General features: G+C 41.3%; 4 protein-coding genes across 4 annotated transcripts; 2 read left to right on the top strand and 2 right to left on the bottom strand.

The window, feature by feature from the left end:
• Positions 1-9,418: 9,418 nt before the first annotated feature.
• Positions 9,419-10,666, top strand: LOC141602279 (uncharacterized). The gene has a single exon (XM_074422583.1). It carries the CDS (start codon positions 9,419-9,421, stop codon positions 10,664-10,666), a length of 1,248 nt encoding a protein of 415 aa, XP_074278684.1.
• A 147-nt stretch (positions 10,667-10,813) lies between these two features.
• Positions 10,814-22,256, top strand: LOC141602278 (uncharacterized). Its single transcript, XM_074422582.1, has 2 exons — positions 10,814-12,632; positions 21,082-22,256. The coding sequence occupies exons 1-2, from the start codon at positions 10,814-10,816 to the stop codon at positions 22,254-22,256; spliced, it is 2,994 nt and encodes a 997-aa protein (XP_074278683.1).
• A 6,042-nt stretch (positions 22,257-28,298) lies between these two features.
• LOC141600449 (dehydrodolichyl diphosphate synthase CPT3-like) lies at positions 28,299-29,499 on the bottom strand. Its single transcript, XM_074420684.1, has one exon. The coding sequence runs from the start codon at positions 29,453-29,455 to the stop codon at positions 28,592-28,594; it is 864 nt and encodes a 287-aa protein (XP_074276785.1). The 5' UTR covers positions 29,456-29,499; the 3' UTR covers positions 28,299-28,591.
• A 1,432-nt stretch (positions 29,500-30,931) lies between these two features.
• LOC141600448 (syntaxin-32-like) lies at positions 30,932-35,787 on the bottom strand. Its single transcript, XM_074420683.1, has 5 exons — positions 35,291-35,787; positions 33,657-33,907; positions 33,391-33,563; positions 32,067-32,264; positions 30,932-31,339 (listed from the first exon to the last, which is right to left on the bottom strand). Exons 1-5 carry the CDS (start codon positions 35,553-35,555, stop codon positions 31,180-31,182), a joined length of 1,047 nt encoding a protein of 348 aa, XP_074276784.1. The 5' UTR covers positions 35,556-35,787; the 3' UTR covers positions 30,932-31,179.
• Positions 35,788-52,154: the final 16,367 nt, after the last annotated feature.

The raw sequence follows: 52,154 nt of genomic DNA, 5'->3' as shown, positions 1-52,154 counted from the left end.
TTTTGGATTAATGATTTACAACCTCGATCTCCTTTTCAACCAAAAAGGCACGAGACATCTTGCTTTGAATACAAGATACGCATATACCATAAGATCTAATGGTTTCAAGAGTACTCGATAACTCTTTGCGTTCATCATTCCAAAATCTAAGGTTTAATCTTAGGTTACCAATTTGAGTCTTTCATCATTTTCATGATATATCATTTATGTTTGGTTTATAATATAAACACCTTGATAATGGGCTAGCCATACATCAATTATGGTGTATAAGGTCACAAAAGTGAAACCTCTTTTGTATCTTTAACAAGTTTATATTCTTATTTAGAGTTTATGCACTTAATAGTCATAATTAAGTACAACTATAAACCCAAAACTAGATTGATTACACAATGACTCTATCTCTCAACATCATTGTTGCTAGTCGTCATATTCTAATCATTCTATGTATCGCATACAAAGATGAAAACCATCATCGGTTTCTAATATTGACGAAATGGTACTAGCAAAATTTATGTCAATCAAATAAATAAAGAACTAAGTCTTATTAGATGTGTAACACCCCCATACTCCAAGTGCCTTACCAGGACCACTCAGGTATAAGGATGCTACCATCTCGGTTACCCGAGAAGGGATATTCATAAGACAATAACGAAACAACTTAAATGATATAACTTTAGTGAAAAGTACAACTGAAACCAAATCCCAAAATACGGGTACAAGTTCTTAAAACCAACTGTCTCTCAAAATCGAAAAGTCATAAAACTTAAAGACTACAGCGGAAGACTTCTATCGTCAGACGGTGGCACCTCCCAGCTATCCCAGTACTCAACTCAAACCTGCTCAATTACTGCTCACCATCCCCGAATGGATCACCGCAGGTTTTACAAAACAACAACCGGGGTCATTACTAATCACACAACTCAATATATCAACAATAAGATAAACTGACAGCTTAACCGTCACACACACACACAACCACACCAATTACAACAATCTCAATCACCGACTGTCCACTGGACCAGCCTTGTCAGTGGGGGACCGCAGCCGTACCCACCAAATCCCCGCTCCTCATAATGAGCGATAACCCTGTCCATTAATGTGCACATCCCCTTCCGTGGCGGGTTCCACGAAGGGCGAAACTAGGGCGTGAAGCCACTCCCGCAAGTGACCCCACTCAGCCGAGGACACGCCTCGAGAACCAGAGACAAACAATCACAATCAACAAACCGTCACAATACAATTACTATATTATTCAATCAACCACAACACATCAACAATCATCCCATTATGGGACTAATACGAGTAGAAATCCTACCGGAAAGCACAACTATCGACGGTCTCTACAAATTTGTATCAAAAAGCTTCTTCTACAAAACCTCCTCCTATCATACAACATACAAATGCTACCAAATCACAAACTACTCAAAAACCCCCAAATCCCTAGATTAGGGTTTAACCAACTTAAAGGAAAGACAATAAAAAGGGTACATAGATCTTACCCTCGACGCAAGGATCTCAACGGTATAACCAACGATGAAAACCGACCTTCCAAACTCCGGGATTTGCTAACAATGCGATTAAGATGATGAACGTACTTGCTTTCTCTCTTTGACAGTAAATTAGGTTTTGCAAAAGTGTTTAGAATGATGACGGAAAAGGTTATATATCTTAATCGCATAATTAACAAAACCCGAGAAATAACTCCCGTAATCGGCTACTCGATCGAGTAGCTAAGGTACTCGATCGAGTGCCCCCTTACTCGATCGAGTATCCTAGTTACTCGATCGAGTACCCAACAGGTCAGAAACTATTTTAAAACGCAACTCACCCTTACTCGACAGAGTAAGGCCTACTCGATAGAGTACCCAAAGACTCATAAATACGGAGTATTACAAGATGTCCCACAACTAACTTGCTTATTCTTTAACAACTTGGGGTAGTTTCCTATCTAGTGTCCAACATTTAAGACAATGGAAAATTTATCGGTCGGGATTGATAGGTTTAGTATCGCTATTCTCAACAACTTTACCTTTAACATTACCTTGTATCAATTCCATTATAATCTTTACTTCTTGAACCTCGTCCTCATCTTAACGGTTTAAGAGAATGCTCCCACTCATTTCAATGAGTCTTTGCTTTGAGAAGCAAAAATTGAATTCATGAAGATTACTCTTCATTTGTTTGTTTTAGTCTTAAAACTTTCATTGAAGTGGTTGCGTTATTTTGGTCAATTTTGATTTCCAACAAATCTAGTTACCAAAATTAGAAACAATTCACTGTAAGTAGATGTGTTAGTCAAGAATAAAAAACCTGTTTGATAATGAATAACTTTTATCTATACTCTTTACAAGAGATCCTTAGCAATGGTTCATTTGAGGTTTTAGAAGCAAATTCATATTTGTCTTTAGATACGATGTTTTAAAGGAGATTTGAATCAAAAATCGAAATGATATCGTATATGAATTGTGGTAAAGAAATAGAACAATATGATAACGGAATAATGAAAACAAAAACATTTGACGTTATAATAATACATGTAAATAACAAGTAAAGCATTTACATAGTGACCTCTACCCAACTATGATAAATGATTCCAAGATCCAAATTCACATTAACTTGGGGCACGGTGTGCCGAAATACCCCTTATCAATATAACTCGGTGGATTAACTCTTTAATCGATTCTACTTTTAGAACTCTTGGTCGATAAAATTACATTAATATTTATCTTTAGCCCGAAACACATCCGGAAATCGTCGTGAATACTTTCGTTGAGTTCAACCCAAATATCGAATAAATGTGTCCATGATCCAAACTCATATCAACTTAGGGCACGGTGTGCCGAAATACCCTTCATTAACATAAATTTGGTGGATAGACATTTATCACCCCACTTCACCAACGTAACAAAGTTTGTCTTACGGTAAAGTCGGCTCAACTCCTTGCAAAATCACTTCATGGGTTTCTAATTTTTGGTAAGGCTAAGTCTCAATTGTTTATTTTAGCGAGAGGTCATGTCAATTTATTATCTATCACGTTTTAAGTGAACTAAAGCGGTGAACTACGATAATTGTAATTAACACGGTCGATAAACTCGATTAAAATGATAATGCATGTTTTAGTTATGGCGATGTAGCGATGCATGCGACATATAAATAAAATGCAAAGCATAAATTAAATCCTAGTATGACCTTCCTAAAATAGAAAATCTAATTAACTATTACATATTCGGAAACCAACTCCATTGGTCCCTTGAACTTCGGTTATGGCACGCATCTCGAGGTAACACCGTCTTTATGTATCGCCTTCTTGAATGACACCGTCTTCAAGGAACTCCGGAATAAAAAAATTACATAACTTCCTATTATTCATTTGTAATTAAAATAAAATAAATCTATTAAATTACAAGATGGTGATACGAGATCACAATAAATTACAACCGAATCGATATTCCCATACATTTCGGGTAATACCAATTAAAAACTAAGGCCATACTAAGTAAAATTACATAATTCAAAATTACATAAAATAAAATTATGACAATCATAAATAAAATGCAGCATTATAATATGTATGAACATGCCCAATTTTATGCTAAATCGCCTTTAAGGAGCCAATATCGTATATTAATCGGTTTTTACGGATTTGCGTGATTCAACCTTTTAAAATCAAAATAAATTACATAAAATCATATTTATGCACAAGTTAATTACCCTAACCATCTTAGGAATCAAAATTAGTCTCCACTAATAATTTGACTATAATTAACTTATATGTCTTAAAATTGTTCATTAATGGACCCAAAATTACAATAAAATGCTATAAACTTCAAATAAATAACAAAAATTTCAAATAAATTTGAAATTTGAAATTTAAACTCATGAACATTCTGGAAAAATATCATGACACTCATAATGTTCTAAAACTTAGGTTAAAAATTTTGAAATTTATCCGGAAAAACAATGTTGCGGTTTATCGGTTTTAACAAATATAATCATAAAAACATGAGAAAAATATATTTATCAACTTTTCAATTTTAGATCTGAAATGGATAATAAAATGCAACATATGACGTTTTTCCTTAGTCATGGAGCATGTTTTAGGAATTATTCACTAATTAAGTCACTATTTATGCTATTTTTCATCAAAAATTCATAAATCATGCATTAAGACTTCAATATAGCCTATTATTTTACACACATCTTGTAAAATTTCATGTGACAACATAATAAATTTCTATGACCAAATTCGAAACTTATCTCATATTAACCTATTTTTCTTCTAAATCCGATTTTAAACATGAAAAATCCATTTTTCGAGCATAAGAACTCCAAAAACTATGAAAATTTCCAGATCAACTAAAAATAATATATGTGAAAACATATCCAAAAACCACTGGAAAATTCGAAGTTTAGCTAATTTTCGTCCAAAAATGACATTTTTATCATAAAAATCACATTTTAATGCCAATATTATATAAAATGAACAATAAAAATCCATAAATTAACCAAAATATCCTAAATACATTTTAGGATCAGAAACTTTAACATGCATAAATTAATTTCGTGATATATCATAATAACACAAATTTATAAGTTTTATATGTTAATCGTATAACTCGGAAAAACAATAACCGATTTGCATGCAAACAACCTTGTGCTCATGATACCGCTTGTTAGAAATATAGATCTCTTTATTTAACATATTCATATATGTTCTAATTAATTTAGTCATAAAATTAATAACAAATCTTATGCATGCAAACAATAATAAAATTAGAGAAGAAATCGTTTTCTCACCATATAAATTTCGGTCATCATATCGGCACCAACAAGATCTCCTTCTTGTTAGTTCTTGAGCTTTCCAATAATGGATGAACATTCAAAATCCCAAAATAGAGATTCTCCTCTTGATTGCACCCAAGACTATCCCTTATCCCCATTAAATAATATTAACTAGATATTAGTTTAGTAGTTTACCTTAAAATTGATTACTAACACTCATATATTACATTAATAATTTTAGTAATCTTTTTGGAACAATTTGAATCAAAAACTCATCTTTTTGATGAAGAAGAGGATGAATATATGAGAGAGGGAGAGTATGCATAAGAAATGAATGGTGGTGTAAGAATGATAAATAATAACCAACAACCCCTCCACACAAAGGGAGTGTCACGGTTGGTAGTGCCAAAAATGGCATCATCTCTTTTTCTTTTGCTCTTCTCAATATTATAGGTGTGTAAGAATAGGTAGAGTAGGTTTTATTAATTTATTCTTATCACATAAAATAATCACCCACTAAAACTTACCACCCACAATATTTAGTCCACTTCTATAAAATGGACTACCATTTTATTTTTGTCAATTTGTCATTTGTCACACAATATGTCACATGTAGTATGCTACATGTTATTAATTAATTTTAATGCATATTTATCACATAAATATCATTTTATGAATTAATTAAATTACATCCACTAATTTGACTAGTGATACTTGATCACATAAATAAAATGGGTCATGTAATTATAATTCATAATATCTTGTAATTATAATTAACCATTCATTCTTATTTCTATTGTTTCTCAAACAATAAATAATTTTAGTAACAAAGCATTTTATTACTAAAATAAATCTTATTTAATCCCACTACAATAAGATATTTATTCTCTCTCACAAATTGAATTGTTCAATTTTAAGGAATTGATCAACTTGCATCGTCATACAATTAATCAACTTTATAGATAAAGGCATTATCCTTTAGGTGTGACTTTAAGGGATCAACTGACCACCACCGTCCCACGACAGTAACGTCAAACTCTAGCAAGCCAATCGTTACCGATTAATGTTGATCAGTTGACTATATAATTGAATCATCCCTTACGTATTCTTCATATGAGATTTAATAATGATATTTAAATCATGTGATCGCACTATTGTTGAGGACATATTTCCCAACACATTTATCTTTAGCCCAAAACACATCCGACAAGGGCACGGTGTGGCCGATACATCCCTTATCAAAAACTTTTGTTGAGTTCAACCCAAGTTTCGAATAAATGTGTCCATGATCCAAATCCACATCAACTTGGGCACGGTGTGGCCGATACATCCCTTATCAACATGAATTCGGTGGATAGACATTTATCACCCACTTCCCCTACGTTACAAGGTTTGTACCCCGGTGTGGCCGAGCGCACTCCCTCACGAAATAGGTTTTCATGGTTTCTACTATTTGGTAAGGCTAAGTCTCAATTATTTATTTTAGCGAAAGGTCATGTCAATTTATTATCTATCACGTTTTAAGTGAACTAACGCGGTGAACTACGATAATTATAATTGACACGGTCGATATACTCGATTAAAAGATGATGCATGTTTTAGTTATGGCGATTTAGCGATGCATGCGACATATAAATAAAATGCAAAGCATAAATTTAAATCCTAGTATGACCTTCCTAAAATAGAAAATCTAATTAACTATTATATATTCGGAAACCACCTCCATTGGTCCCTTGAACTTCGGTTGAGGCACGCATCTCGAGGTAACACCGTCTTTATGTATCGCCTTCTTGAAGAAATCCGTCTTTATGGAACTCCGGAATAAATAAATTACATAATAAATTACATAAATTCCTATTATACATTTGTAATTAAAATAAAATAAATCTATTAAATTACAAAACGGTGATACGAGATCACAATAAATTACAACCGAATCGATATTCCCATACATTTCGGGTAATACCAATTTAAAAACTAAGGCCATACTAAGTAAAATTACATAATTCAAAAATTACATAAAATAAAATTATGACAATCATAAATAAAATGCAGTATTATAATATGTATTAACATGCCCAATTTTATGCTAAATCGCCTTTAAGGAGCCAATATCGTATATTACACGGTTTTTACGGATTTGCGTGATTCAACGTTTTATAATCACTAAAATTACATAAATTCTTATTTATGCACCAGTTAATTACCCTAACTTCTTAGGACTCAAAAATTAGTCTCCACTAACCATTTGACCATAATTAACTCATATTTCTTATTATTGTTCATAAAAGGACTTAAAATAACAATAAAAAGCTATAAACTTCAAATAAATCACAAAATTTCGAATAAATTAAAAATTTGAAATTTAAAACTTGTGAACATTCTGGAAAAATACCATGACACTCATAATGTTCAAAAACTTAGGTTAAAATTTCGTAATATTATCAGAAAAACTATGTTGCGGTTTATCGGATTTATCAATAAAAATCATAAAAATATGAGAAAAATTATATTCATCAACTTTTCAATTTTAGATCTGAAAAAGATAATAAAATGCAACATGTGACGTTTTTCCTTAGTCATGAAGTATGTTTTAGCAATTTTCACTAATTAAGTCACTATTTATGCTATTTTTCATCAAAAATCCATAAATCATGCATGAAGACTTCATTATAGCCTATTATTTTACACACATCTTTTAAAATTGTATGTGACAACATACTAAATTTCTATAATCATATTCGAAATATTTCTCATATTAACCTATTTTTCATCTAAATTCGATTTTTAACATGAAAAATCCATATTTCGAGCATAAAAACTCATAAAATTATGAAAATTTCCAGATCATCTAAAAATAATATATGTGAAAACATATCCAAAAACCACTGGAAAATTCGAAGTTTAGCTAATTTTCGTCCAAAAATCACATTTTAATGCCAATATTATATAAAATGAACAATAAAAATCCATAAATTAACCAAAATATCCTAAATAAATTTTAGGATCAGAAACTTCAACATGCATAAATGATTTTCGTGATATATCATAATAACACAAATTTACAAGTTTTATATGTTAATCGTATAACTCGGAAAAACAATAACCGATTTGCATGCAAACAACCTTGTGCTCATGATACCGCTTGTTGGAAATATATATCTCATTATACAACATATTCTTATATGTTTCAAATTTATTTAGTCATAAAATAAATTCTAGATCTTATGCATGCAAACTAAAATAAATAAGTGAAGAAATCATTTTCTCACCATATGAATTTCGGTCAAATGGGCACCAACAAGATCTCCTTCTTGTTAGTTCTTGAGCTTTCTAATATTGGATGAACATACATGACCTCAAAATAGAATCCCTCCAATTAGTAGCACCCAAAACTATTCTTTAATCCCACAAACTAATATGTACTAGATATTTGTAATGTGGTATACCTTAAAATTGATTACTAACACTCATATATTACATTAATAATTTTAGTAATCTTTTAGAACAAATTTGAATCAAAAACTCATCTTTTTTATGAAGATTAAAGAGAGAGAAGAGAGGAAAAATACATGAAATTTTTGCATGTCATATTAGAATGAATAATAATATGTGAGAAAACTCTCTTATTGTTCTCTCAAAAACCGGTGGCCTCATGCTTGCATATACCATAATTATTTTTCTTTTTGTCTTCACAAGACAAATAGGTGTAAGTCTTTTGCATTGTCATGTCACTATCATGCAATTTGGACAAATGAATAAGACAAATGGAAAAAGACAAAACATCTCACAATGCCCACCAATTTCGGTTTATGTAGTATAATATGGAGTCCATTTTATTTTTGTCAATTGTACAATTGTATGTCATGAGACATGTGACATGTCTTATGTCATGTTTTAATTTAAAATGCATATTTAACAAATTAAATATCATTTACAAATTAAATAAATCACATTTAACAATTGACTAGTAATATAAAATTACTTTCTCATAAAATGGTCATTTAATTACTAGTTAGTATAATTTACAATATCTTGTAATTATAACTAACTTATCATTCTCATCTCGCGTGTTTCGCAAACACCGATTAATTTTAGTAATATAACTTCTTAAATTACTAAATAAAATCTCATTTAATCACATTAGAATAAGATGTCATTTTTCTCTCTTAAGATAATTTGTTCAATTTTAAGGAATTAATTAATCTGTATCGGTATACAATTAATTAACCTTTTCAATTAAGGGAATCGTCCTTTAGGTGTGACCTCAAGGGATCAACTGTCCCACCGTCGCATCGACACGAAATGTCAAACTCTAGCCAGCCAATCATTACCGATATGTGTGGACCAATTGACTATATATATAATGTATCATCCCTTCCGTATTCTTGTAATGAGATTTAATAAAGATATTTAAATCATGTGATCACACTGTTGTTGAGGACACATTTCCCAACAGATAGTCTAATTCTAGTATTTAGCGACCTAGTATTTGGCTTATCAAATTTTGACGCCGTTGTCGGGGAAGGGCAACATAGCTAAAGGCTTGATTGTTAATTGCATGTTAGTTATTTTTCTTCTCTTTGTTTTTGAAAGTAAGTGAAAGTTCTAACTTGTGTGTGTAGTGCAAAGGTTTATGTTTAGTTCTCCACAACACGGTGAATCAATCCCCGTGGAAGAGGACGCTTTTGGAGCATATTCGTGGTTATTTACTAATCCTTGGTCCCAAAGAGCACAAAGAGAACATAGAGTAGAAGAAGCACCTTTAGAAGAACCTATTGAAGTAAATCCGATTGAAGTGGAATACCCTCCAATGGCGAATGATACTAGAACTATTAGGGAGCTCCGGGCAAGGAATTATAACACTCAACCTCTTTGCATAGCCTACCCACGCATGGGGGCTAATGCCAACTTTGAATTGAAAGGCTACTTCATTCACAACCTTCCAAAGTTCCATGGACATGCGGGAGATGACCCAAATCGTCATCTTTCCGAATTTCATATGATGTGTAAAGGTGTCATTCCAAATGGTGTCACGGAAGATCAATTTAAGTTGAGAGCCTTCCAATTTTCACTACAAGATACGGCAAAATATTGGTTATTTTACCTTCAACCGGGTACAATCCGTACTTGGAAGGACATGAAAGCGGCTTTTCTTGAAAAATACTACCCCGACTCAAGACATAACCATGCAAAGAAAGCCATCACTTCTCCGGAGCAAGATGCAAGTGAGAGCTTGTATGAGTATTGGGAGAGATTCAAGAAGTTAGTTGCTCAATGTCCTTACCATGGTCTTAGTGGTGATGACCTTTTGGTCAACTTTTGTGATGGTCTTACACAACAATACCAAATTATGGTTAATTCCGCTATGGCTGGTGGAGTTGGCAAGTATTCCGTGGCGGAGGCAAATGAGATCATAGAAAGGTTGACCGCTAGCACAAGGAACTATGGAAGAAGCCGAGGGTCAAAGACTCTTAACTCCATTGAGACACCTTCTTCTTCCACCCACAAGCTTGAGAAAACCGCGGATGATCTCACAAAAATGGTTGCTCAACTAGTGGGGAACAATCAAGGAGGAGCACAAGGATCTAATGTGGAGTGTAATTTTTGTCAAGGGCCACACCCAATGGAAACTTGCCCCATCATGGAAGAGCAAGGAATAAGCAAGGAGAATGTGAGTGCTATGATGCACGGTCAATACAACTCTAGGAACCCCAATGGGGGAGGGTATTATAAGTATGATCCGAGCGGCAATACTTACAACATCGGGTCAAGGGACAATCCAAACCTTAGTTGGGGAGGGGATACTTCCAAGAGCTTCCAAAATGGTCAATTCAACCACTTGAAGAACTCCAACTCGCAAGGACAAAACTCCAATTACTAAAGAAACAATAATCATCAACAAGCCAAGGGAGGATCTTTCCAATTTGGAAACCAAGGGAATTTCCAAGGTAACAACAAGAACTTCCAACAAGGAGGGGGCTCTTCCTCCCAAGGAAATGAAGATTTGTCTACAAATGAGATGTTTAAGATGATCATGAAAGGAAAATCCGAAAATACCAAGAGGTTTGACAAGATGGATGCGGACAAAATTTCAAGTGATGCTAGGGTGAAGAACCTTGAGATCCAACTTGGCCAAATTGCACAAGAAATGGCCAAGAACAATCAAAGGAACTCAAACTCGATTCCATCTACAACATTTCCACCAAAGGAAAATGCAAGCTCCATGACTTTGAGGAAGGGGAGAACCCTAGAATCTCCCCCGAAGAAGAAGAGAAAGGCCAAGTCACATGAGAGAGTCACTCACATTGAAGAACAAATTGAAGAAGAGCTAGTGGTTGAAAAAGAGAAAGAGACACCCTCTAAAGCTAATGAAGAAGGGGAGAAGAGTCCCTTGAGGAATGACAAAGAAAAGAATGAAAGCAACAACACCAAGGATCAAATTGAGGAGATCGAGAGAGAATATATTGTGGAGGTACCTTTTCCTAATGCTCTCACACATTCTAAGAGAGTCGAAAGAGATGAGGATCTCTATGAAACTTTTAGGAAGTGTGAAGTAAACATCCCTTTGTTAAATCTTTTGAAAGGTGTTCCGAGGTATGCAAAGTTTCTCAAGGAACTTTGTACACCTAGGAGAAGCCCAAGGAAGGGAACCCAAAGAGTACGGGTAAGTGAACATGTCTCCGCAATATTTAAAAAATCACTTCCCAAAAAGTGTGGCGACCCGGGAATGTTCACCATACCATGCTCTATTGGGGACAAAAGTTTCACTCATGCTATGTTAGACCTTGGTGCGTCAATCAATGTTATGCCATATGCCCTCTATGAGACCTTGGGACTTCCACCATTGAACAAAACCGATGTAGTGATCCAACTTGCGGATTGCTCAAACATATACCCAAAGGGGATGGTGGAGGATGTGTTGGTAGAGGTAGATCACTTAACCTTCCCGGCCGACTTCTATGTTCTTGACATGGAAGCCGACTCGAGGGCCACTCCAATCCTTTTTGGGAAGCCTTTCATGAAGACCTCTAAAACCAAGATTGATGTGTCTAATGGGAACCTCACTATGGAATTTGATGGGAGGAAACTCACGTACAACATCTATGATGCTATGAAACAACCTAGCGATTCACATTCATGTTATTTCTTAGACATCATTGAACCAATTGTCTCTCAAATTTATATGTTGTGTCAAAGGGACCCTCTTGAGGTGGCCCTTACTAATGATTTGGAACACGAGGGTTTGCGTGTAGTTTTGTCTCAAGATGTGCAGGAAAGCCTAGAGGAGTTGAAGAAGGAAGACCCTCCAAAGGAAGCACCTAAAGGGGAAACTCAAGAAAAACTTCCAGACTCCCACCGGAGCCTCCGGCCCACACCGGAGCCTGCGGTAACCACCGGAGCCTGCGGTGGGCACCGGAGCCCGCGGGATGTCCTTGCCCCAACTGAAACTTTAGCTTTTCAAGAACACACATCCCTTTCACCCTTCCTCCCCTTAGATGCCAATCTTGAAAGACCACTCCCCTCTATCTTAAAACCTCCAAAACATGAACCAAAACCTCTCCCAAATCACCTCAAATACATTTTTGTGGGAGAAAAAAATACCCTCCCATTGATCATCTCCAACAAACTCAAAGCTGACCAAGAAAAAAGATTGGTGAGCATGCTCAAGAAACATAAAGAAGCATTTGGATGGAGCATTGTGGATATTAAGGGGATAAGCCCAAGCACTTGCATGCACAAAATTCGATTGGAAAAGGATGCAAAACCCGTCCGGCAACCACAACGGAGGTTTAATCCACCTATGATGGAAGTTGTCAAGGAAGAAGTTATCAAACTTCTCCAAATGGGTATTATCTTTCCAATTAGTGACTCCCAATGGGTAAGTCCTACTCAAGTTGTGCCAAAGAAGGGAGGGGTGACGGTAGTAAAAAACACTCAAGGGGCATTGATCCCCACCCGTTTACAAACGGGATGGAGGGTGTGTATTGATTATCGCCGCCTCAACCAAGTCACTTTGAAGGACCATTTCTCCCTACCCTTTCTAGATCAAATGCTAGAGAGGTTAGGTGGGAAAGAGTACTATTGTTTTTTGGATGGGTATTCCGGGTATTTTCAAATCCCCATTCACCCGGAGGATCAATCCAAAACAACCTTTACTTGGCCATTTGGTACTTATGCTTACCGCCGCATGCCCTTTGGATTGTGCAATGCCCCCGGCACTTTCTAACGATGCATGATGAGCATTTTTTCGGACTATGTGAAGTGTATTTTGGAAGTCTTCATGGATGACTTCACCATCTATGGGGACTCATTTGACTCGTGTCTAGACCATCTCGCTATGGTCCTATCACGGTGCATAGACTCTCACCTCGTTTTAAATTCTGAAAAGTGTCACTTAATGGTGAGTAACGGAATCGTGTTAGGACACATAGTGTCAAAAAGAAGAATTGAGGTGGATACGGCAAAGGTGGATGTGATTAAAACCTTACCGTATCCATCTAATACTCGAGACGTGAGGTCTTTCTTAGGACACGCGGGTTTTTATCGAAAATTTATTAAGGATTTCTCCAAAATCGCTAACCCCTTGTGCAAACTTTTGCACAAGGATGTGGAGTTCGTGTTTGATGATCATTGTAGGGAAGCATTTGACTTGTTGAAAGAGAGACTTATTTCGGCCCCAATCATTCAAGCACCCAAGTGGGATCGGCCCTTTGAGATCATGACCGATGCAAGCGATTTTGCCATTGGAGCCGTATTGGGACAAAAGGATGACAAAGCTTCATATGTCATTCAATATGTGTAACACCCCCTCATACCAAGGTACCTTACCAGGACTACCCAAGCATGAAAGGCTGTTACCATCTCGGTTGCCCGAGGTTAGTATATATCAAAAGCGTCCGTCCTAAACACATTTATTAGAAGTATTGTAAAGTATTAATGTTTACAACAATCCAATTCCAAACCAAAACCAATAAAGTGAATACAACTGAGGACAACTACAAAATCATAGCTAAGACTCGTGACTGTGATACTACAACTGGTGATGACGACTTCCCCATGACCGCCCAAGCTCACCAAATGCAATACACTCAAGTCTGCTCACCATCCCCGAATGGATCACCGCAGTTTTTAAAACAACAACAACGGGGTCGGTACCATTCACCAATGTAAGACAACAAACAATATAACCGGGCCGATCATCCTCCATAGTAACCGACTACACACCGAAGTGTGTAGCCCCGCCAGCATTACCCATCGCAACAGGTAATCCACTCCGCCAAAGGGTGACCGCATCCATCCCCACCAAGTCCAAATCATCAACGAGCGACTAACAATCCCCGTCCCTTAATGTGCACATCCCCTCCCGTGGCGGGTTCCACGGAGGGCGAACTAGGGTGTGAAGCCACTCCCGCAAGTGACTCCACCGCAAACAATACACACATCACAAGACTACCACTGTCACAACAACACCACCGTCACAACACAATCACATCACCACCGCCACCACAACACCCATACTCCGATGATCGTGAGATAACCACAATTACAATACAATCACAATCTTAAATCAATTAAAAGAAACCGAGTAGGGAAACCCTACCTTTTCGCAATCCAAGCACACATAAGCAATCAATAGTAGTTCCTCATGACACCGTCACCTACATACAATAATCACATATAATTCCAATTACCACATCGCACAAAATCCCTTTTCCCCAAATCACAAATTAGGGCAAAACCCTAAAAGACCAATTAATGAAACTTACGAAATTAGAGGCTTACCGACACAATCGACACAAGGAAAGATGAACTAGACTTACGAACGATCCACACCAAAGGGAGAGATTTGGAGAAGATTAGAGCGCCGTTGAGTGATATATTGTGGAACAGTGTAATTAGAAACTGATTTACGTTTTATTATAACCCTAATCATCTCCAAATCAAACCGCTAAATATTACCCGTCGACGGATACTCGGTCGAGTGTCGAGTATACTCGGCCGAGTACACTCTACTCGGTCGAGTATTACTCATACTCGGCCGAGTATTCCTAAACAGAAAAAAACAAAACACCAACACACTTTACTCGACCGAGTAGGCCATACTCGGTCGAGTACCGGCCTATAAAATCCGTAGTGTTACAATCTTCCCTCCTTAAAAAGAACTTCGTCCCCAAAGTTCCAACCCAACCTATAAAACATGGACACCTAACACTAACTCCACCAACCCCTCTTCCTTCCACAACATGGCTCACGATATCATCTCAACTATAGCATAACCTCCCAATACTAACTCCCTAATACTATCAGATACCTACAACCTAAATGTTGCCAACTCTATCTTAGTTCATAACGCTCACTAACATCCTCAATTACCAAGACAATCCACCACACAAGATCAACCATCAAAACGGAATGTTACATTCTACCATCCTTAAAACGAACTTCGTCCTCGAAGTTTACTTCACACACATACACATCCTCACACAAACCGTTAACACTATCAAAGTTTACTCACACTCCTAAACATCATACTAGTACCACCATTGCCTGTAATAAAATCAACCCCAACATAAATCCATCCTTTTCTCCACACCAACACTCAAACTTCCAATTATACTATAACATGTATAACCATCAAACTCTCTTTGTTGCATCCTACTCCTCTTAAGACAAATGTTACGTCCTCGTAACTCACTAATACTAGATCCCTAACTATATATCTTCTCATTATCCTCATCACGACCGCATGTCAACGATATCCGCCTATAGCCTCGACACCTACTACATCTACTCCTATATCCAAGGTTCTCTTACTCTAGCAGCTCTCGTGCCTCCAATTGTTTGTACTCACATAACATAGATCATAAAATCCTCAATATAACCACCACTCCATCTCTTCCACAATACCACAAAACAACATACTTCTATATACTTATACACTCATCTCCATGATCTTAACTCACAATCCACAATCGTTACGTACGCTCACACTAGATCCTCAAGTTCATTACTTCACTACCGCAAAACTCATACATAACTTAGCATGACACTAATTCCCCAACACCCTACACTCACTGTCTCAACAAAGGATTATGAACTACCTGCATCTTTCAGGTCATTACCACACATGTTTTACGAATCACTTGCCATTACCCTGTTTACTAAAGCCTTATCTAGAACAAGATCAAAATTACTGTAACAATCTCTCACAAACGTGTCCCATCAACAGAATATCACTATGCCATGACAACAACGAAAACATATACAACTCTATTTCATATCATACTCTACCCTCATTCCCAAACTTAACCTGATAAAGAAAACATCAATAAACAATACAACTGTCTATCTGCACAAACCGAAACTCGCAGGGAGCAACATCAAACAAAACAACAATCTATGTATAATCGGTATGTACTTGTCGAAACTCGAATCATAATCATCCCGCCTACTCCACCACAACCGGTGATGGCATCGCAACACCGCCACCAACAATACCGCACCGCAATGCGAAACGCCCGCATCACAACATGAAGTACCATGCCCAGATCACCACTCGAGGCACAACAACCACATCGATAAACATCACAATCACATATAATTCCCATAAACACTCGACTCAAGATGACATTTCGAACAAGAAAACTCATTCAAAACCGTTTTACTAGATTATAACACAACATATTATACGGAATAAACCGACAAGAACCTCATGAACATCATCCTTACCATTTCACGTAATAAACATGTATCATCAATACACATACAATTTTAACTATCCATGCCAGATCAATCAAATTATTACCTTTTGAACCTCATTTCATTAGTATACGTACCCAACATAAATTACAAAACATTCATATAACAACTTTATAATTATCACACCATACCACTTCTTGTGAGGTCCGAACCTCACACAAACATTTACACATATCATAGACCCGTAATCACATCCAACTAGTCAATCCTGATCACGTAAGTTACCCCCCGATAAAGGTTACCTCTCGCTTGAGTTTAACTCGTATGCCCCTCATAACACATTCTCCCATTCGCATATCCATCACCCCCTGCCAAATGTAACCATATCATTAATACTCAACTACTAATAACTGCCTCATATAACCACATCTTATGCTCTCTCACAACCATACATATCAACTTGATCTCTACAAAAATCAACCTCTTTAGAATTGCTACCTTTCTAATATACCATCACCCTTAACCACTAGTCACAAACGATAACACTACTATTGTCCGGACATCAACCTCTTACACTCATCTCTAAACATCACGATTTCTTTCCTAACTTTGGTTAACATCACTAATAACAAACATCAAATCCATCAACAAAATTACCTCAACGTTCTTCCCAATACTATTCTTAATTGTATTATTACCCGACTCACCACCAAGATTTTATATCGTGCAATTCTCTACCCAACTTTTACTTTACTTAATTCCTCGAAACTCCCGACTAATCAACGTTGTTCAAACTCCTATATAACCATTAACTCAAATCCTCATGATAGTATCATACATCTCGACGATTCCTTACTTTATATCACATAACTCATGGTGAACATTTTCTTAGTTTTACTCCCTCATTCTTTTCTTTTTACACTCGACAAAAGCAATTAACCACTCAACTCCTTATTACCTCTTACCTAACTCTTTAATGCTCCGGTTACCTTCTCATTGCTCCAAAACTCACATCTCATTATTTCATATCGATATCATCTAACTCTTTCTTACCATAAATATTCTCTTATTATGCTATCACTCACCCTTGTCACCAATCCATCCATAGAATCAACGTTTATTTGTTCAAACAATTGCATCTCCCTTTTTACATCTCTAGAAATCAAAATTCATTTTATACCGTTAATTGCCCAAGGAAATCACACGTTAGTTTCACCTCTTGATAACACCAATTCCCAAATTCGACCACTATCTACCCATCGCGGCATAACTCGATCTCACTATACAACACTTGTTTTCATCCCTCTATAACGGCCTTTTCCCACATATATCCTTAACCAACACAATCTTAACCGTCTCCCTCCATAAATCCTTACACATACCACTATATCACCATTCACATCCCTCATCTTAATCTTTTCTTTCTCACGTTTCTTTACACCCACATCACCCTTGCTCATATATACTTACTTTTATATTACTCAACACACGACTATATCACTCACCATATCTCAAAAAACATGCTCTTTGCCTCAATTAGCTCACATTCTTCCTTTTTCTTTTTCCACTATCTCCCACATGTCTTCCTTATCCAACACATGTTCCTCATAAGCCATCATTCTCCATGTCATAACTTCCGGTAACTTACGTATCAAGACCGTCTCACATATAAAAGGATGCGTTAAGACTCAAAACATACATGTGTATATACCCTACGACTCAAAACAATGTAACAACATAGCCACCTACTCAAAACAAAAAAGTAAGATCATAGCCACCGACTCAAAGTGGCCGCCAATGAGGTACTCAATCAGTACATAACATACTAGGTCGAGTACAAGGTACTCGGTCGAGTAACTATATTACTCGATCGAGTTTTCGACTCCAGAAGCAAACTCAATTGTCGCAGAAGGATTACTCGGTCGAGTATTGGGAATACTCGGCCGAGTAGACCTTACTCGGCCGAGTATGAGACTACTCGGCCGAGTTAACGACTCCGGCGCTAAACAAAAGATTATCACAGAGAGATTACTCGGTCGAATATGGAATACTCGGTCGAGTATAAAAGATACTCGGCCGAGTAGGGACTACTCGGTCGAGTATCGGCAGATTCTCAAGACCGTCCAGTTTTCGTAAAACAGTCATATCTCACTCGTTACTTGGTCATTCTGGGCGTGTGACCTATCGTTAGAATCGTAAGAGGACAAGCTATCACCTCAACTTGGAATCACAGCAATATCAATTCTAGAACTCGACTTATGACAGTTTTAAGACAACTCTTCCAAAAATCGGTTTGTATACAAATCAAAATTCCTCAACAAAACAACTTAAACATGCATAAAACAAATAATAATGACCCAATACTTCTAAAAACCAGTACAGAGGTGAACTTTTATCATACCCACATGAAAATTAAACACGACATTCATATGCATAGGCGCATGACCCTAAATCACATGCTAGTACCAACAACCAAACATTAACATTATCATGATTATGTACCCATGTACCACTACTCTTTTGAAAGCCACATAATAAACACTTAACATGCCAACATATTTCATACCAAATCCGTTTCAACAAGTTTCACCATGTCTTACACATGTTCCCACACATCTCACTTCCTTTCACATGATTCAACCATTCAAGTTACACATACCACACACACGCATCGAAAAGACTCACAACAAATTCCCCCTGATGACCGGCTTGAGATTGTGAGGGCCATAGTGCGACTTCGGGACGTCTCCCAAGTCTTTGCGGTAGCTCCAAACAACTCTCCCCGGGTTCATTTTATTTAGACTCCCTAAGTTCATTGGGTTCATTAGTTTTAGGTGCCAGAACCTTCGGCTCTGATACCACTTTGTAACACCCCCTCATACCAAGGTACCTTACCAGGACTACCCAAGCATGAAAGGCTGTTACCATCTCGGTTGCCCGAGGTTAGTATATATCAAAAGCGTCCGTCCTAAACACATTTATTAGAAGTATTGTAAAGTATTAATGTTTACAACAATCCAATTCCAAACCAAAACCAATAAAGTGAATACAAATGAGGACAACTACAAAATCATAGCTAAGACTCGTGGATCGTGATACTACAACCGGTGATGACGACTTCCCCATGACCGCCCAAGCTCACCAAATGCAATACTGGGCAAGTCTGCTCACCATCCCCGAATGGATCACCGCAGGTTTTACAAAACAACAACAACGGGGTCAGCACCATTCAATCAATGTAAGACAACAAACAATATAACCGGCTGATCATCCTTCATAGTAACCGACTACACACCGAAGTGTGTAGCCCCGCCGATTACCCATCGCAATGTAATCCACTCCGCCGATGGGTGACCGCATCCATCCCCACCAAGTCCACTCGTCGAACGCGACTAACAATCCCCGTCCCTTAATGTGCACATCCCCTCCCGTGGCGGGTTCCACGGAGGGCGAACTAGGGTGTGAAGCCACTCCCGCAAGTGACTCCACCGCAAACAATACACACATCACAAGCACCACACATCCACAACAACACCACCGTCACAACACAATCACATCACCACCGCCACCACAACACCCATACTCCGATGATCAGCAGATAACCACAATTACAATACAATCACAATCTTAAATCAATTAAAAGAAACCGAGTAGGGAAACCCTACCTTTTCGCAATCCAAGCACACATAAGCAATCAATAGTAGTTCCTCATGACACCGTCACCTACATACAATAATCACATATAATTCCAATTACCACATCGCACAAAATCCCTTTTCCCCAAATCACAAATTAGGGCAAAACCCTAAAAGACCAATTAATGAAACTTACGAAATTAGAGGCTTACCGACACAATCGACACAAGGAAAGATGAACTAGACTCACGAACGATCCACACCAAAGGGAGAGATTTGGAGAAGATTAGAGCGTCGTTGAGTGATATATTGTGGAACAGTGTAATTAGAAACGATTTACGTTTATTATAACCCTAATCATCTCCAAATCAAACCCGCGGAAAATATTACCCGTCAGACCGGATACTCGGTCGAGTGTCGAGTATACTCGGCCGAGTACACTCTACTCGGTCGAGTATTACTCATACTCGGCCGAGTATTCCTAGGCAGAAGCAAAACAAAACACCAACACACTTTACTCGACCGAGTAGGCCATACTCGGTCGAGTACCGGCCTATAAAATCCGTAGTGTTACAATCTTCCCTCCTTAAAAAGAACTTCGTCCCCGAAGTTCCAACCCAACCTATAAAACATGGACACCTAACACTAACTCCACCAACCCCTCTTCCTTCCACAACATGGCTCACGATATCATCTCAACTATAGCATAACCTCCCAATACTAACTCCCTAATACTATCAGATACCTACAACCTAAATGTTGCCAACTCTATCTTAGTTCATAACGCTCACTAACATCCTCAATTACCAAGACAATCCACCACACAAGATCAACCATCAAAACGGAATGTTACAATATGCCTCTTCCCTTCTAAGCGATGCCCAAAGGAACTACACTACAACCGAGAAGGAATTCTTGGCGGTGGTATATGCTCTAGAGAAGTTCTGATCTTACTTACTAGGAGTCAAGGTGATTGTCTATACCGATTACAAGTCCATCACTCAACTTGTGAACAAGAAAGACACCAAACCAAGATTAATGAGGTGGGTTCTCTTACTTAGTGAGTTTGACATAGAGATAAGAGAGAAAAAGGGATTGGCAAATGTGATGGCCGACCACCTAAGTCGACTACAACTTAATGATCAACAAATGCAACGAATGGGGGTAGTTTATGGGAGTTTGCCTCATGAATCTCTTTATAGTTTAAGGATGACGGAGCCATGGTATGCCAACTTGGTAAACTACATGGTGACTAAGAAGTTTCCAACTTCTTTATCATCAAGTCAAAGGAATAAGATGAAGGCCGATTCCCGATTCTACATATGGGATGACCCTTATATATGGAAAATGTGTCAAGACCAAGTCATCCGAAGATGTGTGCCGGATGTAGAGATACCACCCATCCTTAGACATTGCCATGAATATGCTTGTGGAGGCCACTTTGGACCCCAAAGGAGGGCCCGGAAAATTCTTGAAAGCGGGTTCTATTGGCCAAACATCTTTAAAGATGCTCACATCTTCACAAAGACTTGTGACAAGTGCCAACGGGTTGGAAACATATCAAGGAGGAACGAAATGCCTCAACAACCCATGCTATACTTGGAGGTCTTTGATGTGTGGGGGATAGACTTTATGGGACCATTCCCCAAATCGGATGGCTATCTCTATATTCTTTTGGCGGTAGACTATGTTTCAAAGTGGATTGAGGCCATACCAACTAGGAATGATGATGCAAGAACGGTCTCAAGTTTCATGCAAAGCCATATTTTCTCGAGGTTTGGCTATCCAAGGGCGTTGATAAGTGATCGGGGCACTCACTTTTGTAATCGGATTATGGAAGGGTTGTTAAAGAAATACGGGGTCGTGCACAAAGTCTCCACCGCTTACCACCCACAAACAAATGGGCAAGCGGAGGTATCCAATCGGGAGATCAAAAGTATCTTACAAAAAACAGTGAACCCCGATAGGAAGGATTGGAGTCAAAGGCTAAATGACTCTCTTTGGGCGTACCGCACCGCTTACAAGACACCATTGGTATGTCCCCGTACCGATTCATTTATGGAAAGGCATGTCACCTTCCTTTGGAAGTGGAGCATAAAGCCTATTGGGCCATCAAATCTTTCAACCAAAACATAGACGATGCGGGCCTCCATCGGAAGCTTCAACTTCAAGAAATTGAAGAAATCCGTCTTAACTCTTATGATAATGCCGCCATATACAAGGAGAAAGCTAGAATATGACATGATCGAATGATAAGTCGGCGGGTTTTCAGAGAAGGAACCAAAGTTCTTGTCTTCCAAAATAGGCTAAAGTTGTTTTCCGGGAAGCTAAGATCAAAGTGGTTTGGGCCGTTCATTGTAAGAAAAGTCCACCCTCATGGAGCGGTCGAAGTCGAAAACCCAAGCACGGGAAAGATGATCAAAGTGAATGGACAACGACTTAAAGAATATCATGAAGGCATGGATCCACATTGGGTGGAAGAAGTCAATTTGGAAGACCCCATTTACCAAACATGATCAAGAGGAACACTAAGTCGAGCCATCGACATTAAACATACGACAACCTTTGTACATATCCTATCTTTAGTGTAGAATTTACCGCTTTCCATAGGTAGAATTTAAATTCATGTCATTTACAATTCCGTCATTTATATTATTGTCAATAAAATGCATTAAACATTCAATGAAGTTACTAACATTCTTTTAAGTAATGAAGGATTTTGGAAGTAATTTTTGAAGAGAATCATGGAACACGGACGGGGAAATAATGAAGCAAAGGCATAGTCGGTTCAAGCATCAAAGGAACACACCCAAAAGTGATCAAAAAGCCAAGGAAACAAAACACAAAAAAAAAAAAATTCAGAACAGGCCCTCACCGCAGCCTGCGGCCCTCACCGGAGCCTACGGCCCCCACCGGAGCCTGCTTTTTGGTCTGTTTTGTTTCTAAAGCTCAAGAAAAAAACCCGACTCATCCCTTTTCTTCCTCATTTGTGTCGACCAAAGGCAAGAGCAACAACAACTTTCCACCATCCACACTCCTCAAATATTCCTCCTAAATCACTTAAACTTTAAACAAGTCACCAATTCTTACCCCAATCTCTTCCTTTCCATCTTTAACACCCTTTAAATCTCTTCAAAATCACTCAAATTTTAGAATTTCCCCAATTTTGTTCAAGAACCCTAGAAAATCCGGGTACCAATTGAAGCTTCAAGAGGAAAATTTAAGGGTCAAGAAAGGGTTTACTAGCATCAATTAACAACAATAAGCAATAATTTGTGGAATTCAGGGAGGTATAACCACCAAACCCAACTTTCAATGCTTACTTGGTTATTAATTCGAAAATTAGCTTAGTTTAGTTAATTATTTGGATTATTGCTGTTATTTGTTGTTTATTGTCTTGTTGGTAGTAAAAATTTTCTGAGTAAGGTTAGAGGAATCATCAAAACACCATTTACACTTTCCTTAAGTTAGTGCACTCAAGGTGTTTGTTGATTTGCCTCAAAGAGTGCAAAACAAATTTTGAGTGATTATTGTTGTTTGTAGTCTCTAAATTCCTTGTAGGAACAATGACAAGAACAAGAGAACCTACTTCTAGGAAAGGTAAGAGACGAGTGGTGGAGGAACCGGAGGAAGAAATTGAAGAGGGTAGTGAGGAAGAGTGTGAGGAGGTATACATGGGGTGGGAAAACATGACCGCCAAACACAAAAAAATTCATGACCGGCTAGTAGAGCCTAGACGCCATCCCCTTATTACCACCACTTTTCTTGATGACGACACTTTGGAGACCCTTGGGTTCATGGAAATTGTTAGGCCTATGATGAGGAAGGTTGGACTTGAGTAATACTTGACCGATGATGGTTGGCACGACACTTACTGTTCCTATGCTTATGAATTCATTTCTACGGTATCCGAGGAGATTGTGCCGGAGAGTGGTGAGAAATTTGTGAAATTCCGTTTGAACAAGAAGTGGCATACGGAGACCTATGACACCATTAGGGAAACACTTCATTTTTCCATGCCCCCTTCCGACATTGTTGTGGCCCCGGGTAGACTTGAGTATTTGTGGGAGGAACTAACGGGTACGAGAGTCACAAACAAAGATGACAAAGTTTCTCAAATAACCAATCCCGTCATCCGTTTGTTAGGCCGTTTTCTCACCTCTCTTTTCACTTCCGTGGGTGAACCCACAAAAGTCAACCGAACCGTGAGGTCTTGGATTTATGCCATGTTGCCGGAAGGAGTTGGATGCCCGGATTGGGCTAAGCTCTTCATTGATTCTTGCATCAAACATCGCAACAAGCAAGGGGGTGGAAAAATTAACCAAGGTGGGTTAATATCTTTCTTTGTGGATTACTATGATGGGGGTGTCCCCAACAATCAAAAGGTGAACAAGTGTGGGGGATTTAATGTATACCATAGCATGGCTCTTGAGAAATACAAGATGTTCCACACTCTTAGTACAAGACTCTTGAGAGGGATATGGTTGGGAGCACATGAACAAGGCTACCTAATTCTCCCTAGGCCACCACGCTCCCCACTACCAAGCGGGAACATGGCACGTGATTTCTTTTGCCATCCCGATCCGGAGGCACCCAACTTGTTAGTTCAAAGTCAAAAAGGAAGAGAAGAAGAAAGAAGAGAAGGGGAACATGAGGTTCACCACCTTGAGAGTACTTCCCACCAACCCCTCTTCTCTACTCACACCACCCATCAAGACACCCCTATGTATGAAGCGGGGGGAAGCTCTACCCCGGTTGCCCCTTGGCAACAAACTATGTATGACTACTTCAAAGATACAAGGGAAGTTTTTGCCACTATTAGTGGAAGGGTGGAAGAAAACCGGGCTTGGCAACAACAACAAACGCCAAGGCTTGAGAGTTTAGATCAATGGAGGGTGGCTAGCATGGAGCACCAAAGCTTGAGTGCGGAGGCCGAAAAGGCCCAAATGAAAATGCTTCAAGAGATGGCTAAAAGGCAAGATGAGGCCTATGCTTGGCAACAACAAGCCAAGTACATGGAAGAACAACAAGCCATGTGGAGGGCCCAAAATGCATGGCGAGAGCAAGCAACTCAACAATTCGGGGTGCAAAATGAGAGGCACCACCAATATGTTGAAGACTCCTTTGAAGATGCTCAAGCTCAAGAGGATTCTTTTGGCCTCATCCGTGGCCTTTTCGGCATGCCCCTTCACCAAAATGACCCCCAATTTCACCCAACCATCACCGAGCCACAAGTTGAGGAGGCCTATGAAAGGGCCAAGAGAGTGAGGCAAACAAGAGAAAGAAGGTGGAAGAACCAAGGCACCCATGATCAAGGGGGTGCCTCGGGTTCTCATTCTTGAAGAAAAAGTTTGTGACTCCTCCACATTGAGGACAATGTGGAATGTAATTGTGGGGGAGGATTATGAAGTGTAATATATGTAAACTTCTTGTTGTTTAATGTTAAAAAAAAAAAAAAAAAAAAACAACAACGAAAATCCCGGCTAGGTGAAAACCTACAAGGGTTGGCGCCTAGGCAAGATTGGGAAAGGTGGCTGAGGACGGGATGAAAACCCGAAAGGGCATTCCGGGCAAAATGAAGAAATGAGTTGCGAGCCACCATGAGAGGAAAGGAAAAGCTAAGGTGAAAACCCGAAAGGGCACCTTAGGCAAAATGAGGGATTTTCACCCAAAAAAAAATTGAAAAATTGAAAATGCACCACCAAAAAGATGGAGGGATAAGAAGGGAGTGATAAGGAGGGTCTTGGAAGGAGGCTAGATTAGGATTTAATTTCATTTTGAGTCACAAAACTTGTCCCAAATTGGTGGATTTTTGTTTTGGCTACTTTGGTTGTTGATTTGCATAGGAGTGTGGCCAACCAAGTAGCATGTTCATACTTTGCTTGGAGTGATAAGGGGGTGATATAAGTGGTGTAATAGGATGATTTAGGAGTTGCTTAGGCCACTTTGCTTCCACCTTGGGATAAGGTGAGAGTGGCCACCTCTTGTTGGTGATATAAGAAGGGTGGAGTTGCGTAATGAGTCGGAGTTGGTGGTATGTCGTGTCTTTGTAAGAGGGAGTAATAAGAAGGGGGAGTGAGAGAAGAGAGTGTGTAAAACTTTGAGTCTAGATTTTTCGTTTCAATTGGTGGATTGTTTAAGAGGGAGTTATAAGAAGGTTGTAGTGAGGGAAGAGTGGTCAATTACACCTACACTAGTTCTTGGACTTCGGCAATTGCTTGTTTCGGGTTTTCCTCGGGACGAGTAAAAGTCTAAGTGTGGGGGTATTTGATAGCGTCAAATAGAGTCGAGTCAATTAAGTGTTGTTAGGTAATCTAAGTGGCCAAATGGAGTGGTTTGTCATTGAAATAAGAAAGTTTTGGTTTGATTGCTTGCTTGAGTTGGCTATGATTTATAGGATACAAAGGCGCAAAGTCAACTTAAAAAGTCAACCAAGGTCAAAGCCGAGCGGTCAACAACTCAAGGTCGAGACAAGCTTCCAAAGTCCCGACCCAAGCTCAAAGGAACGGGATAGATTCATCGTTTAGAACCCTTTACCAACGGAACCAAGACAAAGGGGGATCAAGGTGATGACAAGCAAATGAGGAAAAATCATCAGGCCCCAACCGCAGCCTGCGGTCCACACCGGAGCATGCGGTTCCCGCCGGAGCCTGCGGTCCAGGCCGGAGCCTGCGGTTTGGTCTGTCTCGCGAAATTTAAGAACTGTGTTTTGTGGAAGTTGAAGGCCCATCTCGGTCTTTAACCTAGAAAGGTGTGCAGCCATATATATACCCCATGTTTTGAACTCTCCTATTATCATCTAATCTCCTAATTATTGGCAAATCACAAAAGACTTGTATGAGAAGAATATTTAGTATTTGGGTAAAAGTTGTAAGCTTTTATTGGATTTTCATGTCAATCTTTCCACAACTCTTGGATTCATCCATGGTTATGGAAGGCTAGACCTTTTTCTTGGTGTAATTTGGTGAGACACTACTCTCCTTAAGTTTGTAAGAACCTCTTAATCTTTCCTCAATAATTATTACATGTTTCCTTGATTTCATTGTTTATGTTGGATGTTACTATGTTAGGAGTCATGAATCTTGCATGTTAATCATCTTACTATTGCAATCCTTGTAGCAAGCTTGCATCTTTATGAAGTTGGATTAAAGTTTGTATCTTTGTGAGTGGAACTTGTATGTTGCTCCTTGGGATAGTTGGATTAAGCCTCCTAAAGGATTAATCTTGGTACTTTTGTTTGGCTTTTGTTCTTAATGCTCTTTTATGCAAACCTTGTTGTGGTTTTCAATTGGGTGACCATATTAGTAGGACCAACTACTCTAGCTTAGGAGTAAGTAGTCATTATCTTACATTAGTAGTTGAGTAATTGCTGAGGGAAGGAAAAGAGAGGATCTTTATGCTTAGGAAGTAGTTGTTGAGCCTTGTTACACCAAGTCCTCTTTAATATTGAATTTTCTTACTCACCAAGTGTTTGTCATATTGCTTGTTAGAAAAAGATTGCAATTTTACTTTGTTTTCATGTTACCAATCAACTCAAAACCCCCCCTTTATCTACGTTCATCTATTGTTTGTCATTGTTGATAACCATTGTTTGTTTATACACTTGTCATTAGTATTCAATAGTTTACAATTCAAGTAATTAGCTTAAAAGACCTTCTCTTGGGATCGACCCTTACTTGCACTATATTGCTTTATCAATTGGAGTAATCTAGAGTATATATAGTTTGGTTTATAAATTGTTAATTTGGTAGCTTAATTCTAGTATTTAGCGACCTAGTATTTGGCTTGCCAAGTGTTTTCTTTTTTTTTTTCACAAAAAGCGTGAGAATACCTGTTTACTGATTTCAGCCAAAAGAAACTAGTAAAATCAATGGATATGCAATAGGTCTTGGTATAGACGGATGAGACGATCAGACGGGTAAAGACCTCTAATAAAATGGGTAGGGGGGACAAGGTGGAGGCACCCCCATGTGCTTCCCACTTTATGGCAAATGAGTATTTTGTGAGGGGAAATGGTATCCGTCTATACGTATAGACAGATAATGTCCATCTATAATGAAAATTTGTGATGGATATGAGGTGATACTCATGGTACGAGTTCAAAACTAGTCAGCATTAATATTCTCATTGTTTATTTGTGACTACTTTTACCCTTCGTCAAACAGAACAAGATCAATCTAGAGAGATTAACAAATTTAAGTACATTCAGAAGTCGATTTAACATCACATTATCACAAACAACAACTAAGCTCACACATTAGACATGAGCTAAATATAATGATACATCTACATTTGATATAATAATGGTAATAACAAGAAAGCTTATATGGGAAAATAAATGATCAGGAATTCAATTTGACAAGTCTTTGATCGGATGAATAGTTTATACTCGCTTCATATTATTTCAACATGTATGTATAATCTTATTTTTGCAAACGACCATTATTGCTTTCTATATATCAGTAGTAAAGTTATAACTCCTGCCTTTTTTGGTCCAAGTAGTAGTACCACCTCTGGAACTTGAGCACAGCCCACACCAAATGCCTTAACCGAAGCTCCGGCCACAACACTGCTGGACAATACAATAGGCAGCTTTGTGTCTGCCAAAGAAGAAAATTACTCAGCCGAGTTGCACCCGAACTCCTGATCACTATATCAGGCTCCGGTGCTATTGACATATACAAATTATTCTTTATCTCTCTCATCTTTATAATACCAACCTCATTTTCATCTTCCTTCTCACTTGAATCATCATATTCTTCACTTCTTTCACCGGAGAACAACGCTTTTTTTTCACCATTTTCAGTTATTTCGCTGACAAAATGATTTTTACTGTGATGAAAATTGAAGGTCTTTTCCACAGAACGAACGATTTCATCTGTGGAACTATAGGCTACACATATTAGTAAAAAAGTCGTGGTATTCATGGATGTTGCTTCCATTGCCCTCTTTGCTGCTACCCTAAGCGACTCACTTAACAAACCTAAGTTACCCACAAAAATGACTCTAATACCATACTTAGTGATCATTCCTTCATACTCGAGAAAACCCTCGACTTTCTCTTGCATTAACTCCATTAAGCACTTAACTTCCTCGGGATGTCTCTTGAAATTGTCGATTGCAAAGCTATAGATTGTGATGTACCTTATCCCTAGCTCATAGCACTGCTTAAGCATAAACATGAGAGCTAAGAATCCTGCCCTATAACCATCCCTTTCATCTAAATTCTTCTTCTTAGCAAATCTCCGGTTCCCATCCATTATGAATGCAATGTGATTTGGGAGAGGGCCAACAGAAAGAATCCGAAACATCCATTTCACAAGAAAGTTATACATTCTCCAAAACAAAGCGTTATTTGTCGAACTCTTGAGCGTTATTTGTACATATATATACAACTCCATCTCTTGCAGATAAATAAAGAGGAGCACTAAAAGCATGCACCAAGGAAACTGAATAATAGCAGGCAATTAAGGTCATATGATTCTGCTGAGACAACAAACACAGCAGAAATAATGGTTTTAAGTTAAGTATTAGTATATGAAAAAGGTCATATTTTCCTACTTGCTAACAAAATCAGTTGACAATAATAAAATTACAGTAACTAAGCGGGTGGGTATCGTCGAGCAACTAATGTCCTATTTGTTTCTTTAAAAAATTATTAGAAAAGTTGTGCTTTTTTTGGTCAGATAATCAAGATCATAAATATAATAGCACAGCAACAAGGTAGGAGAAATTGTGATTTAGTTTGTTACAGTGATAAATTTGTGTTCTAAAACAAATCATGGACTTTAAAATTGGTTCGTAGTTACACTAATTCTCATTTCAGATGGACCATTCCGTCTAAAGGGGTTTCAGATGTGACCATTTTTATGGTAAAATGTGATCATTTAATGACAAAATGTTGTAACTAGTGTTTGTTGTTCAGGTAACTTTTTGTTAAAAAAAAAATGGTCACATATGACCCATCTAAAGCCTTCAGATGAAAATGACCGTATGAAGTGAGACCTTTGTTATAGCTGGTCAATGATGAGTGACAATCTAAAGTTTACTCTCTCACAAAATGGCAACTGCATAGATTGAATCATTTTTTTTTTTTTGGTACAGATAGATTGAATCATTGGAATGCCTAAAAATGACAGGTGAATAAACTGTCAATACGAAAAAGTAGATTAGAACAAGTAATTTAGGTACTCATAGTATATACTCCCTCCATTCAACAATTATCACCCCACTTCAATATAATATCTCTCACATATAATGGAGAAATGGGGTAATAATTGTTGAATGGGTGAGTAATAATATAAAAACTACAAGACTTGGGGAGATTGTTTTAGAGAGTTAAAAGCCTTTAGCAAATGATATTATGTCATGTTTTGAGTGGTCGATCTATTGTAGAGTACTCAAAACTTTTAAGTTGCTTGGAATATTACTCTAACTCCGTGGTAAGGGAGAAACAATGAAAATGTGGTGCAAACAAAAGCATATCTTCGTCCACATTATTGACATAGTGACTTCTTGATGCACCTTCGTAAACCCGCAAGACCACCTGAAGGCAGTCGGAAAGTACACAAACTTGTGCATAGGCGCATAGCTAAAGTGTCAGGGTCCATTTCACCACTTCTCAGATCCCTACTGATTCAGCTTGGATTGAAGATTGATACTACTATATAGCCCTACAGTTCTCAAAGCTGCGTCTACCTTAATTCTTATAAATGAGTGAAGGTCTGCCTTTTTACAAAAAATTAAATAAAATAAATGACCATCTGCCTAGAATGAAGACCTTATGGCTCTCCATAACAGCAAGAGACGGAGAAAAAAGAATATTTTATCTAGCAGTTTCAATACCCTGAATATCGTTTACAATAAACGTGAGATTACAAATTAACAGTGTTCCCTCATATAAAATTCCCTATTTTAAACATTTCAAACAACATCGCTTCCCCCCAAAATAACCAAAAAAACAGAGGCAGAGAGCTCCAATTAACAGCACAAACTTCCCTTAATAGTTCATTAGATTTTCTCAATGTATATACTCAAACAAAGAGTCTCTTCTAAACATTTATGCAACAAAAAAGAGGAAGAACATCAAAAATACGATCAATACAAAGAATATCTTGATCATCAGCCATCTGTTTGAGGATATACTGTTAAAGTACCTGACCAGCTGGTTTTGCGCACCATCAACATTTGCTAGAGTTTCCTCCATATTCTCATCAATCCTGCTCATGACAGTAGTATTCGGATTATGATGCCATTCAAAGTAAAATGACGCATTTGGAAACAAACGCATAATAAGGTGTATTAGCGGTAGATCGAGCAAACGAATCATTCGGGGCACGTACGGGTCAATTCGAATTTCAGGTCATATTTGGGTTTTTCTTGTGCGGAACAAAACCGGATCATGTTATTTTTCCCGCGTCTAGCGACTCTAGCCATTACACATTAGCTAGGACTCCATAATTCTCTTTTACAAGCTAATATTTGTAAGGTTCGTCAAAGATGTCTCAACAAAGATAAATGTTGCTTGGAGGAGTAGAATACTTATATGACTACAATATGGTCACTAAAGGCCATTAAGGGAGAACTTTTAAGAGTTTGTCCTACCTATTGCATTTTCTCTCCTACTAGAAAAATGAAATATCCGTGAAACATGAAGAGGTTTGTTTCAAAGACGAGGATTCAAATAAAAACCTCTTTGTTAACATAATGAAAGATTAATAAATAATAACCAGGAAAAATCAATTTACCAAGAGAAAATGTCTGGGCCAATGGAAATAAAGTATAATGCAATTTCAATGCGTGACTATAATCTTAATAACCGACAAAAATATGAGCCATGTGCCAATTATGAGTTTTAAGGCAAGTAAATTGAACATTGGAACAACATCATGTCCTACAAGACTACGAAAGACGAAAAAAGGCAGAAAAGAAAGGGGGCAAACAAACCTGATTGCAATCTCTCCCTGTTGAGACACCATGTTTGCCAATTGGGTAAAAATATTACTTAGTTCATGAATTGTAGATTCGACATTTTGAAGGGCTTCAGCTCTACTTTGCATAAAAGTGTCCTGCAGTGGAACCATTTGTTGCTGCTGTTGTCCCTGCTGTTGCAGCAATGGCTGAGACTCTCCATCTGCTTGTTTCCTGAAAATTTATAAAATTAAGTGTCATGGCATGCTGATACCATAAAGTTTTACGTCATGAACTCGATGATTAAATCATGAGCTCAACGCTTAAGTCAATGTCTGAACAAAAATGTAAACTTGCATTTTTATTTCAAACAGCTAGGTAGAACCGTAGAAGTTGATGGTAAAGTGCACTATAAACAACTGCACTCACTAGCTCCCATGGAGAACCGACTCAAAAATCCATCTCTTTAAGAAACAAATAGATTTTATAGAAAGATCTTTAGATTTTCCACTCAAAAATAGATTTACGGAAACTTCATACTATTCTATACTCCCTTAGCTCCAGAAGCACCAGAAAGGGTTTTCATCGATCTACAACAATTTCAGTAAGCGCAACGAAGCGTCCAATATAAGAGACCAGTGACTTCAGGTCTTCAGTTGTCGCCTTGTGTACTTTTACTAGCATCCAGTTTACAGTTGTTTAGGGTCGACTAATGTTAATAATTTTCTCATGCCGTTTATATTGTCATCATTTCCTTTTTGACTCCATCCAAAATAATAAGCCCTTTTCTCTAACTAGTACAGGAAAAAAAACATCTCATTTTATACCTAAATAACTAAGATACTCTACTGGCTAGGGAATGGAAAGGAAATATTGTATCTCTAAGACTCTAACTAAAGGGGTATTAAACTAGTAATTATATTCTACCACTAAATAATAAATATGACCTCTAGTCAAATGGGGGCAATATAAATGGAATTAACAGTCTTTATAGCCCGTACTCAGTAAAAACAGGTTGGTTGGAGTATTAGACATGGGTTAAGAAACAGGAGTCAGAATATGACACAAATTTACGCCCGTGGATTGTCGGTGACAATGTTACTTCTTTGATTTCTAGGCATGCTGGGTGAAAATTAGCTCCCTTGGCCACTTAATGGAGCATATCGGTGCAAACAACAAGAACAAACTTCCTCAATTAGTCTGGAATCCAAACGATTAGTAGCTAATACCCTCAAATTCTCAAAGCAAGCCTGTCATAGCCTACCCATGGAATCATTTCTATGAGAAACAATCATTGTCGTTAGAGGACATGGTTGTCAAATCTTAATGCACAACCACCAAGAGAAGGGCAGATATGTACCTTGGAAATAGTGCGGATGAAGATGATGCACCGTTTACCCATGGAGGAGGAGCAGGGGACTCGCTGGCTGCTGACTTGGTTGCCAATGGACGCTGCCGAACAAAAGGATTTGTGGGTTCCTTTGATGCATTTGCGGAAAATAACTGCCTTCTATTCACATCGACCTTTAAATTCTGCACATACGATTAGAAACATTACATAAGGAAAAAATAAACAAAGGAGAGGAAAATTTTGATCAAAACCCCAGCAATAGTTACGTACAATACCTCAGTTCGCAAAGTAAGAACTTCTTTAAACTCCTTGGTTGCAGTCATTAGGCGATTCTTAAGGTTATCTACAACTGTAGTGGAATGACTAGAGGTGTCAGTAGAGAAGTTTCCACTTTCATTTTGGGTGTTGCATAAAAGCTGCAGATCTACCACGGCTGAATTAAGTGCAGTAATATCCTGCTTGATAACTGCAGTCAGCTCTTGAATTTCAAGAGCTGGATCATCAAAGACAGACCTCCTCTTTGCCACTGCACAGCACAGGTTTATTCATCAAAGAAACGAAAAATACACTTCAAAACAGCACCAAAAGCATCCTTTGCATCATCTTCTACTCCCACTTTCTCAGCAGAGCTACGCACCCCCTATTGGGAGTGCAAGAAAGAAATTGCTAATAGACACTAGCAGTCTAAATAATCTAGGACATTCCAATAATCAGATCAATGTATCAATCCATCTTGATCAAACAGACAAGTATAAAAGAAGTCCCATCATTACGTAACAAAGAGTAAACATATACAGAATTTTTTCACTCCAGAACTCCAGTTCAACTTTCTGACATACTCGTACATAAAAATCTCAGATTGAAACAAAGATAAACAGACCTAATTCGACCACCAATATAAAATGTGGCACCATGTAGAAGAGATTGCCTAAAAGAAAAAACTTCCCTGAAGAGAGGGTATTTCAAACACACAAACTTTGTTTGGAAATTCAATTCTCAGTTTATCAAATTATAGTGTGACCCGAGTTTTTCTCTCTTCTTTTATTCTCTGTGTCCTCACTTTAATCAGCAGCTTTGAAGTTTTGTTTTCATGGTCAACGTCTTATCCTTCATTTACAACAAGTCCAACTAAAACCCGGTATCAAGCATGTTTTATTAACCCTGACATTCAACCAATCATATTTTATATAGGCAACTTCGCTTGCGAAGTCAGATGCTCATCTTTTGTTTTTCCTTGAGCACCTAATATCCATATCACAAACATCAAGCAAAGGGTAGGGTGTGCCTAAATTTGCCTATTTGCTCAAAATGGCAACATCGCAACACGAATCAACGCCCTCCTAACAATCCACACATAAACAGATAAACTATATAGAAGTACTCCCTCCATTCAACTCCACTTTACAACTTTCTTTTATCACGTTTGCCAACGCACCTTTTACACGATAAATATCATTAGCTGCATATTTGCAAAAATTATAGAAGTTAAATATTTTTAATATACTCTTAAAGACGAATCAAATAAGATCACACATGAATATATTTTCACTTATATATCGAGAGAAAATTGAAGTTGAATGTCCGTTTGTGAATAGTGCGCAAAATAGAAAGTTGTAAAGTGGAGTTGAATGGAGGGAGTATACAACTACGGCCAAGCGCCCAAGCAAGGAATAACCAGCAACCTACCTAATAACAACAATTGCTTATGTTGAATCAAAACCACAAATTCACAACCATTTATCAGCATACATTAAATAAAAAACTGACATTTAGCTAATTTGGCAAGGGATAACCAGAAACTTCCATAACCTCTCAACACAAGAATTCACAATCCAATCATGAATCAACTTCCATATGGAAAATGCATAAAAACAGTAAAATACGATAAATAGAGAAATGAAAAACTGACATTTAGCTAATTTGGCAAGCTTCTGAGAAGTCTGATGGATACCCAAGCCGATCTTAGAAGCCCGTTTATTGAACTCAGATTGTATAGCGGATCTAGATCCATTTCCCGGCTGCTGTGAAACACCGCTACTACTGGGCCCATTTTGCGACGATTGTAATGGCGATGGCGAAGACGTCGATGATGATGATGAGGATTTCTTAAGGGTTTCCGCAATGCTATGAAATTCCTGTGTTCGATCTCTGTAAGACGATTGGGAGTTCCTCATAATCGAATTAATTAATTAATTGATTTTGATGAGATCGGAATGTATTCAGTAACCCTAATGGTTAGGATAAATGATTTAAGGGTTGGAGATTAAAAGGATAATGAAATGAAATTTGTTGGAAAGATTGATAGATCTGGAGATGATCACTGTAGAATTGGGGATTTTACAATTACAATAGTGGAGCTCTCCTACAAAGGAGCACCGTTTCAGAATTCAGACTTTGCTCTGCTCCTTAATTAACAACTTCAATTGGTCTCCTCATTTGACGGCTTCTATTTCGATATTGATATTTTGTGAGATAAAATGTAGAAAAAATGGGTTAGTGGAGAAAGGGGACAATGAATAGTGTTGCGAGAGAGAAAAAAAGTGGAGTATCATTGTGAGGTAAAATGGTATCCGTCTTCAAACATGACGGATATGTCATGTCTTCAATGAGAATTTGTGTAACAACTTAGGCACAGTTTTTTTTTGGACTGAAATTGTCTAAATTGAATTGAACTGAATTGAACTTAATGGATCTGAATTGAACTGAACTTAATACACCTGAACTGAACTGAAATAAAAATAAAAGATTATAATAATAATAAAATTAATACCAATAATAATACTCCCTCCATTCAACTCCACTTTACAAGTTTCTTTTATCACGTTTGTCAACGCAGCTTTTACACGATAAATATCATTAGCTGCGTATTTGCAAAAATTATAAAAGTTAGATATTTTTAATCTACTCTTAAAGACGAATCAAATAAGATCCCACATGAATATATTTTCACTTATGTATCGAGAGAAAATTGAAGTTGAATGTCCGCTTGTGAATAGTGCGCAAAATAGAAAGTTGCAAAGTGGAGTTGAATGGAGGGAGTAGTAAATATTATAACAATATTATTCATTGAGTAGGTCTTCTAAGAGACGATCTCTTAATAAGCTTTTGTTCCGGGTGTAATTCCAGGGCAAGTATTGTTACCACCTGTGGCTTGTAGAATGATGTCTTGAGTTGGATCCCTCGTCTCTATCGTTCCTCACGGCCTCTCCTGCAACAATGAACGAACTGAGGGCTTGGCTTTGTGTCAAGCGTACTCACTCCGACGCTCAAGTCAGTAAACTTAGAGGGATAAGCTGTTACTTGGCTAAATGCGTATTGTAGAGAGATAAGGGCGATATTACCAGATGAATAGTAATTCTTAGGTTAGAATGTGGATCCTTTCCTCAATGAAGGTTGAGGAGTATTTATAGGCTTTCACCTTTTGTCACGTAGTGGCCAAGTGGCCAAGTGGCTAGCAGATGGAAAGACCGTTCTACCCTCGGCCGATGGACCCATGGCAGGCCGGCCGAGGGTCTTGGATATGAGTACGCGGATATGTGTCCCGGCTGGCTGGTTGCCAGGGGTTGCATCGGCTAGACTGTCTAAGTTGTTGACTTTGCTGTGGATATCCTTGACCTTGCTCAATATGTTGACTTGGTCAGCGGTGCAGAATATGCCCCATCAATTTGCCCCCAGCGTAGTCTATGCCGTGGTATGGGCTCCGATGTATGCTTTGAGCGTATATTCTGCGCAAGTAATTTCTCAAACTTTTCAGACGGCTTCTTCTATCTCGGCCTGGTTCTTATTAGGCCGTACCATATATATCCCCCTCCGCATGGATGTATAAAGGGCATCCGATGTGGAAGAAAGTATTGACGCCGAGACCGGGGTTGAGTGTCTTGTTGTTTTTGATTGCCCCGGCCGTGCTACTTAGCTTGGTTGATCATGTGGCCGGCGGAGAACAGATACGACGAATTTGTTGAGGAAGATGAATAGGCAGAGAGATATGAAGGGGCGTGTTGAAGACGCTTGGTCACTGTTGCATTGATTGACGTTTGACTGTTGCGACGATTGACTTTCCATGGTTGCATGTCTGACACGTGTCTATTTGCTGATTGGCTGGTGCTCCATGGGCTGTTCTCTGATTGGTCCTTCTTCATGGGCTTTTCCCTATAAATAGGACAGTTATTCCGTGAAATTGGCCATCAATTTCACACTCCAAAATTTTCTTCTCTCTAAACTTTCAAGGGCTTCTTTGTCTTCTAATTTTCAGAGTTGCTACTCCGGCGGGTGTTTTTCTTCAAGGTAAACAAACAAATTTCCTCCTTATTTTGTTAAATAACCACTGCTATCATGTCTTCTGCTGACGCTGGGACTAGCACTTCTGCGCCGGGGGGTTCCCTGTCGCGTCTTGATGGGGAGGGAATACTAGATGCTATCCCGATAAGGTTTGGGGACCCTAGGTCTCCTTCTCCCGAAGTTGATCCTCAGATTTTGGAGGAATGGGAGGATGACGATGAAGTCGATTCTGACGCGGACGATTTTAGTGATGATGGTGAAAAGGCTCGTCCCAATGAGCGGAGGCAGTACGTTATGGATCACGGTGACGCCTGTAAGGTCCGCCTTGACCGTGCTTGGACACATAAGCTCGCTAGTTGTTCCGGCGAGACATTTTTCGAGGGCCATTTTTTCTTTGGCAGGGGATACACCATTGTTATCCCTGAGGAGGGTCAGGCGGTTTGTTGCCCTCTACCGGGTCACATCGGCGTATACATGCGGCACTTGGAGTACGGGCTCCGGTTTCCGCTGAATGAGTACGTTATGGCCATTATTAAGGCCATGAACGTTGCTGTTGCCCAACTGCACCCATTGGCTGTGAGGACCATAGTCGGCTTTGTCTGGCTTTGTCTCTTCAAGGGAGAGGCCCCAACGGTGAATTTATTCCGCCGGCTTTATCATCTCCGGCCGTCAACCTCTGGTCGCGTCGGATGATACAGTGTGCAAATGGAGCAGGGTTATGTCTCTGTTGACAAACTTACTTCTTGCAAGGACTGGAAAGATCGGTGGGTGTACGTTAAGGTGCCGGATGACTATCCATTGCCCTTCTTTCAAACCAAGTTAATCATGGTGTGAGACTAAGGCGGAGCACGATAGATGGGTCACCCGGAAAAAGCTCAAGATGGATGCCAGCAAGGTCCCTCTTAAGGAGGATGAGAGGCTGGCGATGAGGCTCTTTGAGGCGGACAAGAGTGGAGTGCCTAAAAGATGGATTCCCCCAACGCATATCATCCTTCAGAATGAGCCGCTCTGCCATGTCGGCCTCATACCGGCCCTAGCACAGGGTGAGTGGGGTCGGTGTGAGGCCCATCACCGCTCTCAATGTTCCTGTTTCTCGAACTTCGATTCATTTCTTCTATTTAACTCTTGCTTTGTTTCCTTCGCAGACCACTTTGGACCGGACCTGTCTGAGGATATCATTCGGAGGATGGGGCTGCATAAAGATAAAACCGTTGCTAACTTGCATCCCAAGGCTCTAACCCATGACCGCAGGACGTCGCCGAATGATCTCATGGATCAGCAGCTGAGGAGCTTGAATGTGGTGGAGGCCCAGGCGAAGGTTGTTAGTAACGTGCCACACGCGAAAAACAAAGTCTTCGGCGGCGTTGGCGTCGACATCAGTTCCACCTCCCATTCCCCCTATTCAGAAGGCAACGGTGGAGATCGTTGATATCACCAATGGGGAGGACTCTGATGAGGAGGGGTCTCCTCTTGTCCGTAAGAGAAAGGGGACAGCCTCTACCGCCGTCGCCTTCGCCGGCGAGGAAACGCGTCCTCCCGGCCAAGAAGGCCAAGCATGGTACCGATCTATTCTCGTGGCTCGGTTTAGCCTTGCTTCATTAGGCTCTGCTGATGACAGGCTCTCTGGTATGCCTATGCATGTTGATACTGATGCTTTCGTTAATTTTTGCAGATCAGCCGCTGTCGGCCGTCGCTCTTAATGAGCAGCAAGTGGAGGAGAAACCTGCGCAGACTGGTGATCATAACGTCACCATCGACTCTTCATCCTAGAAGGTTTCCCCCTCCCAGCTTGTAGCGGGAAGCACGAGGTTGATCGGTGAGCTGGCGAGATGGAACGAGCTGACCGGTGCTCGAATTATAGAGCAGGAGAAGGCCGTGGCTCAGTCCGCTCTTGAGCTTGATGCCACTAAGAAGGTGGCCGCGAAGGCGAAGCTGGATCTCCTCGATGAGCGAGAGGCTTAGGGGAGATGCTTTGAGAAAGCGCTCTTGGGCGAGAGAAAACTCGGGAGGACGCCGAAAAGGAGGTCCTTGCTGAGAGAGCCAAGGCCGAGGCTGCTGCGGCCGAAATTGCAAAGCTGCGGGAGAAGTGTGACCTTGTTCAGAGGCACGCCGACCTTTATCTCCAGCAGAGGAATGAATTTAGGGGCAGATTTCAGATCCAGGGGAAGGTGATTCGGAGCAAGGAGGCCATTATTAGACAAAAGGAGGACGACATTGAGATGCTCCAAACCGAAATGCTCCCTAACATGTGCACCGAATTCCGGGATCTGGCCGAAGAAGCTGCCAGGGAAGTGATTGAGGAGCTCTTCCCTCTTGCTGGTTCCTTTCCGTGGGGCAAATTTGACGAGCTGTTTGACGATAAGCTCGAAGCCAAGGAGAAGGCCGTGGAGGAGAAGGCCAAGGAGGCGGTGAGGGTGAAGATAGAAAAAGAGGCGGCCGCGAGAGTGTAGCCCTTCTTTGAGAAGACTAAGGCGACGAAGGAGGAAGCCGAGAGGGCAAGGGCAGCTGAGGCTGCCGAGGCTAAGGCTGAGGCTGCTGAAGCTGAGGCTGCTAAGAACGCCGCTGGGTGGCCCATCGAAGAAGATGCGGCTACCGCTGCTGATGGTAAGCAGCAACAGGCATAGGGAGACGGGCGGTCGTCATCAGGCTCACCCGGCGTCTCAGATAGCTTCAGCTGTTCGGGAGCCAATTATTAAGCCTTCCCTCCCTGCCATTTTTGGCGCTTCAAGTGATAACTGTAATCTTTTGTTATTCTTTTCCTTGTATTTTGTACAACTTTGGTAGGTCGTGTTTTGGCTTATCCTTATGGGGACGGCCGTCGTCTGTATTCTCCTCACTTGTAACTTATCATTTTTAATAAGTGTTCGTTTCTTTTGTCTTCGGCTTGGCCGAGGTCTTTACTTCACTTTGAGTTTCCTTGCGCTAATAGTTGAGCGTATCAACTGTACTTAGCGTCTTCACTTTGCCTCTGGCTTGGCCGAGGTCTTTTTTCGTCTTTGTCTGATTTGCCTTCTTGTTTCCGCCTCGGCTGGCCAAGCGATCTAAATGCGCATCTCAATCTGTGTTTAAACGCTTTTAAGGCGTTTTGATCGTTCTGCGAGTATCAACTTGTCTTTGGCCGTTCTGCCGCGGCGTCACTCGCTTTCGAGGGTGATTGCCGCTCTTGTCGGTGTGACAGTGTGAGCCAGCGTCTGCTTATTGGTAATGACGACCGCTCTTGTCGGTGTGACAGTGTGAGCTGGCGTCCTATTTCTTGATGACGGTCGTGGCGTCTACCACTTGGAGTGACTGCGACGGCGTCTACCTCTTGGGGTGATCGCTAGTGGCGTCTACTACTTGGGGTGACTAACGACGGTGCACAGCTTCTTGATGGAGACTGCCGCTCTTGTCGATGTGACAGTGTGAGCTGGCGTCTATTTCTTGATGACGGCCGTGGCGTCTACCACTTGGAGTGACTGCGACGGCGTCTACCTCTTGGGGTGACTGCCGTGGCGTCTACTACTTGGGGTGACTGCGACGGTGCCTGCTTCTTGATGGAGACTGCCGCTCTTGTCGATGTGACAGTGTGAGCTGGCGTCTATTTCTTGATGACGGCCGTGGCGTCTACCACTTGGAGTGACTGCGATGGCGTCTACCTCTTGGGGGAGACTGCCGCTCTTGTCGATGTGACAGTGTGAGCTGGCGTCTATTTCTTGATGACGGCCGTGGCGTCTACCACTTGGAGTGACTGCGACGGCGTCTACCTCTTAGGGTGACTGCCGTGGCGTCTACTACTTGGGGTGACTGCGACGGTGCCTGCTTCTTGATGGAGACTGCCGCTCTTGTCGATGTGACAGTGTGAGCTGGCGTCTATTTCTTGATGACGGCCGTGGCGTCTACCACTTGGAGTGACTGCGACGGCGTCTACCTCTTAGTAGAGACTGCCGCTCTTGTCGATGTGATAGTGTGAGCTGGCGTCTATTTCCTCTCAATGACTGATGGGGGAAAATGGACACTTTGATGGAAGATTTGGACGATTTTTCATTAGGTATAAACGTGCGTTGGGGTGCCCACAACTATCTTGGACACCTCCGCCGCGATACAAAGTTTTTCCCGAGATTACCAGCGTCCTAATGGCTCATCAAAGGTACATCTTCCCCGTCAGCCGCTAGTTGCGTCCATGAGGTCGCCCTCCTGCTGTAAGGACGGACTTTTTCCTTTCTCTGACTTCTTTGCCGCTTTGAGAGATCGCATGTTGCATCCTCGGCTATCCGGACGTTGACCACCTCGTCCTTCTCGTCCTTGGAGACGAGCTTATGCGCTTCCCCCGGTCCGAGACATACATCGGTGTTAGGGCCCGGATGGACATTACTGCGCCGGCCCTCGCTCAGAGTGACTCGGCCTATGAGGACGTTGTAGGCGGACGAGCCGTCAATGACCACGAACTCAGCTAAGACATTCTTAGCCGCATTCCCTTCGCCGAACATCATCGGTAGTCTGATTGACCCCAGTGGTACCAGGCCGACCCCAGAGAAGCTGTACAGTGGATTGGTGCAGGGGTTTAAGTCCTTGGCTTTCAGACCGAGGCTGAGGAAGCACTCCCTGTACATGATGTTCGTATAGGCGCCTGTGTCAATCAGGCACCTCTTGACCAGGTGGTTAGATATGTCCAAATTGACTACAAGTGGGTCGCTGTGAGGAGCGATGACTCCCTCGTAGTCCTTCCTTCCAATAGTCATATCGGGGATGTTGGAAACGGGGATCGCTGTGTTGGGCACAAAGTTGATGGCCTGATATAGCTCGTTCAGGTGCCGTTTGTGCCCATGAGCGGACAATTGTCAGTAAGGTGACCGGTGTGGCCGTGGTACTCACAGTACTGGCTCGTGTCGCCGTCTCCCTTCGGCTTGGGGGGCCTTTCCCACTTCTGGCCCTCGTGCTTGCTCAGGGCGAAGACCTCGGCGGCCGATACGACGAGGGGGGTTTTATCATTATACCGCCTCTGGTGGTACGATCCCGAACTCCACCCAGCGCCCGTCGAGTCCTGTTTCCTGGCAGTTTTATCAGACCGTGACCTGTTATTGTCACGGCGTCTTTCACCAGACCGTGACCGATCATTGCCACGGCGTCCTTCATCCGGGTTGTCTTCCCGGCGGCTCTTCTTTTCTGAGGGTTTGGTCTCGCTAGGGCCTACCCAGGTTTTGTGATAGTCCTCCACTTTAATGGCTCGATCAGCCAATTGTCTGGTGGCGTCAAAGGTCAGGCCGCCGCATTTGATGAGCTCGTTTTTTAGGTCTCCCCTTGGGAGGCCTTTCATCGCCGCAAGGCGCCAGTTATTGCTCGCTCACGAATTTGCTGAACCTTGGCGTCGAACCTCTTCACATAACTTCGGAGAGATTCGCCTCCCTCCTGTCTGATAGTCAGGAGGTCCGATGTCTCCACGACCCTCCTCTTGTTGCAGGAATACTGGGCTAGGAACGCGTCCTTTAGGTCGGCGTAACAGTATACCGACCCGTCGGGTAGCCCCTTGTACCAACTCTGTGCCATCCCATGCAGTGTCGTTGGAAAGATTCGGCACCAAACCTCATCGGGTTGCTCCCATACTGACATGTGAGACTCGTAAGCCTCGACGTGGTCGGTTGGGTCGCCTTCTCCTTTGTATGCTATAGGTGGTAACTTCATCTTAGTTGGCACCGGGGCTTCTAGGCGTAGGCGCTGAGGGGCTGCCTGACCACGTGTCGAACGACACGGGGCGATCGGCTCCTCGCATTCCTCGTCCGGCTCCTCCCCTCGTAGCGGGAAGGACTTCTTCTCCGACTATGGTAAGTCGGGCTTCTTCTCCGACTCTGGCGAGTCGGGCTTCTTCTCCGACTCTGGCGAGTCGGGCTTCTTTCACTCCTCTGGGGGGTGCCTCGTCGGTGCTGCGGCGACGCTGTCTTCTCACGAGTGCGAGAAGGACTTAGGTTCACCACGACCACTTTGGGCTCCTCCGGTGTCTTGACAGGGTCAGCTTCCCCTAATGCTCCGTTCAAGTTTCTTGGGGTCACATTTTGGGCCCTGGTCTCCTGGACGGTTTCCGCCGCTCTTGTCGGCGTGACAAGTGTGAGCCGCGTACTCCCACCAGGGGTCCGGAGCATCTTCAGTTTTGCTACGTCGACCACATGTCCCATGATGGTGACGTGGTCTGCAGGCAGCGGAGTGTCTGGTATTATTGGCATCCCGTACTCCGGTTGAGTCACTTGACCGGCGGAGGGCTGCACAACTCCAGATTTGTGGACGGTATCGTCTTGGTAGAATTCGGTTTCGTCAGCCACGAATGCCTCTTCTGGTTGTTTCGACATCTTCTTAGCTTTTGGGGTGGGTTTTTTTTTGTTTTTTTTTTTTTGTTTGGGAATGAATGTGACTAGCTTCTAGTGTCTTTCCCCACAGACGGCGCCAATTGTTCCGGGTGTAATTCCAGGGCAAGTATTGTTACCACCCGTGGCTTGTAGAATGATGTCTTGAGTTGGATCCCTCGTCTCTATCGTTCCTCACGGCCTCTCCTGCAACAATGAACGAACTGAGGGCTTGGCTTTGTGCCAAGCGTACTCACTCCGACGCTCAAGTCAGTAAACTTAGAGGGATAAGCTGTTACTTGGCTAAATGCGTATTGTAGAGAGATAAGGATGATATTACCAGATGAATAGTAATTCTTAGGTTAGAATGTGGATCCTTTCCTCAATGAAGGTTGAGGAGTATTTATAGGCTTTCACCTTTTGTCACGTAGTGGCCAAGTGGCCAAGTGGCTAGCAGGTGGAAAGACCGTTCTACCCTCGGCCGATGGACCCATGGCAGGCCGGCCGAGGGTCTTGGATATGAGTACGCGGATATGTGTCCTACCGGGCCGGTTGCCAGGCCGAGACCCAGTGACAAAGCCGATGGGTTGCATCGGCTAGACTGTCTAAGTTGTTGACTTTGTTGTGGATATCCTTGACCTTGCTCAATATGTTGACTTGGTCAGCGGTGCAGAATATGCCCCATCAGCTTTATTGAGAGATCATTGTACAGTTTTAAGAAAAAGTGGTACTAAAGCTAATAAAATAGGTACAAATCATGATTAATAATAAAATAAGTACATTTATTATGTAAATATGTACGAAATTACTATGTCATGATTAACAATAAAAGGGGTACCAAATACAAATAAAAGGGTACGAAAGATTGGTCTCTCAATAACTTAGTGAGAGACCGTCTCTTCCAAGTTTTAGTGTTATTCATTATTATTATTATTAATATATTATTATATTAATATAATCTAATACTCCCTCTTATTCCAGATAACCGTCTCATTGTGAATATGACACAAGAATTAAAAAAATGAGTTTAGACCACACAAAACGGACAATGGAACAGTTATGTGAGTAGACGGAAATTGAATTGAATTTAGAGCACACAAGACTTACCAAAAATGAATAATGAGACATTATTGTGAATAGACGGAAATGGACAATGGGACGGTTATCTGGAATAGGAGGGAGTAATATATATAAAAAAAATATAATAATAAATACAGTACTAATAATAATAATATATTAGTAATATAAATGATAACATTATTAATAATAATATAATATTAAATAATACAATATATTAATTATAATAAAATTAAAAAATAAATACGATAAGTATAATATAATATAAATATTATAAATAATTTTAACAATTAATAATAATAATAATAATAAATATGTTATTAATAATATTAATCAAAATGAATATATTAATAAATAAATATAATATAACAATAATAATAATAATAAAAGTAATAATAATAATAATAATAATAATAAATATTAATACTTTATACTACTAATATTGTCATTAATCATAATAATAATATAATAATAAATAAATATATTAAATAAAAATAAAATAATAAAAATAATATTAATATAAAATATATATATTAATATAATAATAAAAATATTAAATAGATTAATATTATAATAATAATAATAATAATGATAACAGTAAGAATATAAACTAAGAATGATATTATTAATGTTGAAATAAACTGAACTGAACTGATCTGAACTGAACTGAACTGAACTGAATGGAGCTGAACTGAACTTAATAGAGCTGGATTAAACTGAACTAAACTTATAAGAACTGAAATTAAGTCCAAAAGAACAGGGCCTTAGACATCACTCAGCACATAAACCTCTCTAACAACAAACCTTAACACAACAATAGACAAACCTCTTAAATATAGACAACCCTCATAAAAGTATACTACATGGGATCCACTATCACTCACAACCAAAAACACAAACGTGTATACAAAATTGTAACAATTCTCATCTATGAACCTCAACCCTCATTCCCAACAATAGAGAGGTTTGTCAACAAAGCTCTAAAAAGTATACAAACTTTTGTTGACAAACCTCTATTGTTGATGCCCTTATACCCAATTTGTAAACCAACTCAATCCTTTCTTTTTATTTTACACCCTCAACATCTTCGACAGTTCGACTCCCAATATGTCACTGATGTAACTGGCGCCAAATCAAATTTGATTTAACAAGTATAAATGGGTATTATTATTTTTGTGAGAAAAAAAGTTAAAGAATTTAAAAATTAATATCATTAGTGATGGGGCATATTCTGCACCCGCTGACCGAGTCAACATATTGAGCAAGGTCAAAGCCAAAAGACGGCAAGTCAACGTATTAGACAAATAGCATCCGCGCAGCACTGTCGGCTGTCACTGGGTCTCGGCTAGGCAACTAGCCAGCCGGGAGGCATATCCGCGTACTCACATCCAGTCCCCTCGGCATGGAGTCAACCAGGCCAGCCGGCCTGCCATGGGTCCCTCGGTCGAGGGTAGAACAGTCTTTCCACCTGCTAGCCACTTGGCCACTTGGCCACTACGTGACAAAAGGTGAAAGTCTATAAATACTCCACTTCTCTCATTGAGAAAAGGATCCGAAAACTATCCCAAAACTCACTATTAATCTGGTATAAACTCCCTTATCTCTCTACAATATACTTTGCCAAGTAACAAACAACTTAATCTCTTAAAGTTTACTGACTTGAGCGTCGAAGTGAGTACGCTCGGTACCAAGTCGAGCCCTCAGTTTGTTCATCTTAAATAGGAAAGAGCGAAAGGAAGAGTCAAGCAAAGACATCATTCAACAAGCTTACGTGGTCATAATCCTGCTCCGGAATTACACCGGGAACAATTGGCGCCGTCTGTGGGGAAAGATACCAAAAGCTAGTCACCTCCCTTAAAAAAAAAAAAAACAAAACAAAACCATTCAAAGAGCTAAGAAGATGTCAAAACAACAAGAAATAATTGTGAGTGACGAAACTGCATTCTACCAGGATGACACGTTCCCTAATTCTGGAATCGGGCAGTCCCCCACCGGCCGAGTCATAGAACCGGCGTACGGGATGCCAAGAGAGCCGAAACACCGCCGCCGACCGCCAAGTCACTCACATGGGACATGTGGTCGATGCAGCCAAACTAAAGCTATTCCTGGACCTGATGGGTAGTACGCCGATCACCCCCGCCGCAACGACGGTGACGGCAGCGCACCCACAGGTGACCAGGGCCCATAAAGTAACCCCGAACAACTTGTCCGGCGATCAAGAGCCGTGCATACTAGGACGCCGGCGGAGCCCATGGTGCCGTGATGACCCTAAGTCCTTCCCCCACTCGCGGGAGGACAGCGTCGCCGCGGCAACAACGAGGCCCGCCTCGAAGAAATGAAAGAAGTCCGACTCTCCAAAGTCGGACAACAAGGAGCCCTTCCCGCCAGATGGAGAGAAGCCGGACTAAGGTTGCGAGGAGCCGATCGTCGCGTGTCATTTGACACGTGGTCAGACAGCCCCTCAGTGCCTATGTCCTCGACGTCTCTGTGCCGACTAAACTAAAGCTGCCGCCCCTATCATACAAAGGGGATAGCGACCCAACCGACCATGCCGAGGCTTTCGAGTCGTACATGTCGGTATGGGAGCAGCCTGATGAGGTATGGTGCCGAGTCTTCCCAACAACCCTTCATGGGATGGCCCAGAGTTGGTACAAGGGGCTACCTAATGGCTCGGTATACTGCTATGCCGACCTGAGAGACAACTTCATAGCCTAGTATGCTTGCAACAAGAGAAGGGCCGTGGAGACATCAGATCTACTCACTATCCGGCAGGGGGAGGACGAGTCCCTCCGAAGCTATGTGAAGAGGTTCGACGCAAAGGTTCAGCAGAGCCGAGAGCTGAACACCGAACTGGCGGCCTTCACGCTGATGAAAGGCCTCCCGAAAGGCGAGTTCAAAAACGAGCTGATCAAGTGCGAGGACCTCAACTTAGACACCGCCAGAAAAATGGTCGACTGAGCCGTAAAAGTGGAGGACTATCACAAGACCTGGGTAGGCCACAGCGAATCTGGGCACCCAGAGAGGAAGAGCCGCCGGGAGAACGTTGATGAAGGTCGCCGTGACATGAATCGGTCACGGCCGGAGAGATTTAATAGGAAACAGAACTCGGCGGGCGCCGGGGGGAGTTCGGGACCATACACCCGTGGCGATGCATGCCAGCCTCACCCCCCGGTCAAATCACCGGCCGAGGTCTTTGCCCTAAGCAAGAATGAAGGGCGAGAATGGGCAAGGCCCCCAAGGCGAGGGGGGACGGCGACATGAGCCGCTTTGTGATTACCACGGCCAAGCCGGCCATAAGACCGACAACAAGCGTCGGATCAAGAACGCCATCGAGGAGCCGATCCGAAAGGGGGCCTCGGCAAGTATGTAGCCGGAGGCCCAAACAAGCTCCGACGGGCGAATAAAAATCGTATTCCAAATGAATGGGAGTGATCCAGGTTGTCGTCGGGGAACGGAACAAAGGTCGGCTAATGGGAACAAACGGCACCTGAATGAGCTATACCAAGCCATCAACTTTGTGCCCAAAAGAGCAATCCCCGCTTCCACAATCCCCGATATAACCATTGGGAAGAAGGACTACGAGGAGTCGTCGCTCACCGCACAAATGACCCGCTTGTAGTCCACCTAGACATAGCCAACCACTTGGTCAAAAGGTGCCCGATTGACACGGGCGCCTACACAAACATCATGTTCGTGAGTGCTTTCTCAATCTCGGCCTGAAGATTGAAGACTGACCCCCGCACCAACCCGCTATACAACTTCTCCGGCCGGCCTGGTACCCACGGGGTCAATCGGGACCACGGTGATGTTTGGCCAAGCCGATGCGGCAAAGAATGTTTTATCTGAGTTCGTGGTCATTAATGGTTCGTCTGCCTATAATGTTCTCATAGGCCGAGTCACTTTGAGCGAGGCCGACGCAATGATGTCCATCCGGGCCCTGACATTGATGTATGTCTCGGACCGGGGGGAAGCACAAAAGCTCGTCTCAAAGGACGAAAGAGACGAAATAGTCAATGTCCAAGTATCTGCCAAGGGGTGCAACATGCAATCCCTCAAAGTGGCGAAAAAATCAGAGAAAGGGAAGAGCCCATCCTTACAACAGGAGGGTGATCCGATGAACACCAACAACGTCGACATGGTCGAAGGAGCCTGCATCGAGGAAGTGGAAATTGACCCGGGCGCACCGTGAATCGGTGTCGGCCGGAGCCAAAATTCGGACCCGATCTCCTGGACTGCCGAGGAAGAACAAAGATGTCTTCGCATACTCGCCGCCGAGATGCCAGGCGTGAGCCGGGAGGTGATCGTTCACAAGCCGAACGTACTCTCCACCGCTCGCCCGTCAGCGAAGATGAGGAACTCCTCGGCCGAGAAGGATGAGGCCATCAAAGCTGAAGTAGACAAACTATTAGAGGCGGGCTTTATCATGCCTTGTACTTACCCTGAGTGGCTAGCAAATGTTGTAATGGTGAGGAAGTCATCAGGGGCGTGGTGGATGTGTGTTGATTTCACCAATCTTAATAAAGCGTGCCCTAAAGATTGTTATCCCTTGCCTCGAATAGATAGTTTAATTGACGCAACGGCAGGCTACACCATGCTAAGCCTGCTAGACGCCTTCTCAGGATATCATCAGGTGTTCATGGCCGAAGAAGACATGCCTAAGTGCGCATTCATCACCGGTAACGGCACATACATGTATAAAATGATGCCGTTCGGTTTGAAGAACGCTGGCGCAACTTACACTAGGCTGGTGGACAAAGTGTTTCAAGATCAAAAAGGGCGAAACATCGAGGCTTACGTCGACGATGCTATTGTAAAAAGCAAGTCTGACAGCGAGCACTTGGCCGACTTGAGCGAAACATTTTGTTCACTAAGGAAATATAAGATGAAGCTTAACCCAATGAAATGCAACTTCGATGTCCGGGCCGGCAAGTTCCTCGGCGTGCTTGTCAGCGCCAGGGGAATTGATGCCAATCCAGAGAAAGTCCAAGCAATACTAGACCTGCCGGAGCCGAGAAATCGAAAAGAGGTTATGACGCTGACCGGGAGAATGGCGGCTCTTGCCCGCTTCATTTCTCGGTCGGCCGATAAGAGTACTCCGTTCTTTACGGTGCTGAAAGGGAATAAAGACTTTAGCTGGGGGGAGCAACAGAGCACAGCTTTTCAGTGCAACCGAAAGCTCACCTTCTCGACACCGCCGACCCCGTCCAGGCCGATCTTTGGGAGACGCTATATCTTTACTTAGCGAGCTTACCTCGCCACCGGTCTGCCGTAATCGTCCGGGAGGAAAATAAGCAGCAGCACCCAATCTACTTTATCAGCCATACACTGCTGGCCGCCGAAAGAAATTACCCACTGATCGAAAAAGCGGCCTTCGCCGTCGTCGTTGCCGCAAGGAAGCTGAAACCCTACTTCGACGCACATCCCGTGACGGTCTTAACCGACCAGCCATTGGAGAAAGCGTTGGAAAAATTCGAAAAATCCGGCAGACTTATCAAATGGGCAGTGGAGCTCTCCGGCTTTGGCATCCAGTACAAGCCGAGGCCTACGATAAAGGGGCAAGCGCTTGCATACTTCCTGGCTGAATGCACATATCAAGAAGAATCACATCCCGGTGTATGGGAAGTGTATACCGACGGGTCCTCCACGGCTAACAGCTCAGGAGCCGGCATCCTTATCACCAGCCCTAACGGGGACGAGTTTGAGTACGCCTTGAAGTTTACCTTCTCGGCCTCAAACAACGAATCCGAATATGAGGCGGTGATAATCGAGTCGAGTTAGCTAAAGTCGCTGGGGCGGAACACATTGTGTTGAAGACAGACTCGCTCTTAGTAACCAATCAAATCGAGAGAGAGTATGAGGCTCGAGACGACGGGATGGTAAGGTACCTAGAAAGGGTAAAAGCCGACACCGCAAAATTGAAATCTTTCCAAATACAAAGTGCATCCCAGTGTCCGAGAACAACCGAGCCGACGCTCTCTCAAAACTTGCCAGTTCAAGCATCAAGAATGTCAGTCGAACCGTGCTGGTGGATATCAGGAATGCTAAAAGCATCACTGAGACCATCGGCATGGTGGGCGGCATCGAAACCGAGACGACGTGGATGACTCCGATAATGAAATACAAACTTACAAAAGAGTTACCGGAGGACCGCAGTCTCTCTCAGAAGATAAGAAGGATCGCCGCAAGGTACTTGGTGTTCGAAGGAGAATTATACAGAAGGTCCGTGATAAGACCACTCTTGAAATGTGTCGGCCACCGACGCGAGCTTATACTTGACAGAAATTCACGAAGGCATCTGTGGACACCACATGGGGGCGAGAACGCTAGCCCACAAAGCTCTCGAGCCGGCTACTTCGCCTACCATGTTGAAAGATTCCCGAGCAAAGACCAAGAAGTGTAAGAATTGTCGATGCATGCTCCGTGTACATGCACCTTCCCGAGACTCCGCAACCGGTTTAGTCCCCTACCATTTGCACAATGGGGGATGGATTTACTAGTACCATTTCCGACGGCCTCCGGAGGAAGGAAATACCTGATCGTCGCCGTTGACTACTTCACCAAATGGGTCGAGGCTGTCGCGGTACCTGCCAAGACCACGGCGGCCGTAAGAAAGGTGATTTGGGAGAACATCATAACTCATTTTGGGTTACCCCAAGTCATGGTATTTGACCACGGCCGAGAGTTTTGGAGTGACATGGTGATGAACTGGCTGGAAGAGCTCGGTATCAAATTCGCATACTCCTCCGTCTGCCACCCTCAGAGCAACGGGCAGGCGGAGGCATCTAATAAAACAATATTGAACGGGTTGAAAAAGAAGGTTGAAGATCTAAAGAGAAGATGGACTGATGAACTACCCGGCGTCCTGTGGTCACTTCGAACCACGGAAAAAGAAGAAACGGGGTACAGTCCATTCCACCTTGTCTATGGGTCTGAGGCCGTCCTGCCAATTGAAGCAGCGGTGCCGACATTTAGAACGCAAACCTTTGACCCAGTCGAAAATGAGGAAGGCCTGAGAGCCTCCCTAGACCTGGTCGAAGAAAGTCGAGATACGACACGGCTCAACTTGGCAGTATATCAAAACCGAATGAGAAGAGCATACAACCGTAG

The sequence above is a fragment of the Silene latifolia genome, chromosome 9 (assembly GCF_048544455.1).
Source record: "Silene latifolia isolate original U9 population chromosome 9, ASM4854445v1, whole genome shotgun sequence".
Classification (NCBI taxonomy): Eukaryota; Viridiplantae; Streptophyta; class Magnoliopsida; order Caryophyllales; family Caryophyllaceae; genus Silene; species Silene latifolia.
The sequence above is the reverse complement of the archived record's forward strand: the minus strand, read 5'-3'. Positions and strand labels throughout refer to the sequence as shown.

Excerpts from the sequence above, each read along its gene's own strand:
- LOC141602279 (XM_074422583.1), top strand. The coding sequence starts at position 9,419 with ATGTTTAGTTCTCCACAACACGGTGAATCAATCCCCGTGGAAGAGGAC.
- LOC141602278 (XM_074422582.1), top strand. The coding sequence starts at position 10,814 with ATGATCATGAAAGGAAAATCCGAAAATACCAAGAGGTTTGACAAGATG. Across the intron at positions 12,633-21,081 it reads TATCAAACTTCTCCAAATGG|GAGTCAAGGTGATTGTCTAT; the intron begins GTATTATCTTTC and ends CTTACTTACTAG.
- LOC141600449 (XM_074420684.1), bottom strand. The coding sequence starts at position 29,455 with ATGTATAACTTTCTTGTGAAATGGATGTTTCGGATTCTTTCTGTTGGC.
- LOC141600448 (XM_074420683.1), bottom strand. The coding sequence starts at position 35,555 with ATGAGGAACTCCCAATCGTCTTACAGAGATCGAACACAGGAATTTCAT. Across the intron at positions 33,564-33,656 it reads TTCTTACTTTGCGAACTGAG|AATTTAAAGGTCGATGTGAA; the intron begins GTATTGTACGTA and ends TCGTATGTGCAG. Across the intron at positions 31,340-32,066 it reads CAGGGAGAGATTGCAATCAG|GATTGATGAGAATATGGAGG; the intron begins GTTTGTTTGCCC and ends TGTCATGAGCAG.